The sequence below is a fragment of the Chamaea fasciata genome, unplaced genomic scaffold (assembly GCF_029207755.1).
Source record: "Chamaea fasciata isolate MVZ Bird 193981 ecotype frontalis unplaced genomic scaffold, bChaFas1.0.hap1 SCAF_23, whole genome shotgun sequence".
Classification (NCBI taxonomy): domain Eukaryota; kingdom Metazoa; phylum Chordata; class Aves; order Passeriformes; family Sylviidae; genus Chamaea; species Chamaea fasciata.
The window spans coordinates 7,514,577-7,581,537 of NW_027094108.1; the positions used below are offsets into that span (position 1 = coordinate 7,514,577).

The following is a 66,961-nucleotide window of genomic DNA, read 5'->3' on the forward strand; positions in this document are numbered from 1 at the left end:
GAGGGGCCTGAGGGGGCCACCAGGCGCACAGGGAATATGGGGACTATGGGGGGCACAGGGTGGTTATGGTGACTATGAGGGTAGAGGGGAGTCGTAAGGGCTCTGGGAGGCACGGAAATGACTGTGGGGGCTGTGGGGTATACTGGGGTAGTTGTAAGGGCTGTGGGGCATACTGGGGTAGTTGTAAGGGCTGTGGGGCATACAGAGAGGTATAGGGACTATGGGGGGCACAGGGGTTGGATCATCGGGGCTAAGGGGGGACGGGAGCAGTTAGAAAGACTGTGGGGGGCACTGTGGGACCAGAGGGCCTGAGGAGGACATGGGGCTCTCTGGGGGTACACAGGAGGTACAGAGGCAGTAGGGGACAAGGGGGTTTGGGATCTGTACAAGGTTTGGTGGGTGTCGGTGCCACGTCCCCCCAAGGCCAAGGTTAATGTTTAACCCCCCCACCAAGACCCAGCTGGGCACCGAGTGCCTATTCCCAGGGGTGCCCTTGGGTGCTTCCGATACTGCCGGGGATTTAAGGCTGGCGGGTGCCCGAGACAGCCACACTTGAGCCATGGCTGTGATGCTGAGCCTCGTCGTGCTGCTGGTGGCCGGCGGTGAGGTGTCCCCTGACCCCCTCCGTGTCCCCAGGCTCGGGCGGGTGCCCGGTGGGTGACGGTGCCATGTCCTGCAGGTGTTCATGCCGCGGTGCTGCCGGACTCCCGGGTGGTGAATGGGCAAGATGCGGAGCCCTATAGCTGGCCCTGGCAGGTGAGGGGACAGGGGCACGGGGCACGGGGTCTCCACGGGACTCCAGTACAGGAGGGGGACGCTTTGTGTGGGGCGACGGTGGCACCCAGCGGTGTCTCCCCCTCCCTGCCCAGATCTCGCTGCAGTACGAACGGGACGGCACCTTCCGCCACACCTGCGGGGGCACCTTGATCGCTGCCAACTGGGTGATGACAGCCGCGCACTGCATCTCGTGAGGGCACCGGAGCTGGGGGCGTGCAGGAGGCCTGCAGGGATGGGGCTGGGGTGCAGGGAGGAGTGCAGAGAGCTGCATGGAAGGGATGCGGGGTGCAGAGATGGGTGTTGGGGTACAGAAATGGGTGTTGGATACAGGGGTGGGTGTGGGGATGGTGCAGGAAGGGTGCAGAAGGCCTTCAGAGTGCAGGGATGGGTGCATGGAAGGATGCAGGGGTCAGTACAGGAGGGGTGCAGAGGGGCGCATGGGGGTGCAGGGAAGGGTGCAAGTTGGAGAGGTGGGTGTAGTGGAGTTAGGGGTTCAAGGGAGTACGGAAGGGCTGCAGGAGGAGTGCAAGGTGCAGGGATGGGTTCAGGAGGGGATGTGGGGTGCAGGGATGGGTGCTACAGTGCAGGGATGGATGCAGAAGGGTGCAGGGTGCTGGGGGGTGTAGGGACAGAGCATGGAGAGAGTGCAGGTCGGTGCTGAGGTGCAGGAGGGGTGCAGGGGAATTGCAGGAGTGCAGGGATGGGTGCATGGAGAGGGTTCATGGGGGTACAGGCGGGTCCTGGGTACAGGGGGGGTGCAGTGGGGTGCACGGAAGGAGTCCTGAGTGCAAGATGGAGTTCTGGGAGCAGGGAGGGCATTCAGGATGGGGAGGGGTTGCTACATGCGAAAACTGCAAAGTGAGTGCAGAGATGACGTGCAGTGCAGGATAAGAGCAAGGAGGGGGCTCAGAAGGCAGGGAGTGAGTTTGGGAACAGGGTTAGTGCATGGGGAGATGCAGAGGAGATGGGGTTCAGGGTGCAGAGAGGTGAGTTTGGGTGCAGGTTTGGTGCATGGAGAGGTGCAAGGAGGTGATTTAGGGTGCAGGGCAGAACGTTTGGCTGCGTGAAAGGGTCCCGGGTGCAGGAGGGATGCTGAGGGAGGGCCGCATCCGCTGACCTCCCCGCTTTCCTGGCAGCAAATCCCGCACGTACCAGGTGGTGCTGGGCGAGTACGACATGAGCGCCGGGGAGGGTCTCGAGCAGCGCATCCCCGTGAACTCCGACGACATCTTCGTGCACCCCAAGTGGCTCAGCTTCTGCGCGGCCTGCGGGTGAGTGGGGTCCCTGGGGGGCTGGGGACGCCGTGCCCTCCTGGCCGCCCCTCTGACCCGTGTCCCCGCGTGCAGCAATGACATCGCCCTGATGAAGCTGCAGCGTCCGGCCGTGCTCTCGGCGGAGGTGCAGGTGGGGCGGCTGCCGCCCGCCGGCTCCATCCTGCCCAACGGGTACCCCTGCGTGCTCAGCGGCTGGGGACTGCTCACCAGTGCGTCCGGGGAGAGGGAGGGAGGGCAGAGACAGGCGAACACGGAGGAGTGGGTGGACAGTTGGGTGGAGGCATGGAGGCATATATGGGGAAATGGATGGGAAGATGGAGGGAGTGATGGGGGATGGAGAAATGGGGAGATGGATGGGGGATGGATGGGGAGGTGGACAGATGGCTGGGGAGGTGGCTGGGGAGGTGGGTGTAGGGATGGATGGGGGGATGGAGAAGGGTTGGAGAGATTTATGGGGAAATGGATGGGAAGATGGGGGGAGGGATGGGGGATGGTTGAGAATTAATTGGACATAGGGGATGGATGGAGGGATTGATAGATGGGGGATGGTTGGGGAGAGGGAGGGAGGGAGGGAGGGAGGGAGGGAGGGAGGGAGGGAGGGAGGGAGGGAGGGAGGGAGGGAGGGAGGGAGGGATGGTTGAGGAGATGGTTGAAGGGATGATGGGATGGGGAGGTAAGGGAGGATTGGGTGGAGGGATAGAGGAACAGATGGGGAGATGAATGGGGAGGTGGAGGGAGGCTTGGAGGGATGGAAGGGTTGAAGAATGGATGGAAGGATGGAGAGATGTTTAGGAAGATGGTTGGAGAGATAGATGAAGGATGAAGGCATGGAGGGATGGAGAAGGGGTAGAGAGATACATGTGGAGATGAAGGGAAGAATGGAAGCATGCAGGGATGGGGAGACTAAAGGAGGGCTGGAGGTCTTGAAGGATGCAGAGGTGGATGAATGTGGGATGAATGGAAGGAAGACTGATGGATGTAGGATGGATGGATGGATGGATGGATGGATGGATAGATGGATGGATGGATGGATGGATGATGGATGTGGGATGGAGGGCCACGGCCAGATCCTGGGCTCCTCTGATCCCACAGCTGGGGGGTCGCTGCCAGACCGGCTGCAGGAGGCAGAGCTGCCTGTGGTGGACTATGAGCACTGCACCCAGCCTGACTGGTGGGGGGCCCTGGCCATCCGCCAAACCATGATCTGTGCTGGAGGCGCTGAGAAGGCTGGATGCAATGTGGGTACCACGCTGGGATGGAGGGGGGGCACATCCCGGGCCCCCTGTGGTGCTGACCCTGCCTCATGCCACACCTCAGGGTGACTCTGGAGGCCCACTGAACTGCCAGGCTGAGGATGGGACCTGGGAGGTCCATGGCATTGCCAGCTTCGTGTCGGCCCTGGGCTGCAATGCCGCCAAGAAACCCACCGTGTTCACCCGTGTGTCTGCCTTCGAGGACTGGATTGCAGAGGTGGACACAGGCTGCCAGGGTGCCAGGGAATGAGATACTGGGTTGTCAGGGTGCCAGGGTGCCAGAGAATTGGGATATCATGGTGTCAGGATGCCAGGGAACTTGGGTACCATGGTGCTGGGGAATTGGGATGCCACGTCAGGGTGCTGGGTGCCAGGGCTATGGGGTATCAGGGCACTAGGGGGAAAATGGGCCAGGCTGCTGGACTGCTGGGGTGCCATGGTATTGGTGTAGCAAGTTGTTGGGGTGCAGAGTGTTGGGGTGCTCTGATGCTGGGGTACCAGAGGACGGGGCTGTCAGGGTGCCATGGTGCTGGGGTACCAGGTGTCACAGTGCCACAGTGCCATGGTGAAAGGGCTCTGGGGTGCTGGGATGCTGGAGTGCCAGGGTACCAGGCTGCTGGGGGCCAGGGCAGTGGGGTGCCAAAGTGCCAGGGCACAGATGTGTCACGGCACTGGGGTGCTTCGGTATCATGGAGCTGAGGAAAAAGAGCTCTGAATTGCTGGGATGCCAGGACAATGGGGGCCAGGGGGTAGGGAATCAGGGTACCATGGCACAAGGTTTCTGGGGTGCCAGGTTGCTGGGCTGCCAGGACAACAGTTTGCCAGAGCTCTGGGCTATTGGGGTGCCAGGGTACCAGGGTGCTGGGTTCTAGGTTGCCAGGGAATTGGGGTGTCAGGGTACTGGGATGCCAGGGAACTGGGGTATTAGAAGGCTGGGCTGCCAGGGTGACATGGTGTAAGTGTACCGGGACTCAGGGATGCTGGGGCATTGGAGTGCTGGGGTGCCAGGGCAATGGGGTACCAGGGCTCTGGGTTGCTGGAGTGCCATGGTGATGGGGTGCTGAGGTGCTGGCACTGATGTGTCAGGCTCTTGAGGTGTTGGGATGCCATTGTGCTGAGGTGACAGGGTGCCAGGGTGTTGGGTTATTAGTGTTGGGGTGTTGGGGTGTTAGGGTGTTGGGGTACTGTCCTCCTGTCTTAAAAGCTTCTCCCTTCCAGACCATGAGAGACAACTGAGCGTGGCAGCGTCCTTGTCATCAACCCCTCAACCTGGCATCAGGCAAATAAACCACCAACAGCTGGCACCAGTGTTTCTCTGTGCTAGGGAGGGGTCTGGGGGCAGCAGGGGCTGCACCATTACCAGCAGATAGTACTGGGAGCACCCAGATGTGCCCAATGTCATAGGGATGGACACCCAGAGACAGACACAATGGGGATACACTGAAAGGTACCCAGACAGCACAAGGATGGGCACCCACAAGTGCCCAGATGCCATGGAGATGGCACCCTCAGACACCCAGATCCCATAGGGATGGGTACCCAGGTGCCATGGGGATGGGTAGCCTCAGGCACTCAGGTGACTCAGTGCCCATGGGCATGGGCACCCTGCTGCCAAAGGCACCCCAAGACACATCAGTGCAGTGGCTCTGGGTGCCCTGAGGACACAGGGATGGCTGCAGTGCCATGGTGATGGGCACCCAGTGACAGCCTGTCCCCCCACGGGGCTGGGCCCCCCCCGAGGCTGCAGGACAGCCCCCTTGGGGTGCCCCAGGCCTGGACGCCCATGACCATGGCCCTCCTGGCCTGGCCGTCGCTTCGCAACCGCCGGCACCAGCGCGTGACCAGCGAACAAAGAGCCCTTTCACTGGCGCCCCCGCTGTGACCAGCACCCTGGGACCCCCCAATAGGGCACCCCCCCCTACCCAGAGGCCCCACAACCATGGGTGCTGCAGCACCCCCCCCAATTCCCGCTGGGATCTGCGTGGAAAATTCCAGCACCAGGGCTGTATAAGTTTTATGGGCCCCTTGTCACCGTGTCCTTGGGGACCTTTGCTCTCCTGGTGGTGGCCCTGGCGTCGCCCGTCCCGACAGCCCCTCGCTATCACTGGCCCTTTGCTCCAGGGGAGGGGGAGGCTGAGCTCCCCCAACTCGTGACACCCTTGCACAAGTTGGGGCCACCTGGCAGAGGCCCAGAATGGCAGAAAAGGTGACCCAGCCCAGCACAGGGGGTGAGGGTGGGGGGCACCAGCTGTGACCCTGGTGCAATTGGCGTGAATTGTTGGTGGGATGGCACTGGGTGGTGACACCTTTTGGGTGCAACCACCCTGTGGTGGCAGTGGGGTGCAGGGACAGGAGTGTAGCAGTGCCAGGGGGCTGGTATGGGGCTGTGAGACTTGTGTGGGTACTGTGGGACTGGTGTATGTGTCATGGGACTGACATGGGTGTGGATGCTGTGAGGCTGCCATGGGTGCTACAAGCATGGCACGAGCGCTGTGATACAGGTAGTACACACCTGGCAGAGGTCCTGTGAGCCTGTCATGGGTGCTGTGAGTGTGGAATGGGCGCTATGGCCACGGGATGGGAGCTGTGAGACTGCCCTGGGCAATACAAAGCGTAGTGTGAGTACTGTGAGCCTGCCAGAGGTGCTGTGAGCAGGATATGGGTGCTGTGAGCCTGGCACAGATGGTGCAACCCTGGGATGGGCTCTGAGAGCCTGGCATGTGTTCCATGAGTGCGGGATGGGTGCTGGAGTGTGGGATGGGTGCCATGAGCTAGGTGTGGGTGGTGCGAGCCTGCCAAAGGGGCTACAAGGCTGGCAAAGGTGCTGTGAGCGTGGCATGGGTGGTCCACACCTGGAGAAGGTGAGGAGGGAGCCTGGAATTGGTGCTGTGAGACCGATCCAGGTGTTTCCAGAGTGACAAGGGTGTTATGAGCCTGTACAGGTGTTATCAGTGTGACACCTGTGCTGCGGGTGTGATACAGGTGATATCAGTGCAACATGGGTGCTGCCAGCCTGGTCCTGCTATTGTGGGCATGGTGTGGGTGCTGTGAACCTGGCGCCAGCGCTGCGGCTGGGCATGGGAGCTGTGAGCCTGGCACGGGTGCTGCGAGCCTGGCACAGGCGCTGCAGGGTTGGCACAAGCACTGCAAGCCTGGCACCGGTGCTGTGAGCCTGGCGTGGGCACTGGGGGGCTGGCAGGGGCGCTGGGAGGCTGGCAGGGGCACCGCGAGCCTGGCATGGCCCCTCAGCCCCCCGGGGCAGCTCCTCCCTCACCGGTGGTGCCAAGCTGCTGTGAACCCCCCGTGTCCGTGTCCGTGGCCTCTGGCCGGACCCACCCCCGCCGGGTGACTCAGCCCGAGAGGCTTTTCCTTATATAACGCGGCACCGCGCGGAGCCCCACGGAGCGGCCCCTGCCTCAGTTTCCCCTCACCGGCGCGTCACTGTCACTGCTGCCACAGCCGACGCTGCCATGTGGATGGTGTCACCGCCGGTCGGTAAGTGTCACCTGGCTGCCGCTCGGCCCCTTTGCGAGGTGTCCCCATCCCTAAAAGTCATCATTTGTCGGGGGTTAGTAGAAAAGTTATGGTTATCAGGGCAGAAAAATGTAAAATACACGAATTGGCCCCCCAAAAATAGGTTAACTTCGCACTTCCTGTGACTGAACCACTTTTCTCTGCGCCTTTGGGGGGTGGGAGGGAAGGGTGTGAGATAGCCCTGGAGGCACAATGCCCTGGTAACGCACCTGGGAAGAACCAAAATTACCTTGCTTTTCCCCCAAAGTAGTGATAAAAGCAGCGGGAGCTGTGCAGGGCTAAGGAATTCCCTCCCGTCCCGGCACTTCGATTTTGGGACGAGAAGTGCCAGGAACGGGCGAGTTTGGGAGCCCTGGCAGTGTCCGGGTGCTGTGACGCTCACAGGTGCTTAGATCCGGTGCTGCGACAGCTCCGGAACATTCCCAGGGCCCCGATCCTGCCTGGCGCTCGGAAAGGACGGCAAATCCCCAAATCGCAAAATTTAGCTTCCGAAGATCCCAAAGTCACCCCGAATTCAGGGATAAAGGTGGGGCGCAGTACCCAGCACGGTCTCAGACCCCCCAAAAATCCCTGGTTCCGGTAAAAGCAGGAGCGCCCGTCCGGGGCTCAGGGGGGATTTTCCCGGCTCAGCCCGTCCCGGCGGCTCCGGGCGCGGTGTCCAAAGGTCGCTCTCGCCGCGGCGCTCGGAGCCGCCGACCCCCGGCAGCTCAGCTCTCCTGCGGTTCTTCCTGGTTTTCCCACCTGGGGAGCTGTTCTGGTGGCACTCCGGCGATGAGCCCGCGCGGGCTCGGCCCGGAGCAGCTCGGGGGGGCTCTGAGGGGGCTCGGGGGGTTTGTCTTGCTCTGACGTCCTGTTTTCTTTCAGATGAAGGATCTGCCTGGCTTTGGGACACGGCAAAGGCGGGGGGCAAAGGACAGGACCCTTAAATTCTTTCCCTAAAGCTTAGCCCGATAGGTATATAAGATCCATAGAGCTTAAACCGGGGTTGGCTTTTAGTCTAAGCTTGGGTTTGGCTTAATTTATCTTTATTTTACTATGTTTTATGGTTCTTTTATTCATTTCTTTGCTTTTTTGGCCTCTTTTATTCCATTTTTGGCCACCGGTGGGGAGCTCAGCAGCAGAGCTTGCACAAATCAATCCCCTGCTGCTTCCTAAACAGATTTTGGGGGATTTTGGTTTGAGGAGGGGGAACCCCTGCACCAACCTGCTATGTTTTTGGGGGGCTGCAGCCCCTCCCTGGTTGGAACACAGTGGGGGGTTGTAGGTATTTTCCAGTCCACCAAGAAACTGGTGCTGAGCGAGCAAGCAGAACGAGGACGGGCACTGGAATTCCTCCGGAAAAACGCAGCCAACGGGCTGTCTGTGGCCAACCTTCTGGCTGGGCTTTCCTCCATCCTCTGCAGTGTCAACAGGTGGGGGAAACTAGGAAAAACGGGGTGAAAAATGGGGCTGGGGAGTAGGGGTTACCCTGGTTGTGCTCTCTCTGTGGCCATGCTGTTGGCCAGGCTCCCCTCCAGCCTCTGCAGCATCAATAGGTGGGGAACAAAAGGGGGAAATGGGATAAAAAGAGAGGAAATGTGATGAAAAAGATGCACAGAAGTGCGGGTCGCCCTGTTTTTTTGCAAAAAGGGGAAAATAGGAGGGCAGAGATGGTAGAAAAGAGTGGTTTGCCCTGGTTTGCTGGAAAAAGAGGGAAAGGGGGGTAGGAAAGATGGAAATAGGGTGAAAATCAGGTGGAAAAGTGGGGGACAGCCTGGTTTTGCTGGAAAAATGGGGGAATGGGGAGAAAAAGGGGGATAAGAAGTAGGGGACACGGTGGTTTGGGTCTCTCCATGGTCAAAGGCTCCTCACCTTTGGCCTCGGCAGCATCAATAGATGAGGGGGAAGAAGTAGAGGAAATGGGCTGAAAAGGGGTGAAAAAGTGGGTTGAGAAGTGGAAGTCACCCCAGTTTTTCTGGAAAACGGGGGAAATGTGATGAAAAAGGAGGAAATAGGGTGAAAAAGGTGCAAATGTGGTGAAAAAGAGTTGGGAAGTGGGGGTCACCCTGGATCTGCTCCTTAGCCAACCTCTGAAGTCAGGCTCTCCTCCATCCAAAGTAAGGGGGGGGGAGGGGAAGGGGAACTGGGGGGAAAAAAGAAGAAAAAAAAAAGGATGAAAAAACAGGTTGCAAAGTGGGGGTCATCCCTGCTTTTGTTGGAAAAAAGGGGAAATAGGGCAAAGACAGGATAAAAAGTGGATATCACCCCAGTTCTGCTCTCTCTGTGGCCAACCTTGCGGCTGGGCTTACCTCCACCCTCAACAGATGGGGTAAACAAGGGAGAAATGGGGTGAAACAGAGGGGAACAGGGGCTGAGAAGTGGGTTTTCCACCCCCCCCAGGCAATACCAGTACTCCTGCTGGCTGCTGCTCCTGGGCTTCCTGCTGGATCTGGCTGACGGGGCCGTGGCCCGGCAGCTCGATGCTTGCTCGGCGCTGGGTGAGTGTGTCCCCCCGGCCCAGGGGTGACCCAGGGAGTGTCCGCTGTGCCTGGTGCCCACCTGGCACCTGCCCCTTGCTGCCCCCACAGGTGCTAAGCTGGATGACTTTGCCGATTTCACCACGTTTGGGCTGGGCACGGCGCTGTTGCTGCAGCCTGAGGGTGTGCTGGGGGGGCTGCTGACCCTTGCCTACGTGCTGGCTGTCTTCGCCCGCCTCTGCTTCTTCTCCAGTGGTAAGATGAGCGCCTGGGGGTTGGCGGTTTGGGGTTTTGCCCCCCACACTGAACTCCTGACACCCCACAGGGATCCCCTTCACCTACCGGGGGCTGCCCTGCCCCTACGCCTCAGCGCTGCTGGCCAGCACCTTCCTGCTCACCGGGGGACACGTAGCCCTGCTCTGCGTTGCCGCAGCTGCCATGATCCTGTTCATGGCCGACTGTGGCTTCTACCCCCATGACAGGGTGCTGGAGTCACAGCTCTGGAAGAAATTGGTTTATGCTGGAGGTAAGGATAGGGATAAACCTCTTGGAATGGTGCAGGGGGAGGAAGAGCAGATCCCCAAGGATTCTCCTGCTCTGTAGGAGTGGTGGCTGTCCTGCTGGCACCGACGGCGGTGGCTGCGGTTTATTGCCTGGCCTGGGCCACATCCTACATCGTCTTCCCTTTCGCCCTCTGGAGCTGCAAGGCCTGAGCCCTCCCTAGAGCCTAGTAAAGCCTTCCTCATCCTCATCCTTATCCTCCTCGTCCTTGCTCCGAGTGCTGCTTCCTCCCTTCACTCTTCCCACTGAATGCAGGTGGCAGAAGGAGCCTGCTAAGGTAAAAAAAGAGAAAGGCTCAACTTCAGAGGAAGCCCCAAAAACCCTATCCTTTTGGGTGGGCGAGGGAACCCCCATCCCCCCACACCAACAGCAGAGACCTCCAAATCTTTGGGAAACAGGAAATTCCGCCCTAACAAGAGACCCCCAAGCCCTTCTCTGCACAGGAAACTCAAGTTTGGGAATCACTCATGCTGCCCCGTGCGAATTGATTGCAAAGGGAGGTTCACATTCCAAAAATGAGGAAGACCCTCCCTGGGTGGGAGGAGGAAGATGCTGATCAAACTTCCAGAGGGTTTCTGACATGGGATTCATAGGGAACAGTTTAGAATTTACCACTTAATCTGTGGCTGCAATACCATCCCAAATGTGGTTTATTTTCATGGAAGGGGGGGAAGCAGGACTTGATCCAAAGTCTCTGGAAAGCCAGAGGCTGCCGGACAGCGGTGGCTGGAGCACAGAGGGTGTGGGTGGAGGAAGGAAGCGAAGGTCAAACCTGGTGCTGGAGAAACACTCAGGATCCCTGGGTTGGCTCTGGCGGCAGAAGCAGCTGCGAGAGGTGGCTCCTGCTGCATCCCCCCGGGATAAATCCCAGCTCCGGGAGGGCAGGACTCTTCCCTGCAGCAGGGAATGTTGGGATGGGGCCATGGCTGGAGCTGGCACCTGGAGCCACAGCTGCTCTGGCGTCCCCCCACGCCATTCCCACCCGGAGCGAGCAGGAGCCGGGAAACAGAGAACCAGCACAGATTTTATTGATATAAAAAGGATGATTTGATAATAAATACTGGGGGGTTAGAAAAGGGGGGGGGTGGGCAGGGCAGGGGCCGGGCTGTCATTCCCCGGATCCCTGCATCTGCTTGCAGAAGGAGTCGAACTGCTGCTGCTCCAGCTCCGTCATCACCCGGTTCAGGGCATAAATCTGGGATTGGGAAAGGGCGGATGGCAAAGGGGGTTCGGCCGCAGGCTAGGCTGTGTCCCTCCCCATTCCCGTGTTCCCACCTCCGCCCGCTGCCGCTGTTTGAGCTCCTGCTGTGCCGACCTCTGCTTGACCTTCTCCAGGCGAGCTGCTGGCTCCCGCGGCTTCGGCCGCTCCTTCCGCGCCCCCGCGCCCGGATCCATGGCTGTGACACGGGGGGGTCACCCGGGGACCCCGGATCCACCCACGCGACCCCCCATATCCGTGACACCCCCAGACAAACGAGGCTCCCATGGGCTGCCCCAATGGCATCTTCACAGGGAACTCCCCTCAAATCCATCCTGGGCTGCAGAGGTGATCCCCAAACCTATTCTGAGCCTTACAGGTGACCCCCAAATGCATCCTAAGCCTCACAGGAAACCCTCAACCCCATCGGGAGCCTCCACGGAGACATCCCCCCCAACCCATCCTGAGCCTCTCAGGTGCCGTCACACCACTAGAGACACTCTGACCCCCACAGGGGTCCCCCAAGGTTTCTCCTCGTCACCCCCATTCCCTAGCCCCCTCAGCGGCCCCATCTCCTCACACTTCGCTCCCCAGCACCCCGCCCGCTATCGGCCCCAGAACATCCCCAACCCCACAGACCTCCCTATCCCAAAGCCCCCCAACCCCCTCTCCATCCTCACAGCCCCCCTGCACACCATGGCCCATAGAGACCACTGACGCAAGCCTCCTCAGCCCCTCGGAAATCACCGCCCCCCCAAACCCCACCACCCTCAGTGCCCCACAAGGCGCCCTCCATGCCCCACTGCCTCCCCCAAACCCACAGGCATCCCAGTCCCACGACTCCCAGCTCTCAGTGCCCAACAAGGTCCTCCCCAGGCCCACAGTGACGCTTCAGCCCCCTCCAAAGCCCCGGTGCCCCCTCACTCCCCCAGCCAAGCCCTTCAGGCCCCTCGCTCCCCCAGGCCCCGGTGCACCCCCGCGTTCCCCGGTACCGGAGGGGCTGTGCCCGGGGCAAGATGGCAGCGGACCTCTTCCGCCTTTCGGCGCTCGATTGCCCGCCCTGGGCGCACGCGCGGAGCCCGCGGGCCTGGTGCCACAGCGCCGCCTGGCTGGCGGGTGCGGGGGCTGCTCCCAGTGTCCTTTACTCCCCAGCGCTGGAATGTCCCACTCCCTAGCCATCGCCCCCCGAACAGCCCACCCCTATATACCACCGCCCCACCTAGCGTTCCTCTAAATAGCCCACCCCTATATATCACCATATATCCATATACAGCTCATCCCCTGTACAGCTTGCCCCCTATACATCTCCCCTATTATACCATACTCCTAACAGCCCAGGCCCTAAACATCATCCGCATGTATCACTACTGTACAGCCCACCACTATGTAACGCTGCCCCACACTAGATTTCTCCCTCCATGTACCATATACCCTATACAGCCCACCTCTATATATCACACCCCCATTCAGACCAGCCCCTATATATAACCCCCCCCATACAGCATATCCCTATATAGCCCACTCCAACATACCACACCCCTTGTATAGAGCACCCCATGTGTCATATCCCAGCACACAGCACCTCCTCTGTACCACCTCCTGTACACAGCCCACCCCCCATATATCAGACCCTCTGTACAGCCCACCCTACACAGCCCAGCTCCTATACATCCCCCCTATACATTCCGATACACGCAGTGTCCCCTACATTGACACACGGAGCCCTGCCCAGGGTTGGGACACTGTGGCACAGCCTGCCCCAGCACAGCACATACGGCATGGCCCGGTACAGTACATGCGGCACACCTCACAGTACATGTCCCAGGTATGGTGACCCCTGACATGGTGTGACACCCACAGTACCCCCTAGCACGGTGAGAGACCCCTGCCATGGCACAGCCCACCATGGCACAGTGCCACAGACCAGGGCACAATGGCCCCAACACAGTGTGGCACCCCCAGCATGAAGACAGACTCCTGCTGGGGGCACCATGGTGCCCCCAGCCCAGCTCAGCACCCCCACCCTGGGGCTCTCCACCACCCAGCCCCTTCTCTCCAAATCCTTTATTGCCATATCCCAGCCACCCGCACTGGGATTCCCTGGAAGCCCAGGACTAAGAGAAGCGGGAGGAATGCCAGATCCTGCCCAGCACCCGGACCAGTTCCTGGAGTGGGAAAACACCCGGCAGGGCAGGGCGACACCCCAAAACCCCCCCTTAGATACGGACAGTGTTGATCCGCAGCGGCTGGACATTCTTCCCGTTGGCATGGCTCTGCCCAGGACTAAAATACGAGCACAGCTTCCCGGGAAATCTCTCCCGGAAGGTGTAGAGCCAGGACATGTCATCAGCGTTGTAGAAGATGAGGAGCCCCTTGTCGTAGTCCAGGAAGACGCCCACCTTCTCCAGCTTGCCCTTGACGTTAAGCCGCGTCCAGGGCTCGGTGCAGGCGCTGTACTGGTTCCCATCGTGCATCACGATGCAGTAGAACCCGCGGCTTGGCTGGATCTGGATGCTGCCCTTGCGGGTCACGGCCTCATGGGCCAGGCCAATCATCCACTGGGTTTTTTCAGACACCACCACCTCCCAGTAGTGCACCCCAGCGCCAAAGGCCTCGGCACCCAGCACTGACACCTCCACGTCAAAGCGCCGGGGCGAGTCCTGCAGTGGCTGTGGGTGTAGGTTGCCGTAGGCCACAATGGTGCAGTCGTCCGACAGGATGAGGCGGTGGTGGGCAGTGCCAGGGTCCAGCGTCAGCGCTGCTGGCACTGGGACAGCAGGGACAGGGGGAACGAGGGTTAGTGCAGCCCTGGAGGGACGCAGGTGCTCTGTCCCACTGGGGTGACAACTGGCATGGGGGAAGGTCACCGGGGTGGCCCTGTCCACATCCCTCACTGGGATGTCCTGTCCTCATGCTCAGCCTTTGTCAGTGATGTCCCTGTCCCTCACTGGTATGTCCCTGCTCCTCATCATTGATGTCCCAGACCCTCGGCAGTAATGTCCCCATCCCTTGTCAGTGACATCCCCTTCCCTCACAGGTGATGTCTCCTTCCCTATCCCTCACTGGTGTGTCCCTGTCCCTAGTGACCTCCCCATCCCTTGCCACTCCCCCATCCCTGTGCCCTCACCAGGATGGATGTCCTGGAAGAGGGATTTCCAGATGGTGTACTGCAGCGGGCCCATGTACTTGGAGGTGGGAAAGTCCTCATAGGTCAAGTTGGTGTCATGGATCTTTCCCTTCAGCCTGTGGAGAACACACAGTGCCAAGGTGGGGGTGACACCAGGGACCCCACCATCCCCTCACTGCCACCCACCTCTCGGAGAGGGACGCCACACCAGCCAGAAAGACATGTTTATCCGCCTCAGCCAGGCGCTCCTGCAGGATCTGGGTGCCCTCCTGGACCTTGCGGAGCTGCTGGCTGTAGCGCTGGATCTTGTGCTCAATGTCGCTGAGCGTCCGCGCCGTGTCAGCCTCCAGCTCCTCCAGCATCGCCTTCTGCCGCTCCCGCAGCAGTCGGTGCAGCCGCTCGAACGCCTCCCCAATCGTTGCCCGCAGGCTCTTGGCTGAGGACTTGGGGTGCAATGGGGGGTTAGGAGCACCCAAAGCTCTGCTGGTCACTTCATCAGCTCCTTAATCCCCAAATAAATATCTAAAGGGACATCAGATCAGGGAATTCTGTGGGCTAGAAGGGTGGATTTGATCTTGCACCCTTAAAAAACGGACCAAAAGGATTCTAGAAGAACCACCCAAAGAGCCTTCCAAAGAACCCTAGGAGAACCTCCCTGAAAAAAACTAAAAGAACCCTCAAAAAACGTCCCAAAGAACCTTCCAAAGAACCCTAAAAGAACCCCCCCAAGAACCCTAAAGTCACCCTAAAAGAACCTCCCAAAGAACTTAAAAGAACCTCTCAAAGATCCTACAAAAGGACCCTAACGAATCTCCCCAAGAAACCTAAAAGAACCTTCCAAAGAACCTTAAAACAATCTCCAAAAGAATCCTGAATAAATCTCCCAAAAAACTTTAAAGAGCTCTTAAAGAACCTTTAAAGAGACCCTTTAAAAACCCTAACCCCCAAAACGCTCTAACAAACTCCAAAATCTCTCAAATTACACCTTAAAACCCCCTAAAAAACCCAAGAAACCAACCTAAACTGAAAAAAACCCCCTAGAATAACCCCTAAAACCTAAAAAAACCCACCTCAGTTGCTAGTGGGGATGGGGAGAAAATTGAACCTCACTGGACACTGAACCACTGTCTGAGGAGATAATTAATTAAATAAATTAAAAAGATAAACCAAAGCAGTACTGCAGGAAATTACAGAGGGATGAGCAGCCCCACTAGGGTACCACAGAAGGAAAAACCAGGGAAATCCATGAAATTGTAGAGTTTGGAGAGTTTGGAAGTCCCAAAACCAGGTTGGTGAGGGTGAGGGTTGGGGTGTCATCAGGGTGGCAATGAGGTTGACCCCAGTTCTTCTTTAGGGGGTGTGAAGGGCTGGGGGAAAATGGGGGGGTCCTCAAAGGTGACAGTGGTGTCCCCACATGTACCTTGGTCTCAGCCAGCTGCTTCTTGAGGAGCTGCAGGGCTTCTGTGTGGCCACGCTCGCTCTCCTGCAGCCCCTGGAGTTGCTCCTTCAGCTCCCGCTGGGGACAGGGAGGGAAGATCCATAAATAGGTGATTTGGGGAAAAAAGGGATCCCACAGGGAGCTTTCCCACCCACACCAACCATGGCGTTATGGGGTTGTGGGATGGCCACGCCATGGGTGGTCCCCGTGGAATGAGGGTCCTGCCTGGGGTTGGGGGTAACAGGTCCTGGATTAGAAGGTCCTCCCTGGGAGACAGCTCAGCCATGGGGTGATTTGAGGGTTCCCAAGGACTCCCAGTGGCGATGGAGAAGGGAGATCCCAGGGGGACAGGAGCAGAAGGATGGATGGATGGATGGATGGATGGATGGATGGATGGATGGATGGAGGGATGGAGGGATGGATGGAGGGATGAGGGCATGGGCTTGACCCCAATGCAGACAAAAGGCTGTGGGGACAGACAGACAGATGGAAAGAAGGCATGGAGCTGACCCCAGTGGGGACAGAAGGGATGAGCAACAGACAGGAGGGAGCCATGGGCCTGACTCCAATGGGGAAAAGAAGGAGTGCGGGGAAACATGGGCAGGAGTAAGTCACAGGACTGACCCCCATGGGGACAGGAGGGGTGCAGAGACAGACAGATTGATTGGGAAAGGCATGGGACTGACCCTGACAAGGTAAAGAATAGGTGCAGGAACACAGGGACAGACAGGAAAATGGCACAGGGATGACCCTCACAGGGACAGGAGGGCTGCAGGGACAGACAGACCAGAGGAAGCCATGGGACTGTCTCCTCTGAACCTCCATGGGAACAGGAGGGGTGCAGGGACAGAGAGAATGACAGGACGCTGACCCTAAGAAGGAAAAGGAGTGCAGGGGCAGATGGACTGGATGAAGCCAAAGGACTGACCCCAAAGGGGAGAGATGGGGTGCAGGGACAGACAGACATACAGAAAGAAGGCACAGGGCTGACCCTGAGAGGGAAAAGAAGGGGTGTAGGGACAGAAAAATGGGAGGAAGCCACAGGACTGACCCCTATGGGCTCAGGACAGGTGCAGAGACAAATGGGAAGGGCACTACCATTGAGGTGAGAGGGACCAGCCAGGTACAGTAGCCCTGAGGAGCCCCTTAGGGCAAAGAATTCCACAGGGACCCACCTGCAGCTCCTCGAAGGCGTCATCCACATTGGTGACCTGGTGCTGCTCGTGCATAGCTGGCTCGTCACAGAAGAAGCAGACGACAGCGCGGTCGGTGAGGCAGAAGAGCTTCACCTTCTCGTGGTCCTTGCACGGAAAAGGGCTGCGCTGGGCCCCCAAGATAGCGTCCAGGGGGAAGGCGCTGTAGCGCTCCACAATGTTGGCCAGCTTGAGGCTGGGGGCCAGCGTTGGCTCGGGGAAGGTGCGGCGGCACTCGGGGCAGTCCCGGGTGCCCTGCGGCTCCTGGCGCACCCAGTGCTCGGTGATGCAGCGGCGGCAGAAGTAGTGCTCGCAGCCTAGCCCCACTGGGTCCTGGTAGATGCTCAGGCAGATGGAGCACAGCAGCTCGTCCTTGAGGCTGCATGCCATGGCTGGGGACTGGGGAGAGGGGCACAGGGTCAGGGGGGCTTGGGGAGAGGGTGAATGGGGGATTGTGGGGAGGAGGACCATGGGGAGACAGGGTGAATGGGGGCCTTGGGTGATGGGAAGAGTGTGATAGGGGGCTTTGGGTGGAAGGGAAAGGGTGAATGAGGGGGCTTTAGAGGGGAGAGGGTAAAAGGGGGGCTTGGGGTAGGAGCAGTTGTGGGGGGAGGTTGTGGGGGAAAGGGTGAGTGAAGGCCTTGGATTGATGGGGAGAGACTGAATGATGGGATTTGAGGTAGGAGGGTAAAAGGGGGGCTTAGGATGGGGTGAGGTTGAAGGTGGAGAGGGTGAATGGAGGCCTTGGGATGAGGGTGAGAGGGTGAATAAGGGCTTGGGAGGGGAGGATGGGAAGGTGAGTGGAGGGCTGGGGGTGCAGGGAGGTTGAGGGGAAAGCTGTGGGGGGAGAGGATGAATGAGGATTTAGGATGCGGGAAGTTAAGAATGAAAGGATGAGTGGTGGCTTGGTGTGGGGAATTGAGGGGGTGAATGGGGAATTGTTTGGGGAAGGAGTGAATGGGGGGACTTGGGGTGGGGAGGCATGGGAGAGTAGGGGTGAAGATGATAATAAGGGAGATAGGGGTCAGGTGGGAACAGGGGAGTCCAGGGTTTGTAAGCGGGGCCAAAGTGGGGGTTGGGATGCAGTGGAGGCTGGAGGGGCTGCAGTGGGGGGAAACGGGAGTGTCAGGAGGCAGTGGGGGCTGGAGGATTTACAAAGAGGGGGAACCGGGGAGTCAGGATGCAATTGGGAGTGCTGGGAGGGTCACACTAAAGAAAACGGGAGGATCAAGCCACAACAGGGGGATGGAGGGTTGCAATGGGGGACCAAGCTGCAATAGGGCGGCAGTGCAAGGGGGGAACTGGGGGTCAGGATACAATGGGGGGGCTGGAGGTGTTGCATTAGGAGGATCAGGATGCAGTGGGGGGGGTCAGAGTGCAGTGGGGGGAATGAGAGCATCAGGATGTAGTGGGGCAGATTTGGGATAGAGGTGATCAGAGAAACACTGGGAGGAGACACAATAGGGTTGCAATAGGTGTGAAGCTGGGGGTTAATCAGATACAGAGCATGAGGGGTGGTCTGACAGGGGGAAATGGGGGTACCAGTGATATTGGGGAGGTGAGGCTGAGGCTGCATCAGGGGCCCTGGCTGAGGCGGAATGGTGGGGGGCAGGGATGGGGCTGAATTAGGGGCACAGGAGTGGGTGGGGCTAAGGCTGGATCTGGGGAGTCAGGATTGAGGCTGGATTTGAGTTGGTCGGGTTCAAGCCAGATTTGGGGGCCGTGGGTGAGGTTGGACTTGGAGGGGTCGGGGCTGAGGCTAGATTTGGGGGGATCGGGGCTGGGCCTGCCGGCGGTTGCACCGGAGCCCCGGGTTCAAGCCCGCCCCCGCTCCCGACAAGACCCCGGTTCGAGACCGGTCCCCACCAACCCCCGTCCGATGCCACCCCGCGACTCCTTCAGCCGCCGGCGCTGGCGCCCTCACCCAGCCGCTGCCCGGTGCTGTTCTGGTGCCGTGCCCAGTTCCCAGTGCCGGTGGGGTCCGCGTTGCCGATGGGATCCGCGGTCCCGCCGCCGCCTCAAGAGCGACCCCGCCGCGACGGAGGAGGAGTGGGCGAGCAGGAGGGGGCGCGGCCGCGAGGCACTTCCTGCTCGCCCCCCCCCCGCGCCCACAGTGGGCCCGCCCCCACCCCATTGTCCCCCGCGCGGCGCGGCCTCGCCGGCGCGTACCATCGCCCGCCCGCGGGGCGGGCGCTTAAAGGGGATACGGCCTCGCCAGCCGTGTCTCGTCCGTCTGGCAGGACAGCCGGGCACTTTTTCTATCCCTGTCTGTCCCTCCGTCCATCCATTTTTCCTCCACCCAGCCATCTCCCTGTCCAGCCCTTGATACATCTGTTTGTCCGTCTTTCTGTCCCTCTGTCCTCCCATCTCTCCGTCTGTCCATCCGTCCTTCCACCTACCTCTCAGTCCCGTCCAACCTTCTTCCCTTCCAGACCTTAATCTCTTTATCCATCCATTCGTCTGTCCTGTCCTCTCCATCCGTCTGTCCATGCCCCTATCTCTCTGTCCATTCCTCTGTCCAATCATCCATGCCTCCCATTGTGTATCCCTCTATCCACTCCTCCCTCCTCTGTCCTTCCACCCATCCCTCCACATCTCCTTGTTACCCTGTCCCCCCATCTCCCCATCCAATCCTTAATACCTTCATCTGTCCATTTGTTCACTCCCCTGGACTCTCATCTCTTCATCTTTCCATCCATCCATCCATCCATCCATCCATCCATCCATCCATCCATCCATCCATCATAGCCTTGCTCTCCCACCCACCCATTTCTCTTGTCCAGCCCTTAATCCCTCTGTCTCTACATTTGTTTATCCATCCTGTCTATTCTTCCTTCCCCCTGTACTCCAAACCCTCTATCCCTCTCTTCCTCCCAGTTTTCTGCACCCACCAGTGACCAGAGCCAGGTGACCCCACAGCTGACACTGACAAACCTATTGCTGAGAAAACACCACTTTCGCCCCAAATATCCTAATTTAGCCAAAAATCACAGAGAGGAGTTTTGGGTGCCAGGCATCTGCTGTGTCATTGCAATGCTTGGCTGTGGTGGGACCAATCAGGACCAGCTGGGACCAGTGGCAGCACTGTCTGCTCCATAATGAAGGTTCCACCCCCTGGGATCCCCAGCGATCTTTCATTCTCCACCTGAGGGGCCAGAGAAGACAAAGAAGGAACAACAGGGTGGGGGTAAGGGGGGCTGGAGGATGGAGGGGGCAGTGAGGAAGGGGACACAGTTCCTGAGGGAAAGTTGAGCTGCATATTTGGGAAGAGGCGTGGCTGTCTGGCCAAGAGCCAACAGGAACAAACTCCCTGGCTTTCACTGCTGGATTACCCCACTCCCACTGCTGACATCCTCTTTTCCTCTCCCCTAACTCAGGTACACCCCATCTCCCTGGTTATCCCTATCCCCTTCCAGAGAATAACCACCTGCTGTATTCCTCTTTCTGCTAGGCCCCAAAAGCTTGGAAACAGCTAAAAAACGAAAACAAAAAAGAACCCACATGGACTTGGTTTTTTTCCTGCTTGTTTTCCTGCTTTAGAAATTCAGGTCATGTCTCCCCTCTGGGACCCTCTGGGGACTGAGGAATGGCTGGAATGATATCAAATAACCATGGAAAGAAGGAAAAATCCTTTTGTCATTCCAGATCCAGATTCAGGGCTAGGGGATCCCATCCCATGTAGTTAATGAGTTATTTAATTGTGTCCTAAGCATTTGGCTGAAATTTCCAGGAATTTGGGGCAATGGAGAGCATCATCCCACCAGAGCATGTGGTGCTCAGCCAGCACTGCCAACGCTCATCCTGACAGATCATTGGGCAATGAAGAGAAACCACAGGATGGTTTGGGCAAACAGGGAAATTAATCCCAGTTAATTAGTAAATTGGCTTTGTTACCTCCTGTGTGAGCTGGGGGGGGACTCCACCGTGCCTTGATTCCCAATCTTTTAATGGGATACACGGCCCTTCCCTGCTGCGGTTCCTGCAGGCTGGAGGATTCCACAATGTGGCAAGAGTCTGGGTGATCCGGCAAAGCCAGTGGGCAGAGAAAACCTGTCTCCTCCCCACGTGTGCTGCGTGTGCCGGGAATGCTGGCGGGAAGGGAGGGAGGCCCTGAGGAGCTGCAGTGCTGGAATGTTCTCCCTTGCTGCTAGCAGGATGGGCATGCTGGGACGTGCCTGCTTGGCTCTTGGCATGTGTGTTTCCATCCTGGCATGGAAAGACACCCTTGCTGGAATTCCGGGAGCATCCAGCCTGCTTCCAGAGTGCACCAACCTACTGGGTTTAATCCCAATTTTGTTTATGGACCTCCTTCCTGAGGAGGATCCCGCACTCCTCCATAGAAGAGGCAGAAAGCTGCCCCACACTGACATGCCTCATCTCTGCAGTGCTTTGCAAACAGTAACTAATTAATCCTAATTAACTCATTACCTAATTAGAGCCCAAGGGCTCTCCCCTTTGCAGAGAGATGGAAAATTCTGGCACCTCAGGGGATTTTTTTCAAGCATTTACTAAACATCCCAAAATCTCCATGTTTGCTTCACACCAGCATCAGACATGCCCTTTGTACTCCCCATCGCTGCCAATCCAGGAAGAAAAACCTACTTTTTGGGGTTGCTAGTGTCAAGAAGCCTGGAATAAGCATTTTCCCTCATCTGGATAGCTGGCACTGGAAATACTGGCATCCCCAATGCCTGGTGTGCCCCACCCATCCCAGGAGAGCTCGCTATGGTAGATGCTTTCAATCATTTTTTAATGGAAAACAAGGGATTTTTGGGGAAGGAAACAAGTAGGTGGGTGGGATGAAGGTCTTTCCCGAAGAATTTCCCTTCCGGTGTGCCATGATCTGGGACACAGACTTCGGGAACACTGGAAAAGGTCTAGGGAATCCCATTATCACTACTCCAGGACCACATTTCTCACTGGAAAATCCCAGTTTGCCATCCATAAAAATCTCCTTTTGTCTGCTGAGTCAGCTGGAGGTCCTGGATAGATCTGGCTTCCTGGTGCTGCTGGAATAGGAAGGATACAGTGCACCGCGCAGGTCTAATGGCCCTGTGGCTTTGCTAAAACCCTCTGGTGGTGATTCCAGCATGATTTCCTTCCACTCCCGCCTTCCGTTCCTTTTAATCACAGTTGGATCTATCCTGGGAGCAAAACCAGTCTTGGAATCATATTTTTCGGCAGACAAGCACTAATTTCTTTCATTTTCCAGCCTGGGATGGAGCTGGGCATGGGTTTTGTTGTTTTTCCCTGCATACCAACCACCTCCCCAGGAAAGGGGCCCCTTTTCCACACCCAAGATTAATTCACCCAAAGTGCGGTCAGAAAAAAAAGCCTGGAGTGTCACTTATCCCAGCCAGTCACAACAAGGAAAATCCCAGGAGATGTTCACCAATCCTTGGTGGATCCCACAAACTCAGCAGTGACCCATGCTGTCTCCTCCCAGTACAGATTTGGGATTGGATAATGCCACAGCCTCTGCAACAAAATCAGAAAATGCCTAAATTGGTGCTGAGGTTTAAAAACCACCAGTTTCTTAATCACAGGGAAAAAAAAAATCCCACAGCAGAAGTGAAAGCCCTGATGGAAATTAATCCAGTGAGGGCAAACTCAGACATCAGGAAGCTCTGGGGGGATCCAGGCTCTCCCAGTGTTCTATTTTGGGATGACACCAATGCTAGCTGGCAAGTCCTGGGTGTCAATATCTGAAAATCAGATTAAAAGGGAGTTTTAGAGCCTCTGGCTCCGGTTCTCGGTTGAGTCATGATAATTAATGGATCTGGGGATCTTCCAGGATGGGGAAGTGCTGGGTGATGGGGGATCCTGGCTGGAGGGCTGACTGAGCAGTGGGAATGTGGGGAGTTCCAGGGACAGGCCCAGAGGTCCCACAGGGGACGGTGCCTCTGTCCCAGCTCCATTGCTGTGGCAAGGATCTGTTCCAGGGGCTTCTGACACCTTGGGCAGCTGCAAAGCAATGTCCACTCTGTGGTGGAGACCTCTTGCGTGCCCATCCCATCCCATCCCATCCCATCCCATCCCATCCCATCCCATCCCATCCCATCCCATCCTAAATCTTTTCCCATTTCCCACCTCTCTTGGAAGCAACATTTCCTTTCAGGACATTCCTCTCCTCTCCATCCTCCTCTGTCACAGAACATTTCAGGAAAACATGAAAAAGAGCCATACTGTTGTGGGTTTTTCTTTAAAGTAATTTTTGAAGTGGAAACTCAGAAGATCCAGGGGTCAATCCCCTGAACCTAGGAGAAGGGGAACAGATGGGATTTGCCCCTCTTTTCCTTCCCCTGTGGGTGGTGTCTGTGGATTTGGCGGGCTGCAAGCGACCCACAGAGGAGCTGGGGGGACCCTGAGATTGGGCAAGACCCTGAGAGGGGCTGGAGACCCCCTGGAAAAGGGGGGGATCCTCAGGGAGATGAGGAGGTAAAGAGAGGATTGAGGATGTCTCTGAGGGGCTGTGGAGCCTCACAAAGGGGCTGATGGTGTTAGAGGCAGAAAGAGGGGTTGAGGGGAACTGAGGGGGCTAGAGGAATGGGAGGGGTGGGGTATTAGGGGAAGTGGGAAGGGCTGGGACCTGGGGAGATTTGGGGAGCTAAGAGAGTTCAAGGGATCTGAGGAGAACTGTGGTGGTGGGGGGGGTGCTGAGGAAAACCAAGGGGGCTTGGTTCTGAGGAGCTTTGTCTGTGTTGAGGGGAAATGGAGGGGTGACAGCTTGAGGGGAGCTGAGAGGAACTGGGAGCATGAGGAGCTTTTGGAGGGGAATCGGGTGGAAGAGTTTTAGGGGAGCTGAGGAGACCTGGAGGGGGTTGAGGGAACTGGGTGTCTGATGAGATTTTGGGGGTCTGGGCAGATTTTGAGGAGTCTGAGATATGTGGGGCCTGAGGAGATTTTGGGGGTTCTGAGGAGATTTGGGGAGCTGTGGACATTGAGGAGTCCTGGAGGTGCTGAGGGAACTGGGTGGGGGGGGTGGTGGTGAAGATTTGGGAGGGCTGGAGGAGGCTGAGGAGAATAGAAGGAACTGAAGGGATCTGGAGGATCCGAGGAAATTTGAGGGGATCTGAGTGGAACTGGGGGACTGAGGAGATCTTGGGGGTGCCTGAGATTTGGGGAATCTGAGAAGATCTTGGGGCGTCTGAGTAAAACTGAGGGTCTAGGGGGGATCTGGGTATTTGAGGATCTTTGGGTGGGCTAAAAGGAATTGGGGGGCTGAGGAGATTTGGGGGTGCTGAGATTTTGGGAGATTTTGAGGAGATTTGGGGAGGTGTGGACACTGAGAAGTCCTGGAGGCAGTGAGGGAACTGCACAGTTGAGGTTTGAGAGGCCTGAGACATGGCAGGGTCAGAGGAGAGCTGAGGGGCTCTAGGGCATTGAGGAACTTTGGGTGGTCTGAGCAGAAAAGGGGGCTGAGGGAAAATGGCTGTCTGTGGAGATTTTGGGGATACTGAGGTGAACTAAGTGGGCTGAAGAGATTTGAGGGTTATGGAAGTTTGGGTGGGCTGGTGATACTGAGGGAGTGGGGCAGGCTGAGAACGGAGGGGATCTGGGGGCTGAGGACACTTGTGGCAGCTGAGGGAACCAGAGAGACTGAGGAGATTTGGGGGCCTGAGGGAACCAGGGAGCCCTGACAGGACTGAGGGGGCTTGGGGGGCTGAGGAGGTTTGGGGAGCCCTGCCAGGGCCGAGGGGACTGGCGGGCTGAAGAGGTTTCGGAGGCCGAGGGAACCGGGGAGCCCTGATGGGGCTGCGGAGCTTTGGGGAGCCCTGACGGGGCTGCGGGAATCGGGGAGCTGAGGGGGTTGGGGGCCTCAGGGGGTTTGGGGAGCTGACGAGGTTTGGGGAGCCAAAAGGGCTTGCGGGGCTGCGGACACCGGGGACCCCTCCCGCGGCTCAAGAAACCGGGGGCTGCGGAACTTTGAGGAGCTCTCCTGGGACTGCGGCGGTTGCGGGGGGCTGCGGGCCCTGGGAAGCCCCTTCGGGCCGGGGTGCCCCAGCCCAGCCCGTCCCTGGGCGGGCGGTGGCGGCGGCGGGGCCGGGCGGGCCGGGGGCGGGGGCGGCGGCGGGGGGACGGCGCGGGGCTCCATCTTCCTCCGTGCGGCGGAGCCGGCGGGACGGCGGGGCACCATGGCTGTCGGTATAGGAAGTGTCTTTTTTTTTTACCTTCCCCCCCTCGCTTTATTTATTTTTTTTTTTTTAATATCCCTCATCCCTCCCTTTCCACCCCCCCGTCCCCTCTCCAAAACACCTCAAAACCCCCCGAAACCCCCCTCCCCCCGGGGGCGAGCGGGAAAAGGGGACCTTCACACACTCCCCCCCACCCCTGCGCTGCTTTTTATTCATTTTTCATCTAAATCAATATTCTTTAAAAATTTCCCTCCTTTTTTCCCCCTCAACCCCCCTTCCCCCTCCCCTCAGCCCTGCAGAACATGGCGTCCCCGTCCTAGCGTTTTAAAAATAAGCCGGGGCTGCCATTTTTGTTTGCCTTTTGTCTGCGAATTTTAATAAAAACGTCTGAGAATGTGGGAGAGGCGGCGGATGGAGGGGGGATGGGGGGAGCACCCAGCCAGGCCACCCCCCCTTCCCCAAACTCCCCCTTCCACCCCCATCCCCCGGCCTTTTTGTCTGGCAAACCACCCCTCCACCCCCCCCCACCCCCCCCGCAAATCCCCTCCCAGGTTGAGGATTTCAACTTCACTTAACCAAACTTCGCCTTTTTCCACCTCTTTTTTTCATTATTATCATCATTATTCCACCCCCCCCCCCCCATCCAAGCAGGAAGAAGAAGGAAAAGAGAGAGAAAAAAAGGGGGGGAAAGGGGGGACATCGAGGAAAATACCCATTTACCAGGATTTTCCCTTTTTCTTTCCCTCTGGATGGTCTAATGGAAAAGTTAATTGCAGCCGAATGTACCTATTTTTATGGATGTTGCATGTTTTGGGGGGGTTGCTTTTTTAATGCATTCTTGGCTTTTTCTGACTTTTTTTGCTTACAGGGGGTGGCAGAAGCAGCACAGGGGCTGAATATTATCATTACCATCATCATAATCACCATTATTATAATTTAAACCATTTTAATTTCTTTTCTCCTTCCTCTTTTCCTCCTTTTCTTCGCTGTTTTCTGTATTAGCTGTTTTTGTCTAGAAAAGTGGTCTCGCTGGCTGGAAGGTCTAATGGAGGGGGTAATTTTTTTTTTCGCGGCGTTTTTGGCAGGAATGCGGCAGCTTTAGCGAGGGACCCAAATTTCTGTGGCTGTGTCCCAGAGGTCTGTCTGTCCCTCTCCAACATATATTTAGCCATATACTATTTATACATCCATAATCTCCCGGCCACGTCGGGGGGCCTGGGGGGGAGCTTAGAACCAGCGTAGCCACAGTGATGGATTTGAACTCAGGAATGATGAATTTGATGATTTTCATTTCTTTTTCTCCATTCAGGGTTGGAGGATGCTCCTTGTTGGGTTATTTTCCCCCCCCAAGCCTGCGGTCCTTTGGATAGCAGCCGGGTTTTTTAACCTGGGGAGGATGGAGCAGGTGAAAGAGGCTTTGAGCCTGAGACCTTTGAGATTATAAAGAGATATTTTAGCAGAGAGGTAAAAAAGTTTTTTAAGTCCCTCACGGTGTGTGATTTGCCGAGAGACAGAGGGTCCAGGGTGAGGGGATGGATTTCACCCCCAATTTTCCAGCCAGCTCCCCATCCCTCAGCTTTCCCAACAGCTTGGGGATGAGCGGGGCTATAAAAAAACCCCACTATTTTTTTTTCCTTGTTTTTTTGTTGTTTTCTCTCTATTTTCAGGCAAATCCCCACGTTCCCACGGGTCGGGTAGGTCGGAGCCGCTTCGCTTTTGTTCCTCCGCTGTGGGATCTCGCGCGCCGGGGGCTGGCGGGGGGTTCGGGGTGTGTGAAGTTGTCCTCCTCCTTGTCCCCCCGTAGAAAAACGCCCCACGTGCAGCACCCGGTCTCAGCTAGAGCTGGAGATGGACGCGGATAAGGGGAAGCAGCGCCAGTACTCGCAGAGGTGGGCATGATGGCTGGATGGAGGGGATCACAGGGAGAAAAAAATCCCTGCTTTTGTACATTTACATCTTAAAATAGCATCTCTTTTAATGTGCATGCATGTAATTATATATGTGCTTATAAAAATAACATATATATGCACACCAAAATCCAGGTATTATAGGTGGATATATGTATTTCAGTATAAGTGGGGCCATGGTATATTTTGGGAGTATTTTGGGGGTGTGAGGGACTCCTTGCCTGGCCCCTCTGCAGGGAGGGGACCCCTGCTCCTGGCGTATGTGTGACCCTTTGATATTTCCCTTTTAAGAAATGTTTCTTTAAATGCATAAAACAATAACGTTCACCCTCAACCTCCCCAGCTTCTGCTTTTTCCCTTAAAAATGTGGATTTTTGGTCACTCGGTGCAATGTCATGACAAATGCATGTTGGATCCGGTGCTCTCACTCCCTCCTTAGGGTGATGCCCTGTCTGTGCCTCAGTGTCCCTGTGTGCTGTCAGCCATGGGTGATACCCCCGTGCTGCTGGGGATGGGCAGTTGCCCCCAGGCTGGTTTGTAGTGCTGCCTTTGCCTTGCAGGGTGCCTGGCTGGTCTCTTTTGTAGGGTGGGTGTACTTGGGGTCTGGGGGAACAGGACCCCTCAAGCTGTGGAGTGGTATGTTTTGCGGGGCGTGTGTGCCCTGTGTCTGGTGTGTCACGCCATGGGCTCTGGGTTTCCCTGCGGGCTGTCCTCGTGGCTCCTCTGCTGGGTCACTGGACCCAAACTGTTGATTTGGGGTCACACCGCCTTGGCCCCCATCTTATGGGAGCGTTGCCATCCTGGTACCACCTCCTCCACCCCTGAGTTGGGGACCCCATGGGGGTCTCTAGCGTGGTTTTGCCTCCCCTCCTGCTTGCCACTGGTGCTTGGCTCCTCACCCTTCCCTGCGTGCCCCTTTTCCTGCACAGGGACCCTCGGTCCAGGCTGGGAGCTCATTTTGGGTTGGTTTTGCTGGAAATGCAGAAGGAGAAGCCCTAGCCCAGGGCCCTTCGGGGGGCGGAAGCTGGGGTTTAATTGGTTCCATCTTGGGTGAATTCTTGTGGCGTGTGGGCCACCCCCTTCCCGAGCCACAGGGGGCTTGCCTGGCGTTCCTGCTTCACAGTTATGCCTGCCTTCTGCCCCCTCGGCCTTGGCGTGAATCCCTCCCAAATGAGGACAGTTTGGGCAGGGAGGGATGCGCATTCCCTGAGGATGGTGCTAGATGCCGGTTCCTACCCTCGTAGCTATGGGACACGGGTTTTGTGGATGGGCACTTGCTTTCCCTCCAAAACTCCTCCTGCTCCATGTGAACCCTAGGGAAACCTGTTCTTAAGAGGGGGCAGGGGCCATGGCCTTGTGTTTTGGGGGGAAAACGGAGGCATGGTGCAAGGTAGAGTGGGTTCCCTGGCCCAGGAACATGCTGAGGCCACCGTCACCATCTCTGGTCTGGCCTGTGTTGGGAAGGATGTGCTAGGATTTGGGTGGGGGAGCGCGCAGGGGACATCCATCCCCCCTCTTGGTTCTCCCCAATGCGCCGTCTCTGGCTGCCGCCGGCTTTCCTGTACTCACCACTTGGCACGGGGGGGTTGGAGCTCTGCCCTGGTGCTCTTGCTGGGATACCTGGGGACACCAAACTCTGTGTCTTGCTTGGTCGAGGACGTGTTTAGCTACCAAGTGCTACTCTGGTCACCCCAGATCCCTCCCCTCACCTCCCAGACCCCCCACTTTCAGGCTATACCAGGTCGGTGGTTGCTTGCCGGTCCCTGGGAGCTTCCCCTTTTCTCTCAGCGGTGCCGTGAAAAGAAATCTCTTGTTTCTTTTTATTTCAGCGAAGGCGAGACAGAGAGGGCTGCCAAGGTAGAGGCGTTCCCTAGAGAACTGTAGCTTGACTTAGCGGCAGTTGGGTAGGAAGTTGGAAGGCTCTAGTGAGCTCGTGCCCACCCGTGCCATCATCTACCTCCCATCAATCTGGAGCCTCAGCGACACGTCTCCCCAGGCAGCTGCGCCCACCTGGCTCCAGAGGCCACCCTGTGAGTACCAACCACTGCTGATCCCGACGGCCCCGGCACCGCCGCCCCCTCGCTGCCAGCGCCCCCGCTCTCCCCTCGCCACCCCCAGCCCTGGCTTGCCAGCTTCTCCCGCTCTTCCCTCCCCATGGGTGCGGAGGCAAAGAGGCTTCTGGTCTCTTTTTAGGGTGCTGCTGCTTCCCCCCCTTGGCCTGGCTGAGTGATGATGCTGGGTACTGTGCTGTTCTGGGGAATTTGGGGTTCAGCCCATGGTTTTGGGGCTCTGTGCATCTTCCTGCTTGCTCTTCCCTCAACCCTTTCCTCTGGCTGGGTTGCTTGGGTCTCCACCATGCTTTGGGCACCCACTGTGTCCCTGGGGATAACCTTTGACAACCCCTCAGCAGCCGATCTGGTGCCTGTGGAGGATGTCAGGGGCTCTTCCCACCATGGTTTGGACCACAGGACCCCATGCCATTAGAGGTGTTACCCAAGGGGGGTTCCCCCACCCAGCCAGAAACTGGGGGGGGCGCAGAGAGCCTTACCACCCCCGTGTGCCCTGCAGAGTCGGGGGGAGACGTGCCGCAGCATTCCCTGCCCTTCATAATTTCCATTTTAATGGATTTTCTTTTTTTTCCACCTTTGCTGCATGTCAGCTTCCATTTTTCATATTTAGCCGAGAATAGAGAAAAAGGGAGTTTATATATATATATGGGTTTTTTTCCATCTGCTTTCTTCCCCCTCCCACTCTGTTTCCCAGCCCCAGAGAAGGGGACGCCGCTCCTGATGAAACACCGCACAATTTGTAACATTAAATCGGGACAGGAACAGGGATTTTTATAATTATTTTGGCAACGCTGACCATTTCTTCCCTCTTGTTTATCCAGCTCCAAATGTGGTGGTTTTACAAATAATTTCTCATTTCTTTAGCAAGTCCTCCTCGGGTGGGGGTGGGGAAACACGTGATATTTATGCTTTTCTCCCCAGAATATCCTTTGTGCCTTTCCAGCCCCCTCCAGCGTTGCAGGAAGGATCCTGGGACTGGTGTAGGGGTTGGAGCTGTGTCCTAGTGATGGTTTGGGGGCCATGCCGGTGGATTTGATCTGTCTGGGTGCTGCTGCTGGCTCCGCTGGAGCTTGGCATGCTGTCGGGACAGGGAGAAGGATGGACAGATGGACGGATGGGAAGGACAAAGGTCACGGGGCACCTGCTGAGATGGGAGATCAGCTCCAAAAAACCCTTTTCTAATCATAGCTCTGGTTTCCTGTTTTCCCACGGCTGTTCTGGGGTGTGGGGTTGGTGCCGGTGTGCTTGGTCATGCCAAGGGGGCTCAGAGCCCTCCTGCCTGAGCTCCTGCTCCCTGCTGCCAGCTCCGCTTTTGTCCCTGATTCCTGGTGTCCAGCCCCTCATGTTGACACTGGCGTCCCTCATCCCGTGCCCATCATCCCAAGAGATCTTATCTATGTGTGTGTATACACACACACACACACACACACACACACACACACGTAGCCAGTGGGTAAATGCGTGCTGTGGGCGGCCTGTGGGTACATATATAATTACACAAAATAGCTGGCATCAGCTATGTCTGTGCACGGGAAGGTGCATTTAACATCCCCAGTGAATTCCTGTTCTGTGGCATGGAGTGGGACTTTGCCTCCGCCTGTGCCCTGGGATTCAGCCCTTCTGTTACTTCAAAACCCTAAAATTTGGTGCTTGAGCAGCCGGGAGGTGATCTGGAGTGGTTCGAGACTGGGAAGGGGAATTCCCAAAGCTGATGTCTGGGTGGTGTCCTGGACAGGCTGTGGCATTGAGGTCTGCCATGAGAAATTGCTCTCATTCCTTGATGCCCTGGAACACACCTTGTCCTGTGCCAGGCTGCTCCGTAGCGCAAGGGGTGGATGGTTCCTTCCTCCCTGCCTTGGCTTCCCCCCCAAAATGGGGATGGTCAATCCCACAGCTTCTTCACCCTGGGGTAGCTGTTGGGATGTTACATTCTGGTGAGACCAGGATTCCCTTTCTCTGGGTGCTGCCCACCTGTCCATGGAGAGCTCAGAGCGTGTTTGAAACCTGGGGCAGCAAGTGTGAGGAGGTGGAGGAGCAGGAGGAGGAGGAGGAAGAGGAGGAAGGCTCATCATCCCCAAATCCTGCCACCCCCAAGGCTTCTGGAAATGCACTTTGCTGGAGACATCGCTCTAGTTTCTCCTGGAATCCTGGCCATGGCCTGGTTTATTTTGGAGCCAGAGCTCTCCGGGGCCCCTGTACCATGCATCCTATCAGGGTCCTATAGGTGCTTACCCTCTTGCCCCCATAATGGGATTTGCTTACCCTTGTGCCCCCATAATGGGATTTGCCGGGGTGGTGATGCCTGGTCATGCTGGGCTGCTCTGCCAGAATCACCCTCTTGCTGCCCCCTTCCAGCTGTTTCCCATTCCCAATCCAAAGATGGATTTAGAATTAACTTTCCCAACGCATTCAAGTGTCTCCGTGTATTTCCCAGCCCCGCTGGTTCCGAGTGTTCCTGTTGAACCAGTCCTGGGTGTCACGGGCACGTCACTTGGCTTTGGAGGCATATTTTGGGGGGATTCAGCTAGGATTGCTCTTGGGTTCAGTGTGCTGTGCTCACCCTCTCCCATGGCAGCGTCCCATCCACCTCTAATCCCTTCTTGGATGGGAGAAATACGTCCAGAGCTTGGGAGATTTGGGCGTTTTCTCCAAATTTCATCTTCCTCCTTTTCAAAACTGTGTCCCTAGTGTGCTCACCAGTGTTTTGTGGTCTTGGAGGCAGGCAGGTGCTTGGTGTCCCCCTAATGCTACAGGAGTTTTCATCTGGGAAGATGCTCAGGGGGTTCTCCAGCCCTGCCCCCCCTACCTGCTCCCTGCCTTTGCTCTGAGTTTTGCTTCTTGGGGGGGTGATGGTTTGTTTTGAGGTGTTCAAGGTTGCAGGGTGGGGGGGCCATGGGTTAGCCAGTGATGCCCCATAACCGCCTCCCTCTCTCCCCAGGATGGCGGAGCCTCGCTTCAACAACCCCTACTTCTGGCCACCCCCCCCCACCATGCCCAGCCAGGTAGGGCCCCTGCACTGGGATTTTGGGAGGAGGGAGGATAAACGGATGTGGAGAACACTGAGGAAGAGGCTGGGGGTCCCCAGGGTGCCGATTCCTCTGCCCTCACCCACCTCTCTGCCTTCTCCCCTCTCAGCTGGACAACCTGGTCCTGATCAACAAAATCAAGGAGCAGTTGATGGCAGAGAAGATTCGCCCCCCACACCTGCCTCCCACCTCAGTAGCCTCTCAGCAGCCCCTCCTGGTGCCCCCCTCACCTGCTGAGAGCAGCCAGTCCATCATGTCCCTGCCAAAGCTGCAGCAGGTGCCAGGGCTGCACCCCCAGGCAGTGCCCCAGCCTGACGTGGCCCTGCACGCTCGGCCGGCCACCAGCACCGTCACAGGTACCGCTGCAGGTTCTGCCAGTCTGGGGGGCAGGGTGGGATATGGGTCCCCCTTAAGACTAATACTCCATCACGTTGCTCACTAGGGTTGGGGCTTGCATCCCGTGCACCGGCTGTTAGCACCTCGGAATCCAGCCCAGGAACGGGGACCACCACCCCTTCGACCCCCACCTCCACCAGCCAGAGCCGCCTCATCGCCTCCTCACCCACCCTAATCTCAGGAATCACCAGCCCCCCCCTCCTTGACTCCATCAAGACAATCCAGGGCCATGGCTTGCTGGGAGCGCCCAAGGCTGAGCGGGGCCGGAAGAAGATCAAGGCGGAAAACCCTTCAGGACCACCAGTGCTGGTGGTGCCCTACCCCATCCTGGCCTCAGGGGAGACGGCCAAAGAGGGGAAGACCTACAGGTAGGCACACCCCCGCCTGCTGTGGGGGCCGGGGGTGATGGCGGGGAGCCCCCCCACCCCAGCCCGGTCCCTGCGGGGTTCTCCCCCACACCCTCCAGGTGTAAGGTCTGCCCCTTGACGTTCTTCACCAAGTCGGAGATGCAGATCCACTCCAAGTCGCACACAGAGGCCAAGCCCCACAAGTGCCCCCACTGCTCCAAGTCTTTTGCCAATGCCTCCTACCTGGCCCAGCACCTGCGCATCCACCTGGGCGTCAAACCCTACCACTGCTCCTACTGTGAGAAGTCCTTCCGCCAGCTCTCCCACCTCCAGCAGCACACCCGGTGAGGGCCCCACTGAGGGGCTGGGCACACTTGTTCCTGCTGGCCAGGGAGGGGGGCAGGCGGGCGCCCCAAACCCACCAGTCTCTCCTGACACCCTTTATGGCCCTGCTCTGCTTGTTGGTCCTGCTGCCATCATCTTCATCATCATCCACCGTCACCTTCAGCACATTCATAGTCTCCAGCACACTCATCACTCCCACTGTGCTCATCGATTCCCCCCCACACTGGCTGTTCCATTGCCTTTATCATCCCCACCACACTCATCATTTTCAGCACTTCCTTGGGCTCCACCATGCTCGTCATCTGCACTACCTTTATCATCCCCACCAAGCCAATCTGACTCCACAGCCTTCATTATTCCCACTGTGCTCAACATCTCTACCACCTTAATAGTCTCCAGTACCTCCCTTATCTCCACTACCTACTTTCTGACCACATTCACTACCATGCCACCATTGCCACAATGCTCATCATCTCCATTACCTTTATTGCCCCCACCATGTTCAGCCATTCTCCACTGTGCTTTTTCCCACCACTTTCTTCATCCCCACCGTGCCCCCATGCGCCCACCACCTTCAGTGACCATGGGGTCATCTGTCCGTGCGTGCCAGTCCATCTCCTTCCACACTCATCATCCCAACCACCTTCACGGTTTCTGGTGCTTGCATCCTCTCTCAACCCCCATCTCAACCCCTTGTCTCCTCTGCTTCTCCCCTGTTATCTCCTGGGCCACTAATGTTGCTGTGCTCACTGTAACCCCCCACTCCAGTGTGACCCCATGGATGGGATCAGCACTGTCCTTGGTGGTGGAAGGGGAGGTGACGATGACCCATTGTGTGTGTCCCCAGAATCCACACCGGTGACAGACCCTACAAGTGTCCGCACCCTGGCTGCGAGAAGGCCTTCACCCAGCTCTCCAACCTCCAGGTCAGTGTGGGGGGACCTGGGGTGGGGGGCACAGGGTCGCCATGGTCCCCCCCTGACTCCCTCTGTTCCCTCAGTCCCATCAGCGCCAGCACAACAAGGATAAGCCCTACAAGTGCCCCAACTGCTATCGGGCGTACACGGACTCGGCCTCGCTGCAGATCCACCTGTCTGCACATGCCATCAAGCATGCCAAGGCCTATTGCTGCAGCATGTGCGGCCGTGCCTACACCTCGGTGAGCAGGGGGGATGGCCCAAAACCTGCCCCCAGCCCCCAGCCCCCCACTCACCCCTTTGCTGCCCCCACAGGAGACCTATCTGATGAAGCACATGTCCAAACACACGGTGGTGGAGCACCTGGTCAGCCAGCACTCGCCGCAGCGGACGGAGTCGCCCGGCATTCCTGTACGGATCTCCCTCATCTAAGCCGGGAGGGGACAGGACCCCCCCAGCGTAAGGAGGAGGAAGAGGAGAGGGAGGGAGAGGAGGAGGAGGAGGAGGAGGAGGTGGAGGAGGAGGAGGAGGACATGACCCCCAGCGCCGCGGGCCGTGCCCAGGCCGTGCTCCTGCCCGGCTCCCGCAGGTTTGGTGACATCCAAAGACGGTTTCAGAGCACTTTGAATCTCTGCGGTTTGGTTTCTTTGGGGGGGGGCAGTAGGGGTGGGGGTGTTCCCCCCCACCAGGCCCTGCCCCCCAGTTTTGCATACAAATATATATATATATATATATATTTATTGGCCAAGAACTTGGTGCTGCTAAAGACCAGAAATTCACCCCAAAAACGAACCATGGATGGAGCAAAAAGCAGCTGCGGGAGGGGGGAGGTCCCACTACATCCCCCCCTCCCCCACACAGACTCTGGGCCCAAGCACCTCCATTTAGGGTTAATTTTTAACCATTATGGGGGTTTTTTTGTGTTCTTTTGGGGTCCCTTTTGAGGGCGAAGCTACGGGCAGAGCTGTGTCCCCCAGGGACAGCCCCCCCATTCCACATCCCCAGTTTTGGGGGGTTTGGGGTTCCCCTGCTTAGCCTTGTGCCTGCCTGTACATACCCCCTGTATAAAGCTGGGGGGCACTCCCCCCAAACTCATCTATATTCTGTACTTTTTTGGTTCATTTTGGATATTAACTGTGTTATTTTTTATACACTTTTTAAGCCTTAACTCAGCGTTTCTTTGGGTTGTTTTTTTTTCAGGGTGTTTTATTTACCTTTTATTAATTTTTAACCCCATCTCCTTATTTTTTACCACCCCTATTATTTTTACCCCCCCATCCCCTTAATTTTTACCCCTCCATTATTTCTCCCCTCGATGTTGTACGATATCAATATTGTAACCTTTTTTGTCAGCATGTTAATACCGTGTAAATACGCCTCTTATACACTTAGCCCCCCCTTTTTTTCTCCCCTTCCCCCAGACTTTGGGGCTTTTTTATTTTCCTCACTGCCCAGCCAGGCCAGGCCTCCCTAGAGCTAGTTGGTACCTTATTAAAAAAGGGAAAAAAAAAAAAAAGAAAAAAAAAAAAAGAAAAAAGAGGAGAAAATGGACAAAAAGTTGCCCCTCTCCCTGTTGTTGCCACCCCGTCCTGCATTGTGGTTCTTGGAGAAGCTGGGGGGGGGGCACGGCTTCACAGTGTGGAAAAGGAGTGAAACCCCCCCAGCCCAGCCCCTTTCCAAAAAAAGAGAATAAAAGAGAACAAAAAAAGACCAAAACAGGAATTAATGAAACTGGGGGGTTGTGTTTGGGTGGGGGAGGAGACTCCCTTGTGGGAATGCCTGGTGACATAGGTGGGGGCCTGGTCCCTGTGGGGCTGCAGGAGGGGAGGGTGAAACTCGGGGTCATCCTCAGCAGCTGCATTGTTCCCAGAGTTTCCCCTGGGAGATGGGTGGCACAGTGCCTGGTGATGGCAGACATGCGTCACTGGTTTCTCAGCGTGAAAGTGGTGGCTCTGATCTTGGTGAGGGGTGTGAGTGATCCACTGCTGGGGACACCAGCTCTGGGGACAGTATGTTGTGGCTACCACTGCTGGGGACATCTCACTGTGGCCTGGGACACCTCACCATGGCGGTGAACTCTGGTGAGACCTGTGTGGCCACCAACCCCAGGTGGTGTGTGGCCACCTGGGGACCTTCCAGGAACCTGTCACCACCTCCAGGGACACCTCATTGTGGCCACAGCTCTGGTGTCACCACACTGTAGCCACCAGCTGCGGGGACACGTCACAGCGCATACTGTCTCTGTGGCCACCACCAGCTCCAAGGATATGTCATCACTGTGGCCACCAACTTTGGGGACACCTCACCACTGTGCTTATTAGCTTTTGGGACACACCAGTACTGACACCAGTGCTTGGGGACAGCACACCATGGCCATGTCACGACCACAGCCACCACCTCTGGGACACCTCAATACAGATGCTACATCCAGGGACCCCTCACCAGGCCCATCAGGTCCAGGGAGCTGATCCCCCCGAGACCATCTCCAGGGACATGCTACCACGTCCCCTCCTGTCCCCCTTCCCACCTCATGTACTGTGTCCCCCTAAGCACTGGGACTTGGGGGTCACATGGAGGTGTGGAGGGTCCCACTGTCACACAGACTCCTGGGAGGGGAACATCATCCCCACCTCCCAACTTGGGGGCAGTGGGGATCCTCAGGGTGACGCAGGTAACACCAACCCTGTCCCCACTGCCCACGGAAGTCCCACCACCCACAGCAGAACTTGGGGACATTGCCAAGTTGCTGCCTCAGTTTACATGAGAAGAAAATGGGGGATGGGAAGTGAAGAAAACTGGGAAGGTCCCAAGTTCTTTTTTTTCAGTGTTTATTAAAAACAAAAAAAAAAACAGGAAAAGAGGGGGATGGGGCCATGTGGTTTTTTTCTTTTTTTTTTTTTTTTTTTCCTTTTCTTAAAAAGACCGTGCTGGCTGAGGGGGGTGTGGGGGGGTCCTTACCTGCCTGGGGGGGGGCCCCCACCACTGTCCTCTGCTGAGGTGCCCCCAAGACATCCCAGAGTGTGGAGGGGTGTGTGAATGGGGGGTGACACCTCCTCTGCACCCCCCACCTCTCCCTGACCCCCTTTTGGGGGGAAGTCCAAGCCTCCCTGGGGGCCCCAATCCCAGCTGGGGGAGGGAGCACACGTTAAGGCAACTGTCCTGCTTGGCTCTGCTGACCTGGAGAGGGCATGGGGGGACATGTGGGAACCCCCTCTCCCTGCTGGAGAAGGGGGGGGTGACCCCACAAACTGCAGGGGGTGGGGCTCTAGAGCTACGGGCTATTTACACCCCCTGGGGGGGCAGGGGGGGTTGGGTGTGCTCACAAGTGTCTTCCCTCCCTTGCCTCCTCCCCAGGGCCACGTCAGGGGGTCAGGGGTCCTGCAGGGGTCCTGCGGGGGGAGTGGGGTCCCGTGGCCCCCCCCTCAGGAGTCCTTGAGCATGTTGATGCGGGCATAGATCTTGAGCGCAGGGCCCAGCTTGATGTTCATGGTGCTCATGAGATGATCCTCCTTGAGCAGCAGCAGCGCCTGCCCATCGATCTCCTGGGCCCTGAACTCCTCCGCGATCTCCTGGCAGCCTGTGGGGAGCGGCAGCATCAGCAAACCCTCTCAGAGCCCCCAGAAATAGTTAGGGGCTTCTCTGTGCTTAAATCCCCCAAAAAATTTATTTAGGAAGTTATCATATGTAAATCCTCTCCTCCAATTGTCCGTTAGCTTTATCAGTGAGTAAATTCCCCTGCCCCCCCCCCCCCCCCCCCATTGATGGGTTTGTGAGTAGAATCTCCCACCCCCCCAAATACTTACAGGGTTATCTATGAGTAAATCATCCCCCAAAAATGTATTTATGGGGTTATCCATGTGTAAATCCTACTCAAAAATATATTTAGGGGGTTCTCTGTGAATAAATCTCCCCCCCAAACCACAATTCTGGGGTTATCCTTGAGTAGATCCCTCTTTGAACATGTCGTGAGGGACATAAGTCTTCCCAAAACCACACTTCTGGGTATCCATAGGTAGATCCCTCCCTGTCCATCCAAGGACATTCCTCACCTGGCAGCGAGCGGATGAACTCATAAACGTCCTCCACGTTCCACTTGCTGGGCTCACTGGGCAGGAAGCGGTGGCCAAGGCCAGGCAGGTCGCGGCTGTGCACGTCCGGCAGCTCCATGTCTCGCAGCTCCAGGTCCCGCTCTCCCTGTCGGCGCCGGGATGTGGAGGAGCTGGCGGAGATGGGTGACAGCGGCTCCTCGTAGCTGGAGTTGTCAGAGCAGCGGCTGGAATCCTCCTGGCTGTGGTTGAGCTGCAATGATGCCGTCACCAACCCCGCTGGGACAGACCCCGTGGGCTACGGGGCAGTGCTGGCCTCAGCACCTGCCCCACGTCCCCAAAATTCAGGGACAAACCCCAGCTTCAGTGCCTATCCCATGTCCCCAAAACTCGGGGACAAACCCTAGGCTTGGCACCCACCCCACGTCCCCACAACTGGGGAGGCAATCCTGCACCCAGCACCCACCCTGTGTCCCCAAAATTCAGGGACAAACCCATGGCTTGGTGCCCACCCCACATTCCCAAAATTGGGAACAAATTCCAGCCCCAAGGCCCACCCAACTGGGGACAGGCTCCTGACCCCCCTCACCTGTTTCTTGCTGTCCTTGCTCAGGGGGGGCAGAGTCCCTTTGCAGCTGCGGCGCCGCCCGTGGGGGGGCCCTCCTGGTTTCTGGAGTTTGTTGCGATCCGGGTGGAACAGCCCCACCCTCTTCGTGCAGCCTACATTGTACCTACCATGGAGCCATGGGTCATGAAGGGGTCCCCACTCTGCTGAGGGAATTTTGGGGATACCTCTACCCCGCCAAAGAAGAGGGGGAGGGTGGATTTTTCGGGGTTACCCCTCCCACACTAAATGGATTTTCAGGGTACCTTCCCCCTGACAGGTGGATTTCTGGGGTTACCTCCACTCTTGTTGAGTGGATTTCAGGGTTACTCCCAACACCCCAGGTGGATTTTTGGGGTTACCTCTACTCTGCCAAGCAGATTTTGATGTACTTCTACTCCACTGAAGAGGGTCCAAGATGGGTTTTAATGTTATGTCTGCTCTGTCAGGTGGGTTTTGGGGTTTCCTCTACCCTGCTTGGGTGGATTTTGGGGCTACCTCTATCCTACTGAGGAGGGGCCTGGGTAGATTTTGGGGTTAACTCTACCCCACCATGGAGGGATGCCATGGGTTTTGGGGTTACCTCTATCCCACCAAGGAGGGTATGGGTGGGCTTCAGGGGTTACCTCTTGGCACAGGCCATGGAGCAGAAGCGCTTGGAGCGCTTGAACTTGTAGGCGAAGTCAACGCGGCCACAGAGCTCACACTTCAACTTGGGGGGGTTCCCCTCCTCTTTGGATTCTGGGGGGCGTGGAGGGACACCCAGAGAGAGAAACCAGCCAGCTCAGCTGGGGGACTCCGGGGGAAATCCCGGGGGCTCCCAGGGGGCCGGGCAGGCTGGGGGCCCGGGCGCTACCTTGCAGGTACGGCTCCTCCATGTCCGAGTCAGTGGTGGTGGTGTTGTCCTGTGGTGGGAGCTTGTCCGGGAGCAGCTCCTGCGCATACTGCTTGTGCAGGGCTCCCACTAGCAACGAGGAGCGGCCCACCTGTGCAACACACCTGGCTGCACCTGTGCCCCAGTGCCACACGGACTTCTTCCTGTGTCCATTGGGCTGGCAGGGACCATCCCAACCCCCCACATCCAGGGATGAGGGTAAGGAGAAGGGGATATGTTACCTGGTACAGCTCTGCACCTTCCTGGGTGATGGTGACATGGGTGTGGGTTTGGGGTCTAATTATTCTTTTGAGTGACCCATTCCTGACCCCTTAAATCCAGGAGCAAGGATAAGGAGATGAGGATACATTACCAGGAATGATTCTACCCTTCCTGGATGCTGAAGTGCTCAATAACAAGGGTTTGGGAGTCGATAATTGTCAAAGTGACCCAGTCCCAACCCCCCAAATCCCAATGCCTCCTTCCAAATCCCTCAGCTCCAGGAAGGACAACAGGTATGTTACTGGGAACAGTTCTGTCTCCTCCCAGATGATGGAAAGGCTCAATAACATGGGTGGGGATTTGGGGGCTCATGATTGTCTGGGTGCCCCATTCCCAACTGCCCAAATACAGGAGCCCTCTTCCCAATTTCCCACATCCAGGAACAAGGACAGGTAGAGGGGGATACATTACTGGGAATGGCTCAGCCCCTTCATGCACAATAAGGAACTCAAAAATGTGAGAAATGGGGATTCACAACAGCGTAGATGTCCCATTACCAAGCCCCCAAATCCAGAAGCAAGGATAGGGAGAAGGGGATATACCCCTTCCTGGCCCATGAATTGCTCAAAAATATGCGTGACAATTTGGGGGTTCACAGTTATCTGGGTGCCCCATTCCCAACCCCCTAAATACAGGACCCCACCCCCTGCCAAAATCCAGGAATAAGGATATAGATTGGTGGATATGTTACCAGGAACAGCTCCCTGAATGATTAACCATTCAATAATGTAGGGGAAGATTTGGAGGTTCACAAGGGCCTGGATGCTCCATTCCCAACATCCCTCTGCCCCAGAAATAGGGGTAGGGGGATACCATACTAGGAAGATATTTGCCCTTTTCTCAGTAATGAAGTCCTCAACACATGGATGGAGGATTCGGGGGGGGGGGGGGGCACGATTGTTTGGATATCCCATTCCCAAACCCCCCAAAATCAGGGATAAGGATACAGAGACAGATACATTAGTGGGAATGGTTCTGCCCCTTCCTGGATGACGTCCTTGATGATACAGGTGAGGATTTAGGGGTTCACAATGGTGGGTGATCTATTCCCAACCTCCCAAATGCAGGAACAAGGGTATGGACATTAGGATATGTTACTGGGAAGGGCTCAGCCCCTTCCTGAATGACAGAACGCTCAGTAATGTGTAACGATTCTGCGCAGAGCCCCAGATCATGGGATAAAACTACAGACTGTGGGACACGTTACCAGGAACAACTCAGCCCTTTCCTGGATGATGAAGCAGGGCAGGATTTGGGGGTTCAAGCCCAACTGTGCGCCCCATTTCCAAGGCCCCAAATCCATGAACCTTCTCACCGCCCGCAAGCCCCGGCTCTGGGAGACTGGGATACGTTACCGGGAAGGGCTCGGCGCCCTCCTGGATGACGAAGCCCTCGATGACGTGCGTGAGGATCTGGGGCTTCACGATGGCCTGGGGCGGTTTGTTCTCACCATTGTGGGGGGCGGCGCCGGCGACGGTGGCGGCAGCGCTGCCAGAGCCCGAGGTCATCCCGGGAATGCGGGGCTGCGCATGGAGGCGCTCGGGGGGCTCTGGGGACAGCGGGGGACACGCGGGGTGAGGGGCGGGCGCTGACGCCGCGCTGACGCGGGGCCGAGATTTCCATACAGCTGGAACAGGGAGCAGCTGCTGCCGCTCCCAGTGCCACCAGTGCCGCCTAGAGAGCCGCGAGCGGCCCTGGAGAGACTGCGAAAGGGGTTAAAGGGCCCCTCAAAATAACCGGAGAAGTCCGGACACTCCCCAGAGACCCCAGGAAGGACCAGCAAAGCTTCGGTGCGTCGCTTTAAGGCACCAGTAAGGCCGCATCTGCCCCAGTACAGCCCCAACAGGGCTCGATCCACCCCGGAAAGCCCCGATCTCCCCCAGTAAGGCCCTAACAATGCTCGATAAACCCCGGAAAGCCCCGATGCCCAGCACGACCCCAGAAAGGCCCCAACTACCCCAGTAAATCCCAATGAAAGCGCCGCAGGGCCCGATCCACGCCCGTAAGATCCCAATAAACCCCGGTACACTCCAGTAAAGCCACAGCACAGCCCAGCGAGGCCCGATAGCCCCCAGCCCAGCCCGCCCCGGCTCCCCTCCCCTCGTGGCCGCCTCGGCCCGGCGGCACCCTCAGGCCGCGCAGGCCCCGGCAGCCCCATCACCTTTGTCCGGCAGCGGCGGCTACCGCTGCCCCCACCCCTCCCTCGCCCGAGCCGCGGGGCCGGACCGGGGCCGGGGGCGGATGCGGAAGTGAGGTCAGAGCCTCCGCCACCGCCGCCCCGGGCCGGGCCGGGCCCCCGCGGTCGGCGCTCACTCACCGGGCGCTCAGGGGGTCGGGGGGGCCATGGCGGGGGGGCCGGGCCGAGGCTGAAGCGGGAGCGGCGCCGGGAGCGGGGCCAGGGCCGAGCGGGGACAAAGGCGGCGGCGGGGGCGGGGCTTGACGCGGACACGCCCCCCGCGCACCCATTGGCGGGCGCTGCCGCCGCGCGCGCCGGAGCCTCGGAGCACGGACATGCCCTCCCCGCAAGACCCCGCCTCCCACACCCCCGCCATCGGGGGAGGGGTCTCGCCCCACGAGGGGCGTGGCTGCAGGCCCGTGACCACGCCCCAATCCCGATCGCACCTCCTCACGCAGCTAGGGCGGAGCCTCCAGATGTGGCCACGCCTCCCCAGCCCCCGCTCCAGAGCATCTCCTCCAGAAAGGGGCGTGGCCACGCCCCCGCCCCGCGGGCGCCCTCCGTGTGTGAGGCCGAGGCGCCCGAGCCCCTCCTATCGGCAGCTGCGGGCACCGCACCCAGCCCGCACCCCCGTGTCAACCGGCGGTGACGCCGTGGACGCGGGTGGGCTGAGGGAACCGCGCACCCCCGGCCTCAACGTTCCCCTGCTGCGGGGGTTGAGGGTGCATCACCCCATGAGTGGGTGCCTGTCGGAGTGGGGCGGGGGCTTACCGTGCGTGAGGGGCCGCTCGCCCTCAGGGGTGTCGGGGCCCGGGGGGGCGGCGGGTGGCGAGAGGGCGGGGGGCTGCGGCGGGGCGGCAGGCGGGCTCTCGGCGCTCCTCGGCATGGGCAGCGGGTCCCGGCGGGCGCCCTCGGGGACCCCGAGGGAGGGCTGTGGTGGCAGGGACACGCGTGGGACAGGGTCAGGTGTGCACACGCACCAGCGGGGGTCAGGGCAGGTGCATATGCAGATGGCACAGGGGCATGCACCTACATGGCTGGAGTGTGCAGACTCGCGCATGGGTCACACACCATCATGTGCCTAGAGCAGGCATGCACATGCACACACGTGTCACAGTCGGGCACATGTGTCCAGACACACCCGATCTGGCATGCACATTTGCACAGACATGCATGGAGCCTGTACATACCCCCACAAACACACGTGCATGGGGTCTGGCATGAGTGTCACGCACATGCACAGGCCTGACACACATGGCTCAGGCAAGCACGTCTGCACTCGTGCATGGACCAGGCACACACGTAGCTCTGACACGTACATGCACCTGGAGTGAGTATGCACACAGATGCAGGGAGCACACGCACATGCATACGTGCACACATGTATGGGTCACACAAGGATCAAACACATGTGCACACAACACACGGATCAGCCACATGCTTCCCATGTCACAGGACACATAAGGGCCATGGGTGGGGCAAATCTGTGCACACAGGTGTGCATGGAGCAGGTACACACATGCAGTGTGGTATGAGCATGCACACCTGTACATCTGCAGACTGATGTGACAACTGGGCCCTCATGCACATTTCAGAAACACACATGCACACACATATGTGCAGGGATTGTGCACTTGCACACCCACACGCGTGTGCACACATCTGACTCCCCAACATCCCCCATTCCCACTCCAGTGCCCCCATTCCTCCTTCCCTCCCCTGAGCTCCCCTCACCAAGGGCCTTGGGGGCCCCTCACTGTGAGAGTTTGGGGGGAGTTGGTGGGAGGTCTGCAGGGAGGTTTGGAGGCCCCTTATCATAGGGGTGTGGTGGGTGGTTTGGGGGTGCTTAGGCAGGAGGTTTGAGGTTTGGGGGCAACTCACCATGAAGGTTTGGGGGAAGTTTGGGGGTCTCTCACTGTGAGATTCTGGAAGAATTTGGGGGAAGGTTTGGGGGCCACTCACCATGAGGGTTTGGGGGCAGTTTGGTGGGAGGCTTGGGAAGGCTTTGGGGGATGTTTGGGGGCCCCTCATCTGAGGATTTGGGGGAAGGTCTGGGGGCCCCTCACCGTGGGACCAGTGGGCTGCAGCTGCAGGATGACAGCCGAGGCATGCTGGAACTTGCGGGGGGTAGTGTGGCAGCCAGGGTGCCCATTGGGGGGGCCGCCCTCACCCCCTGCTCCTTGGGGGACCCCTGTTTTGGGCTGGGGGGCTGGGCCCGGGCTGGCAGGGGGCAGGGGCTGGAGCTGGGGGGCGGTGGGGGGGCCCGAGGGGGGCTGCCCACGGGGGCCCAGCTGCTGCTGCTGCTGCTGCTGGATGATGAACTGCTGCTGCTGCTGCGGTGGTGGCTGCGGCTGCATCGGCTTCGGCGGCTGCTGCAGGAACTGGGGGGGCTGCAGCGGGGCATAGGCTGCGAGGACAGCAATGGGGACAGAGATCCCCCCTTATCACCAGCACCTCAGCCCCAAGGGACCCACCCCCAGGAGGCTGCTGCTCACTCTGTATTTGTTCCCTCTGGTGCCCTTGGACAATCAGCTTTGCTCCTGCTGCTGATGTGGGAAGCTGCGCTCAGGCTGTCCCAGGGGGGTGGGCAATTTTGGGAGCCATGTCAGCGCAGCACCCCAGGCTCCAGCACTCCATGGAGTCCCTTGGCTCACACCCTCACTGCCCCAGCCCCCTGCACCCCATAGGACCCTGGGATCCTATGGGTGCTGAGACCCTCTTGGGCAGGGCCCCTACCAGTGAGGGGATGGACCCACAAGGTCCCAAATAGAGGCAGGTGACAAAGTACAGGAAACACCAGTGTGGGCCATCACTAGGTTTCAGAGTGAATAGCCTGTAACTCCCCCAGCACCCAGGGGTGTCCCCCGCCCCAGAGCAGCCCCTTACCTGGGGTGACAAGCGGGTGGGTGGCAGCGGGGGCGGTGGCGCGGGCCAGGGCATGGGTTCGGCCCTCGTGCCCATCGGCCTTTTTGAGGTGCTCGGCGGGGGAGTCGGGCGGCGGCCCCCGGGGGGGGCCAGCCCGGGGAGGGGCACCCCCGGGGGGCTTCATGGCCAGGGCAGGGAGGTGGGGGCCGGCAGGGCGCAGGGCCAGGCTGTGCACCTGCAACGGCAGTGGGTCAGGGGTGCCAGGGCAGATTTTGGGGGGCTGGCAGGGGTGGGGAAACTCACCTGAGGGGTGGTGGGTGGTGGGACAGGTGGTGGGGCCGGTGGAGGGGCCGGCGCGGGGCTCTCAGGCCGGACAGCGCTGACAGGGCCCGTGGGCGTGAAGATGAGCTGGGGATAGGGAGAGTGAGTGCACGGCTCCCCATGTCCGGGATGGTACACCCTGTGTGTCCCTTCTCTGTGTCCCTACAGGGTGGCACATGGGTATCTATCTATGTAGGGTAGGGACAGGTCCACCCAGTGGGGTGGAGGGCACCCTAGAGGGTCCCAACAACCCCCCAAAGGCGAAGAGCACCTGCTTGGGCACCCCCAATGGGGCTCTGGGTGCCCTGTAGGTTCTGGGCATCCCCAGTGGGATGGGGCGCACCCTACATGGGGGCTGCATTCCCTCAGCAGAGTGAAGGCACCTTATGAAGTCTACACACCCCACAGCACGGTGATGGGCACCCTGTGGGGGGCCTCGGACCCCGAGGAAGGTGAGGGGCACCCCATAGGCTCTGGGCACCCTGTGGATTCCCCATGGGTCCTGGGCATGCCACGCAGAGCAATGAGCACCCCTACAGGATCATAACACGGCCATGGGCACCCTGTGGGTGCCAGTCACCCCACAACAGCGTGATGGGCATCGTAATGGTCCTGGGCACCCCACCAGGATGCTGAGGCATGCCATGTCCCAGCCCCACCCTTACCATCTGTGCCCGCAGGTACATCTGGGCCTGGCTGGCAGTAAGGGCGGGTGAGGCAGTGTTGCCCAGCAGCACAGCCTGCTGAGTGATGCCCGACGCCCCGGACCCCACGCTCTGTGCCCGGTTTAGCAGCTGTGCTGCTGCCGGCGACGTCGCCAGGTTGATCTGGAATGGGGCATCAGGAGAAGATGGGGTGCTGGCACAGGTGAGCATGGGTGGGGTGGGTGCTGAGAGGCTGAGGGACTTACCGTGGGCTGCTGTGCTGGGGCCGGCTGGGTGCCATTGCCCCCTGAGGAGCTGCTTTGCCGGTTCGCTGCCAGGCTCGCCTTGGGGAAAAGCTGAAGGTGAGGGGTGTGCCAGCCCTGAGTGACCCCCAGTGCCCGTGGGGTGCCCATACCTGCTGGACAGCAGCCAGGCTCTGGAGCTGGGCGCTGGTGAGGTGCTGCTGCTGGAGTGCGGCCGTCTGCAGCATGAGGTGCTGCTGCTGTGCCGCGTACATCTGCTGCAGATACTGCGCCGCCGTGTTGGGCTGCCGGTGCAGCGCCTGCTGGATCACCTTTGGGGGGGAAATGTGGCCCTGGGCTGCACCACGACCCCCCCAGTGCCCCACAATCCTCCAGTGCCCCCCAGCCCCATACCTGCACGGTCTGGCGGTCGGGGATGCCGCTGTAGACAGAGATCTGGGGCCCGGGTGGGCGTGTGGCTGTGGTGCTGGCAGGCGTTGGGGTTGTGCCACTGGCGCTGCTGGTGGGAGCCGGAGCTGGGAGCTGCTCATTCTCCATGGCGGGGCCGGGGCGGGATGGAGGAAGTGGGTCAGACTAGAGCTGGGGTGGGGGGAGTACCAGAGTGAGGGGGTATCCCTGGTACCTCATGTCCAGATGAGGACCAGGGGGCTGGAATCACAGAGGAGGAGAAAGGTGGGGTAGAGGAAGAATGATGGGAGACCCTGTGGTTCATCCTCCTCTACCAAAGTGGGTGTCAGTGCCCCAGCGGAAATGGGGAAAGGGAACATGGACAGGAGGATGGACAGAACAGAGGGAAGGAAAGGACAGGAGGAAGGATGGACAGAGGGAAGGCTGAAAGGCAGAGAGATGGAGGTGAGGAGGTAAGGATAGATAGAAGAATGGACTGGAGGAAGAGAGGGATGAAGGGATGGACAGACAAAAGGAAATGAGGGAAGACGGAAGAAGGAAAGAGGTGGAAAGAAGGAAATGAAGGAAGGAGAGGAAGGAAGTAGGAAAGGGACAAAGAACAGATGGACAGAAGAGAAGGAAGTAGGAAAGAGATGGAAGGAAAGAGGGAATTATGGAACTAGGAAAGGGCAGACGTAAGGACAGGTGGAAGCAGGATAGGGATGAAGGATGGAAGGACAAAGAGAATGACAAACAGGAGAAGGAAAGGGATGGACAGAAGGACAGATGGAAAGGGAGGGACAAATGGAAGGATGGATGGGCAGAAAGGAAAATGGATGGGAGGAGGGAGGGAAAGAGGAACGGACATTAGGACAATAGAAATAAGAAAGAAGAGACAAGACGGATATGAAAGACAGAAGGAAGGAGTGATCAAGGAAGGAAGGAAGGATGGACAAGAGGATAGACAGAAGAAATGACACACAGAAGGAATGATGGCTCTAAGAATGGAAGGAAAGATAGATGGATGGATAGAAAGATTGACAGAAGGAGGAAAGGATCCAAGGATAGAAGGAAATGCTGAAAAAAAGCAGGAAAGTGAGGGACCAAGGGATGGAGGGAAGAACAGACCAGAAAGGAGGGAGGAAGTATGGACAGATGAAAAGGATCTGGGACAACAGTGTGGGACACTGTAGACTATGGACAGCGGCCACTGAAGGTGGCCTTGATGGCCATGCCACAGCACAGCTCCTCCAGGCCACCCCAGCTCGGCACATGAGGGACGTGGCAGCAGTGATGTCCTGGCCTCGTGCAGCCCATGGGGCTTTGTCCCCTGAGATGCCACTGCTGCAAAGCACAGGGTGGGACATTTCTGTGTTCATGGAGGTGGCAGTACATGTGGCCAGTGACACATCCCACCCTCTGGTTTGCATCCATGGCACGTGTCCACCATCAGCTGGAGATGTTTCAGGCAGCACCTTTCCCACCAAACAGCCATGGAAATGTTTTTTACCCTCTGGTGAGTTTGACATGGGGTCACTGCAGTGACTGAAACAGAGAGATCACACCAGGCCCATCTGGAGCCAATCCCCCAGGGGTGGGCACAGCCCAGGAACCCCCAGCAGCTCCTGTCCATTGTGGGTCCAAGCCCCCTGTCCTCACCCACACCAAACCCTATCAGAGAATTTGGGGTGTCAGATGGGGACACCTCACTTTTGGCCCAGAGGTGAAGAAACCTGCTCCAAGCCCCACCAAACCATGACACCCACCCAAAATAATAAAAAGGGAAGATTTTGCATACTGCCGGGACCCATTGGGGTAGGGGAACATGGGGGGTCCCACAGCCATCACAGGAAGAGCCAGGGAGCTGGAATTCCCTGAGCTGAGCCCAAAATGAGGGTGGCAGAATAAGGGGGTAGGGAAATCTTGGAGGAATGGGGATACAGACAGGTTGTGGGGGCAATATAGGGGATAGAGAGGAAAGATGGGAGAGTAAGCAGCAGTATGGCGCAATATGGGGGGAATAATATGGGGGTTCAGAATAAGGGGGGATGCAAGATGCTGGTGAAGGGCGGGATATGGCGGGAAGGTGGGATAGAAGAGAGGGGATCAGATAAAAGAGCAGGGATTGGAAAATGATGATGGGGTGGAAATAATAATATGAGGGTGCAAAATCAGAGGAGGGGTGGAAAATAATGGGAAAAAGGGGAAAATACTAATGAAGGGGTTGGATAGAAGTGACGGAGGTCAGATGTAACATTGGGGGCTCAGATACAATATAGGGGGTCAGAGGCAACAGCAAGCACTGGAATTGATTTGGGGTGAGTAATAATAATAATAATAATAATAATAATAATAATAATAATAATAATAATAATAAAGGGGTGCAGGATAAGGAGCAGCAGAATATAATATAGGCAATGATAAGCGGGTGCAAAAGAAGGGGGGATGCAAGATGCTGGTGAGGGGTGGAAAACACTAGTGGGCGTGGGATGGAAAAGGGAGGGTCAGACCTTAAAAAAGGGGAGTTGGATAAAATAGTAGGGACTGGAACATGATGATGGGGGTGGGAATAAAAGTAACAGTGCAAAATCAGAGAAGGGGTGGAAGATGGGGAGTAGGCTATGATGGCAAGGGGTGGGATGGAAGACATGAGGGTCAGATATAGAATAGGGGGTCAGAGATAACATGGGACACTGGAATATGATGGTGGGCGGTGGGCAATATTAATAACAATAATATTAATAATAATAATAATAGTAGTAGTAGTAATGGAATCCAGAACCAGAGGAGGAGGCGCAGGAGAAAGGGAAGGGGGGGAGACACGGGTGGGGGTGGGAAGTGGGGGCCCCACGGGGGGCAGGGAGCGGCAGAGGCCACGGCCCCGGGTGGGGAAACTGAGGCATGGCGGGTGCGCATGCGCGCCCCCCCCTCCCCTCAGGTCCCCCCCCCCGGCCCAGACAAAGCCGCCCAGGCCCGGTAGCGGCGGCACGCGCGGTACCTGCGGGCCGGGCCGGGCGAGTCGGCGGCGGCGGGCGGGCTGTGCCATGGCCCGGGGGGCGCCGGGGGGTCCCGGAGCGGGGAGTGCGGGGGTCCCGGCGGGGCCGGGCCGGGCCCGCTCCCTCCTCCCTCCCTCAGGCGGCGGCGCGGCGGCGGCGCGAGGCCATCGCTCATTTGCATTCCTGCGCGCGTCACGTGGGGCCGCCCGGCCAATTGCCGCCCCGCCCGCCCCGCCCGCCCCGCCCACCGCTCAGCGCGCCTGCCGCTCGCGCTCGCCATGGCAACCCCGAAGGGGGCGGTGAGCGGGGTCGCCATAGCAACAGAGAGAGGAGGGGGCGCGGATGCGCCCGAGGGGAGGTGGCCGGAACCGGCGTCGGGGGGAGGCGGGGGGCGACGGAGATCCGGTCCCCGGTGATTCCAGGGGGCAGCCCGGAGATGCCCGGAGTCAGGCCCGGCGGGATGCTGCAGCATGGGGATGGTGGCACCGGTCCCTGCCGTTACCGGGGGTCAACCAGGGTCACCCCGAGGATGCTGAGGACTACTTCGGGCAAGAAGACGCAGCGTGAAGTTGGTGGCGCCGGTCGCCGCTGCTGCATGGGGTCGCTCAGGATCACCCCGGGGCTACCGAGGGCGGGATGCTGCAGCCTGGGGATGGTGGCACCGGTCCCTGCCGCCGCCGAGGGTCACTCGGGATCACTCTGGGGATACTAAGCGTCGATACCGGGGGAGGCAGCGATACAGGCGTGGTGATACCTGTCCCTGGTGCCATGCCGGGCCACCCCGGGGGATGCTGAGGGTCGGTACTGACGGGATGCCACAGCGTGGGGATGGTGGCACTGGTCTCCGGTGTTTTCAGGAGTCACCCCGGAAATGCTGGGGGCCAGCATGGTATGGGCGGGATGCCGCAGCCGGGGGATGGTGACGTGGGTCTCTGCTGCTGTTGGGGTCTCTCGGAGTCACGTCGGGACTCCCCAGAACCGGCACCGGCACGATGCTGCAATGGAGGGATGATGACACCGGCGCCCGCCGCCTCCGGGGGGTCATCCTGGGATGCTGAGGACATATTCCGGCCCGGTGACTTGACAAGGGGTGGTGACACCCGTTCCCGATGTTTCCGAAGGTCAGTCCGGCTGTACCCAGGGCCGGTGCCGGCAGGAGGTACCGGTGGGTAGCACCGCCTCCGGAGCTATCGAGGCTCACCTGGAGATATTCCCGGAGATGCTCAGGGTCGTTACCGACGGGATGCTGCAGCGGGGAGGGGGTGGCACCAATCCCCGCTGTTTCCTGTGGTCACCCGGGGTTACCGCGAGGGTGTTCAGCGCCGGTACCGGCCGGATGCTGCGGTACAGGGGTGATGACACCGGTCCCCGGTGTTTCCTGTGTCACTCCAGGCATGCTCAGGGTCGGGACCGCTGGGATGGGGTGGCGGGGGTAAAGTGGCACCGGTCCCGGTGCTCTCGGGGGTCACGATGGGGCTTGTGGCTCACCCGTGGGTCACTCGTGGCCACCAAAGCCCTTCCGATTCGGGTGTCCGTCCCCTCTGAGGACACTTGGGGTGTCCCCAGCCCACACGGCTGTGCAAGGACAGGATCTGCTCCCTGCCCTGGGGATGCTGGGAGGGCTATGTGGAATCCTGGGGTGGCGGGGGGGGGGGGGGGGAATGGAGGGACACTGAACAGTAAGGGGGGGCTCTGAGGCCTATTATGGGGCTGTGAGGGCACTGTGGCGGTTGTGAGGGATGTGAGAGGGCACTGGGGCAGACTGGGGGGGCTGTACGAGCTAAGGAGAGGAATTGGGAGACCATAGGGGGCACTGGGGAGAGGCTATAATGGCTGTGTGTGGGACCCCGGGGAAGCTTACTGGGGGCACTGGGAGAGATCAGGGAGGCAGTGGAGAGCTGTAGGTGTACTGGTGGGCCATGGGAGCCCTAGGGGGCTATGAGAGTACTGTGGACCTAGGTGGCACTGGTCGGGCCGTTGGTATACTGGGGGGGATATGGAAGTACTGGGGGAGCTCTGGGAGCATCAGGTGGAGTTATGGGGCCACTGGGGGCCTATTGGGGCACTGGATGCTATGGGGACACAGGGGTGGCTATGGGGTGGCACCGGAGGCTCTGGGAGAGCTGTGGGGGCTCTGGAAGGCTCTGGGGATACTGAGGACCTATGAGGATACGGAAAGGGAGGGGAGGGGGCGGGCTGTGAGGTACTGGGGACTATGGGGTGGCTTTGGGGGCTGTGGGAGCACGTCCCGACCTCCTCGGGGACTGCGCGGCCGCTGCCGGAAGGGGACGCCACCGCCCCGGGCGGGGGCTCGGGCAGGAGCGCGCGCGTATCCCGCCTATCCCGCCGGCCCCGCTTCCCCTCGGTACCCCTGCTCTTCTTGCTCCCGCCGGATTTCCCTCCGGACTTCCCTCTTTTCCCCATTTACCCTTTCCCCCCCTCTATTTCACCCTGCTTTTTCTGTCTTCTCCCTTTCTCCTGTTTCTCCCTGTTGCCCCCGCTTCATCTCTTTCCCCCCCTTTCCCTCCTTTTTCCTGTTTTCTCCCAGTTTTCCTTCCTATCATTCCCCTTCTAGCCTGTTTTCCCTGCTTTTTTTGCCCGTTCCACCTCTTTTCCCTCTTTTCTTATTTTTCCTCTTTTCCCGCATTATCCCTCTTCCTCCGCTTTATGCCCTTTCCCATTTTTTCATTTTTCCTCCACTTTTCCCCCTTTTCCCGTCTTCCTCCCCGTTTTCCTCCCTTTATTCCTCTTTCCCCACGTTTTGTTTCTGTTTTTCTGTCTTCCCCCTTCTCCCCTGCTTTTCCCATTTCGCCATTTCCCCCCTTTTTCCCTTCTTTTCCCCATTTTCCCCCTTTTTCTTCTCTCCCTCAACTATTTTCTCCCCTTTCCCCCTCCTTTTATCCCCTGCTTTCCCCCCTTTTCCCTCATTCCCCCACTATTTCCCATCTTTTTCCCATTTCCACCTCTTCCTCTCTGTTTTCTCTTTGCGCACCCTCCCCCCCCCCCCCTTTTTTTTTTTCCCCCTCTTCCCCTTTTCTGCCTCAGGACCTCGTAGGATCCCAGATTTCCTGATCCCACCACCCCTCCCCACAACCACCTTAGACCAGCGCATGGCCCAAATCCTGCCCTTTCCAACCCAAAAAAAAGCCACGTCCGGTGACAACGTCAACACTGGAACAGAGGTTGGGAACCACTGCGGAGGCCACGGAATACTGGCATCCCTCATCCCAGAGCTGAGGCTTCATTTGGGATGGGATGGATCCCCATTTCACATTCCATCCCTCAGCCCTGGATCCTTTTCATTTCTGGATGGGTCCCCCATTCCATGTCCTGCCCATCATCCCTGGATCCCTAATATTTTGGGATGGGATGGAGCCCCTGTCCCGTATCCCACCCCCATCGCGGATAGGCTTTCAACGTGGAACTCCCCAAAATCCCAGAGCGAACAAGCCCCGGGAGCGCCGCTGCTTCGCGTGCATCCCGCCGGCACCGAGCCGCGATGATGCCGGCGGGATGCAATTCCGGATCGCTCCGGGGTACCGGGCAGGAAAAGCTTTTCATCCCAAATCCATATTGTTCGCACCCAGCGGGGCGACCATTCAGCCTCCCACCAGGCGCAGGGTTGGGTTTCCAGCCGGAAATTTCCGTCCGAAGATACAAAAAGTCATATTTGGCCCCAAAAAATAAAGGTGGGGGAGGAGAGAAAAAAATTCCTCCTCCTCCTTCCCGCCCGTTGGGGCTCTCCAAATATTTATGTGGATCCAAAGGGGTCCCGAGGGAACAAAGCACGGACGCGGCGCGGCTCCCCCGAACAATGGGGCCGGATATTTTCTGATGTGAGCCGAGCCGCGGCCGGGGCCGGATCATATCCGGCCTGCCCGGCACCGTACCGCACCAATCCCAGGGTGGGTTTTTTTTTTTTTTTTTTTTCTCCTTCTTTTTCCTTGGGAAAAAGTGTTTTGCAGAAAAAAAAGAGGCTCTCTCCCTGGAACAAGGTCTCTTTTTTAAAAAAAAAAGTCTTTGGGGGAAAAAAAGAGGTTTGGGAAAAATAGAAAGTGCTTTTTTTTTTTTTTTTTTTTTTTTTTTTTTTTTTTTTTTAAAGTGGGCTTTGTTAAGGAAAAGCTTTGGTGGGGGGAAGGAAAAGAGTTTTTTTTTTTTTTTCCCCTTGGAAAAAACAGGCTTTTTGGAAAAAACCAAGTGCTTTTAAAAAAACCCAAAATACCCGATTTTTTACAGGAAAAAGAATAGGCAGAAAATGGACTTTGGAGCTCTACAAAAAAATTTCTCTACATACTACAAGAAAAAATGTATCTGGAAAAAAAGGGGGGGGTTGGGAAATGCGGTTTTTTTGGAAAAGACGCTTTTCTTGAGAGAAAAAAACCCCCTTTTTCTGGAGTAAAAAATGTGGTTCTTTGGGTGAAAACAATTTTTTGGAAAAAGTAGTTTGATTTTTTTTTTAAAAAGAAACAACTTCTTGGGAAAAAAAGTCTTTTTTGGAGACAAAAATGTGGGTTTTGGTGAGAAAAATGAAGCCATAAAAGGCGTTAGTGGGAAAAATTGCAGGGGAAAGTGTGTTCTTCTTTTTAAAGAAAAAATTTTTTGAGAAAAAGCCCTTTGGGTTATGAAGTATTTTTTTTCGGGAAAAAAATCTTTTGTGGGGGGAAAAAAATTTCCTTTTCTTTACAGCAGTAGGGCTTTTTGGAATAAAACTGGTGCTTTGAGGAAGAAGAGGTGCTTTTTGGGGGGAAAATGTGCTTTTTTTTGGAAGAAAGGCCTTTTTTTGAGGAAAAAAGGCTGCTTTTGGGGGAAAGAAAAGGCTTTTTTCAAGGAATAAAGTGCCATTTCTGAGAAAAAGAGGCTTTTTTGGGGTACAAAGGTCTTTTTCGGGGATGAAATTCCAGCTTTTTTTCTGAGATCTGGGCTGATCCCCAGGTGCCACTCCGCAGAGCCTCTGTGTCCTTTCCCTATCAGAATCCAGGGCTTCAGTGTCCCTCCAGGACACCAAGGGACCCCATCCATCCCCTCCATCCCTTCCACTCACATCCTGGGGTGCAGAGGTCACTGTCATGTCCCCAAACACACCCCTGTGCCCCCAGAGCCCCCTCCCCATCCCCACTGCTCCCATTCCAAGCCAGGAACGGTAAGAAAAGACATGACCAAGGTTACATAAATATTCCAAGCTGCCTTTGGGGTTTATTCCATTTATTTGCCATGGATTTGGGTACTTTTCCAAAGGAAATCTCATGCTGATGTGGTCTGTTCGTCTCATCGCATCCCGCCGCCCCCTCCCCCCCCATTTTTCTGGATGCTCCAAATGGGCCGTTTTTGCACTATTTTTTCTGGTCTTAGAGTGTGATTTTTTTTGGTTTGTTTTTTGGGGGGAGGAGGTGGTGGTGGTGTGTTTTGTCTGTTTGCTAGGGTTGTTTGTTTTTTGTTTGTTTTTTTGTTTGGTTGGTTTTTGTTTGTTTGTTTGTTTGTTTCCGAATATGCCTCACTTTCCCTCCAAATCTTCTGGTTTTTGCTCCTAGAGCAGGAATTACAGTTTCCATCCACTTGGTGTCAGCTCTGGCCCCACCATCCGTCCGTCCAACCCAAACCACCCCAGCCTCACCAGCACTGGCTGTTTTGGTGGATCCATTCACTAACCTGCAGTTAAAATCCTTGATTTACCAGCATTAAAAATTACCAGCTCATGATTATCCTACGGGATCCATACAGGAATTCAGCCCGTTTCCCAGCTGGAATCCTGCTGGGTGCCAAATCAGCCCTGGGAGTCCACTACCTTGCAGAGATTTCAACCTGCGCCATCGTTGGGTTAATTACTACGCCCTCCACCCCCCCCCTCCCCACCCCCCCACCCGGTTAGTTTGAAAATGGATTAAACTCTGGGATGGGGGGATATCCCGAAATGGAGCCCGCTGCTTTTGGTTGTGCTGGGAATTTTTTAACTGATGTGTTTAAAACAGGATGAGCCGAAAGCTACTGGGGCATTGAGCTCCGGGGAATTTAGTGCCTAGAATATTTAGTGCCTGGGGAATTTAGTTCCTGGAATATTTAGTGTCTGAGGAATTTAGCGTTGGGGTATTTAGCATTCAGGGAATTTAGTGCCCGGGGAATTTGGCACCGAGGCTTTTGGCTCCAGGGTATTTAGTGTTGGTGCATTAAACACCAGGGCATTTAGCTCCGGGGAATTTAGTGCCTGGAGAATTTGGTGCCTGGGGAATTCCGTGCCTGGGGAATTTGGCATCGAGACATTGAGCTCTGGGGCATTGAACTCCGGAGTATTTGCTATTGGGACATTAAGCACCCAGGGCATTTTGTGCCTTGGGAATTTGGCATCGGGCATTTAGCTTCGGGATATTTAGGATTGGCGCATTAAACATCAGGGCATGGAGCTCTGGGGTATTTAGTGCTTGGGGAACTTAGCACCGGGGCATTAAGCTCCGGGACATTTAGCTCCGGGGTATTTAGCATTGGGGTATTTAGTGTTTGGGGAATTTACCTACGTGACATTTAGGAAAAGGGCACTAAGGATCGGGACATTTATCAACAGGGCACTGAGCACTGGGACATTAAACACCGCGGCACCGACCTCTGGGGTTTAGTGTCAATGCATTCACTGTCTGGGGGATTTAGTGCCTGGAGCATTTAGGGCGGGGGCATTTAGCAAAAGAGTGTTCAGAATTGGTGCGTTTCCCAGAGGGATATTCAGCTCTGGGATGTCTTGCACTGAGACGTTCTCACAGAAGGGCATTCAGCATCTGTGCCCAAAGCACCGGGGAACACTGGGCAACAGATATTGGGGTATTTAGCTCTGGGGTATATAGGGTTGAGGCAGCAAATATCAGGATGTATAGCTCTGGGTATTTAGGGTTGGACCATTAAATATTGGTGTGTTTAACTCTGGGGTGTTTAGGCCTGGGAAGTTCAGCGTCAGTCCATAAAACATTGGGGCATTTAGGGAAGGGACTTTTAGTGTTGGTGCATTTGGCACCGAGGCATTAAACATAGGGATAATCAGCTCTGGGACATTTAGAGTTGGGATATTGAGCACTGGGGCATTTTGATCAACACATAAATCATCAATTTAGCTCTGGAGTGCTTGGTGCTGGGGCTTTTAGCACTGGAATATTAAGCAGTGGAGCATTCAGCCCTGGGGCTTTTAGGGTTGGGGCATTAGCAATAGGGCATTGAGCTCTGGGGTATTAAAATAGGGGGATTTAACCCCAGGCGTTTGGTGTTGCAGCATAAAAGCATGGTCATCCACACTGGTGTGTTTAATCCTGGGGTATTTATCCTCAATGTTTAAAATACTGGTGAATGTTGCACTGCGGCACGTGGCTCTGGGACATTAAACGTGAGGGTGTTTAGCTCTGGGACATTAAACATCAGTGCATGAAATATTGGAGCATTTAGCACCAAGCCATTAAGAATTAGTGTAATTAGCACCAGTTCATTTAACACTGGGGCATTTAGATTGATGCATAAAGGGGAATTTAGCTCTGGGGTATTTAACCTCAGGGTATTGAGCACTGGGGTGCTAAACACTGGGGCAAGTAACTTTGGGACATTTATTGTTGGAGCATTGAGCACCGGGGCACTTAGATCAGTGCTTAAAACTTTAATAAATTTGGCTCTGGGGCACTTGGTACTGGGACATTAAACATGGACGTGTTTAGATATGGCTTATTTAGGATTGGAGCATTTGATGCTGGAGCATTACACACTGGGGAACTTAGTTCTGGGATATAAAACCTTTAGTGTTCAACTCTGGGATGTTAAATATCAGGGTGTTTAGCTTAGAGTATTTAGGGCTGGGGCATTAAACATGAGGGAGTTTAGCTCTGGGGTATTTACTGTTGGGGCATTAAATATCAGGGTGTTTAGCTCTGGGATATTTAAGGTTGGGGCATTTGGCACTGGAGCATTGAACACTGGGAAATTTAGCTCTTGGGGTATTAAATATCTGATGCTTAGCTTTGGGTCATTAAATAGGGGAGTGTTTAGCTCTGGGGTATTTAGTGTTGGGTCACGAAACCATTGGGGTGTTTAGCTCTGGGGTATTTACTTTCAGGGCATTAAGCTTTGGGGTATTTAGCTTTGGTCATTAAACATTGGGGCGTTTAGCTTTGGGGTACATAGTGTTAGGGTATTAAAAACTGAGGCATTGCACTGGGTATTTAGGGCTGGGCCATTAAATGTCAGGATGTTTAGCTTGGGGTTTTTTTGGTTTTGAGGCATCTGACATTGGGGTGTTTAGGGCTGGGGCATTAAACATGAGGGTGTTTAGCTCTGGAGTATTTGGGTCTGGGCCATTAAATACCGGTGTATTTAATATCCTTGAAGGTCCTGTTGCTCCCTGGATGCTGCACTGCAAAACATCCCTTGAGACCCCACTGAAGCCTCAGAGAGACCTCGGAGTTCACAGACACACAGGATTTGCATTTGAGGGATTTTGCCTTGAAGGATTTTCACTTGGACCCAGACTCCCACAGAAATCCCAACTCCAGGTTGAGCTGGGCTCTCTCACCCTGTGAACCTGCTACCAGTGCACCCAGTCCAGTCCTTTGAATTTCCTAAGTGCAAATAAACCTTCCCCAGTGGAGTCTGAGCCTTGGAACACACAGGGAACCAGGGAGAGGGTGGGAATGCAGGGGACGGGGTGGCAATGCCCGTGGGAGGGTGGGAATGCTGAGGAGAGGGTGATGATGCTGGGGAGAGGGTGGCAACACTGCAGAGAGGGTGGGAATACTGAGGAGAAAGTGGGAGCACTGGAGAGAGGATGGGAATGCTGGACAGAGGATGGGAATGCTAGGGAGAGAGTGGAAGTGTTGAGGAGAGGGTGACAATGCCAAGGAGAGGGTGTCAGCACTGAGGAGAAGGTGGGAATTCTGGGGAGAGAATGAAAATGTTAGGGAGAGGATGGAAATGATGAGGAGGGAGAAGGAGTGGAAACACCAGGGAGAGGGCAGCAGTTGGGGAAAGGCTGACAATTCTGTGCAGAGGGTGCAATGCCAAGGAGAGGGTGGCATCTCTGGCCACTGCACTGCTGTCCCCAGGGCCATGGATCTCTCCCACCACCGGCTTTTCCTTGGCTGTGGATGCTAGAGATGGTGTTGCCCAGCACCATCCTTCTTCCTCTTTCTCCTCCTCCTCCTCCCCTGCTCCAGCCAGGAAGCGTCTGTCTCCAGTTGCGGGAAATGCAGCTGGTCCAGCAGAGAGCAGTGGTAACACACCGGCATCCCGGCACCTCCCTCTTGCCCATCCCGGCCTTTCCAGTAAATCTTAATTTCCCTGGAAAGAGAAAAGTGGAATTTGCCAAAAAACTTTGGAGCTTAATTAAAAAAAACCACCCCAGTTATCCTGGTGGTGGAGGTGGAATGGGAGCGGACAGGGCTGGCAGAGAGATTTACGGACTGAATCGAGACTGGTAATTGCAAAGAAAAAAACCAAAAAAAAACAACTCGTAAGAGCAAGAAAAAAAAAAAAAGCCCCTTGTAAAAATAAATTATCAGCTTCTCTATTAAATTATTCTGCCTCGCTGGAGCGGGACACCCGTGGCTTTTGATCCTCTCGCAGCCGTCCCGTTCCCAGCCCGCGGGACGGGGCCGAGGGGTCCCGGATGGTAATGGGCCCTGACAGCTTGGAAAAGCGAGACGGACTCTTCGTTAATGAGCCCTAACGAAGCCAAGGGGCCCGACGAGCCCGGCGGCGACTTCTGCTGAGCCGGCGGGGCTGCGAGCACCGGGGTGATGCCCCGGCGCGGCCGCGGGGGGCTAGGGGGGGCAGAAGGGGTGGGATTTGTTGCCTTCCTCCATCTCTCGTTTTTCCAGAGGGGGGAAAAAAATCATTAAAGAAAATTTAACGAGGTATTCAGATCGGGGGGTGGGGGCTTGGGGGGCTTCTCGCAAATGGGATATAAGAAAAAAGAGATGAGGGCTTGGCTTACTATGCACTTGCAATGCACTTGCAACAGGTTTGCAACGGATTTACACAAAGACATTGCAATGGGACTGAAACAGGTTTGCAATGGGTTTGCATTTAGTTTACAATGGGTTTGCAGGTGGTTTGAAATGGGCTTCAGAGGTCCCCAGTGAAACAGCAAAGAACTTGCAAAGGGTTTGCAATGGGTCCGTGATGGGCTTAAAAGGTGCTTACAATGGGGTTTGTAATGCGCTGCACAGGATTTGCAAGGGATTTGCAATGGGTTTGCAAGGGGCTTGCAATGAGTTTGCAGCGGGTTTACAAGAGGTTTGAAATGGACTTTCAAGGTTACCCACCTTGCCATGGACCTCCAGGTTTTGCAAGAGGTTTGCAGTAGGTTCACAATAGACTTGAAAGGGATTTGAAAGGGGTTTACAGTGGGCTTGCAATGAGCTTGCAATGGGCTTGCAAGGGGTTTGCAATGAGCTTGCAACAGGCTTACAAAGGGTTTGCAGTACGCTTGTGACTGGCATGCAATGGACTTACAATTGACTTCTAAGGAGTTTGTAGTTAGCTTGCAATGGTTTGCAATCAGTTTGCAATGTATTTGCAAAGGGCTTGCAATGCCGTCTCTCCACATGGGCACATGCCAGGAACCCGAACCCTAGTCCTGACATTCGTCCCTCATCCTGGGGAGCCTCCTGGCTGTGCTGCTCCTGCTCTCCCAAGGCTGCCTCTGGATTCAGTCCACCCTGGGAAAGGATTTCTCCCCCAGTGCCACCCTGGGCTTCACTCTCCATGATTTAAGGAGGAGCAGCTACCCAAGTGGGAGATCAAAGATCCCACTGAAGCCCCAGGAGGGTGGAAAATCCCCACAGCCCCGGTGGGGAGGATCCAAAGGGCTCTGGCTGCGTGAGACTGTGGTGGTGACGCATGGGATGGAGTTGTGACAGAAGCCCTGGAGCCTCTGTGTGAGTGGAACCAGAGAGGAGGGGAGTCCAGGCTGGGAAATCAGCTGGGGGAGGTTGAGAGCAGCAGGGTTCCTTTGATCCCAGCCTTGCTTCCCGGCTTCCTCCTTCCCTTGCTGCTGGGATTGCAGGGAGCTTACAACAAGCTTGCAACAGGCTTGAAGTAGGCTGGGAATGAGCTTGCAAGGGCCTACAATGTGTGTACAATGGGCTTGTAATGTATTTACGAGGGGCTTGCAACAGGCTTGCAAGGGGTTTGTAGTAGGTTTACAAAAACCTTGCAATAGTCTTACAACGAGATTACAACAGGCAGTGGGCTTGCAATGAACTTGCAAGGGATTTACTATGGGCTTGTGATAGATCTACAGTGGGTTTGCAAAGGGTTAGCTGGTGGTTTGCAAAAGGTTTGGGACAGTCTTGAAATGGCCTTACAATGGGTTTACAATGGGCTTGCCATTGGAGTGGGACAGAAATTAAAGTATTAATTAAATATGCACACAAATTGACGGAATTATTTGCATCTTTACCATTTTGGGTGAATTTGATGCTTCTTTCAGCCTCCGTCATGGATTTGTAACAGAGAGAGGAAATCAGTCTCTACCCCTGCCCAGATTATCTCATTCCCAATGTTTATTCCATGAAAATGTCAACACAAACTCATCCTGGACCTTGTTGGATGAGCAATCCCACACTAATTAAACAATTTTACATGGATTTGACTTGGAGAGCTGCAAATATTCCTTTTTTTTTTTCTTTTCTCTTACTGGGGCTACTCTACTGGTGGAATTTCACTTTCCTGTGGATTTTTTAGCTATTTACAGCATGATCTGAGGGTGGTTTTGGTTGCCATTTTGCACTGGGGAGGATGTTCAGTATGACCCCTGAAAAAATTACATAGGCCCAAATTGCAATGGATCAGTGATGGAAATGCTTTTTGCTGCACATCTGCCTCTTTGCAAACCCAAATCTTGGTGCAAGATGCCAAGATAAAAACCAAGAGGAGAGATCACTGTGGGATGGGGTTAGAAAAGACATTGCACAACTGGTCTGAGAATTTTCCAGCCCATCCCAACCTCATGGTTTCATCCCTATGATCCTAAATAAGGGAAGAAGAGTTGGGTCAGAGGATTTTCACCCACACTGATGATTCACCCAACCCCACAACCAGTCCAGTCACCCGTGGGTGTGTGAGAACCTCTGGCGTGGGTTTGTATCCTTGGAGTAACCTCCTGGAGAACCTGTTTCTGGTATTTTGAGCTCTCCTAGGAGGAGGAAAAACGTTATTACTGGTAAATCCTGGGGAACTCATCTGGGTTGCCTCCTTCCAGCCAGAAATGTCTTCCAAATCAATCCAAGGAGGAGAAAATGCAGGGAAACCTCATGCTCTTACAGCAAAATACTCCTCATACTTGTGTTGTGGTGAGGATATAAAGCTGTAAACCCCCAAAATCCTTGGTGGATCAGCATTTTTTTGGGAAGCAAATGGATCTGTGGGTTTTTCCTGTGGATACAGGGTGCTTTATCCCTCCACACTAGCAGTGAGCAGTGATCTGATGCCTTCTCCAAGCTCCTCACCATGGCTTGGCACATGTGATGATGCTTTGGTGCTGCTGGAAACACATCCGAGGCCCTTACCAAGCTCCTGGGAATCTCCCAAGGAGGCATTTTTCCACAATAAACCACCAAAATTTGCAAAAATTCCATTTTCTTGAGTAGGGATGAAGTGCTGATGATGATTAACAATGAATTGGGACCATTTAAAGCATCCAGGAATTTGTTTGACCATCCTGCTTTTGGAATATGCTGGAGAGCCCCATCCTCACATTCATCCATCCATGATTTTGACATCCATGATTTTGACATGAACACCTCCAAAATCTTTGCACACCGAGATTAACTCTGATGAATGTGCTACAAACATGATAGAGTTGCCCAATACTGGGAATTTCTCTTCAGTTAACCCCTTGGATGGTCCAACCACACACTGGAAGTGATGCGCTTGGATCTTGGGAATGTTGGCAAGGAAAAACAAACAGGGTGAGCTCAGGGTCATTTAGCATGGGAGTGAGCCAGGCTCCACATCACCTGGACTGGCAGGGAGGGGATCTGGATTCTTGCAGTAACGGGGGTTTGGGATGTGAGCTGGTCTCTGTGGGCTATTCAGGCCGGTGTTGGCAACCTGAGGACAAAATTGGCTAGAAATTGGTCTCTTTTGACCAAATCTTGAGTCTTGGAATGGGTGACCAAATCCCAGAGCTGCCTCCAGTCTCATTCCACATCACTTTTGGGGCACATCTGGTGATTTTGGGGCAAAAATGCATGATGTCACCTCCTGTTACTTTATCCATATGCACCTGACCCCAAATAAACACAAAGTTTAGGCTGTCCCCTCTGAGAGATTCATGAATGATGCTCTGATATTCTTCCCATGTCTCCTCTGACATGGGATGAAACTGGGACAAGGCAGCTTCAGCCAGATGGTTTTGAGGACTTTGAGGTCACTGACACGAAGTCTTCCACCAGTTCAAACCCTCCTTGTTGCTTTGTCAGTGGATATGGGGATCAATAGCTGCCTTGGTTCTGGCATCAACTCTTCTCCCTCACTTTGCCCAGAGCTGACCTGGTCCTGCCTGAGTTTCTCCTCCAGCTTTGCATTCTGGCTTATATTAAACCCACATGGGCACAAAGCCTCATTCTCCTCATGTTGGGTGCAAGCAAGAGCCAGGAATGGGCAAAGCTCCGAAGGAATGGACATCTCCAACTTGGCCTTATCTTCAGCATTTGCTCCAGCTCTTCCTTTTTATGGCTCTGGTTCTCCAGTCCAGCCTCATTGCTTCTCTTGCAGGACTTTCACCCCCTGCCCTCCCCAAGACCTTCACCTCCAGTTCACCAAGACCTGCCAAGACCAAGAGCTGCCCAGGCTGGACATGTGATTCCAGATGGGATCCTATTCTCACCATGGATCCAATGGGGTCACATCCTCCCTCTTTTCTTTCCTGGCCTGTGATTATTTATCTACCCCTTGGCTTCTTCCTTTTCCCACCCTTTGAAAGAGTGTTTTTGCTTCCTTTTGAGTCATCCTGGAGTTCCTGCTCTCTCCAGCTGAAGAGGTGAGTAATGGGTTGATGGGTTGAGTGTTGGATGGACAATGCTGGTCTGGGGGGAGAGATGAGAGAGGAGGAATTGGGATAATAACCAGACTGTCTCCTCTGACCGGAAGCTACAGCCTCATGACCAGGGAAGGCGCCAGATCTCCTCAAGGAATGACATGTTAACAGTGTGGCCAGTCCAGACATTCAGGCCTTGGGTTAGTGTCACCTTCTTGGGACATTGTGGCCTGTAGTGATCCCTTCAGGTCAAGTGAAATAGGAGAAGGACCGATGCAGGGTCATCAATATTCCCAAGCCAACACATATTGGGAGATGGGTGGGAGCTGGGCTGGGATGTAGTGAGGAAGAAGAGGGTGTTCCCAATTGGACAGAGCAAATCCTGCCTGAAAGTGTCCCATTCCTGGAAGTGCCCAAGGTCAAGATGGAGTAACTTGGGATAGTGAAAAGTAACTCTGCCCATGGCAGGGAGTGGAACAAGATGGACTTTAAACTCCCTCCCAACACAAACCAGACTGGCATTCTATTCTAGGAAAATCCAAATTTACCTCAATTCCATGCTCCAAAACACCATTTCTATAACGTGGGGCAGCACAAGCCCTGGAGATCCCCAAATTCCTCCCTTTTCAGTCTCCTTCCCTTCTTTATGTTTTATAACTGGGGTAACCTCCAACTAAAACCTGAGGAATTATTTCAGCTCAACAGGTCGGAAAGAGGCCAAGACGCTGGAGGAGCTGTCACATTGGATTTTCCAGCCCTTTGCACCAGCAGGAGAAATTTAATGTAAATAAACCCCCACTTTCATCCTATGACACATCCAAACTCTGTATGGGTCGGAGAGACACCCAGCACCCGCCTCCCAATCTGGCTGGGCATGAAAATACACAGAAAATGTGTTCACTGAGGGTTTTTTTCCTCCTAAACCCTTCCCAGCAGAGTTTTCTGGGAGGCAATTCAGCATGGATTTACATCCCAGCATCAGGAATATGTGGAGGGGGAAGATGCCCAATGGACCGGGTTCACCTTAATATTTCAAATGAAGAAAAAAGGGGGATTTTGGGGTATTTACGATTTTTGTAGACCTGGGGAGTGGAGGTTTAAATCCCCCAGGCTGAGCTATCCCAGGAATTGCAAATTATGCATATAATGTCTATAAAAACAGAAATTTATTTTTGCTTTCATACATTAATTTCTGTATGAATAAAATTATGGAAAGATGTAAAATATATAAAATATATAATGTACAAATTATATTTTATATCTTGATATTTATATTTTTATATGGATATACAGAGAGAGAGGGAGTGTTACATATATATATATTTCTATAAAATATAAACCTATAAATTTACAACCGCTTTTCACAGCAAAGGAGCTGACTCGGAAAAGGAGAATCCAGCCTCAAGCTCAGCTGCCTCCAGCGTAATCCCCTGCCAGCTCCTAACAAATAATAGCCCCATTATTAATTAAAGACTGAAATTAAACTATAGATGCCTGAAAATATTTCCTGCTGGGGCACATGACCCCAAATCCCATGGCCAGGTTTATGGGAACTTCGATTCCCAACACTGCCCTCAATCAGCCTCTTGCAGCTTTTAGGCTTGGTTTTAAGAGGTTTGAGGGGAAATAAGTGCTTGTTTCTGCCTGCAAGTCAGAAAGTGTGTCCAGGAATGAGAATGAATGCTATAAATCCAACCAAATGTTAATTTTGCAAGGTAAATTGGAGCTTCTAGAGAGAAACAATGAGAAGTCGCAGCCTTCTGTGTTTAAGCAAAGCACAAAACTTATCCCTATTTTATCTGGTAAGATGCCCTCCAAACCCCCTTTCTTTCATGACCAGGGACTCCTCTTCATGTTTGGATTCAGGAGACTCCATGTTTGGGAAAAGGCACCCCAAGTTTGCACAGTGGGGTGGTAAATTTGCAAAAGCAGGTCCCAGGTTTGTAAAATGTCACCCCAGATTTAAGAAAAGGCACCTCAAGTTCCAAAACTGGGGTCCTAGGTTTACAGAAAGGGATCTCAGGCATAAGAATATTCCCCCCAGGTTTAAGAAGAGGAGCCCTGATTTCTGAAAAAGACATCCCCAAATTTAAGAACCATCCCCAGATACCCAAAAATGGGTCCAAGGTTTGCAAAAGGGGTCCCAGGTTTAGGAAAAGCCCCCAAGTTTCCGAATAGAAGCCCTGATTGACAAAAAACCTCCTCAGGTTTAAGAAAAGGTGCTCCAAGTTCACAAAATGGGGTATTATTGTTGAAAAAAGTGGTTCTGATTTGGGCGATGAGGTTCCAGGATTGCAAAAAGACACCCCAGGTTCCCTAAAAGGGGTCCAGGTCCCCAAAGAGGGGTCCCAGGTTTAGGGAAAGTAACCCTAAATTTAACAAAATTAGTCCCGATTCACAATCCTCCTCCCCAAATGTGAGAAAAGGCCCATGTTCCAAAAACGGGATTCCAGGGTTGAAAGAAGACACCTCAGGTTCCCTAAAAGGGATACCAGATTCCCTAAAAATGGTCCCGGATTTTTAAAAAAAGGAGCCCTAATTCACTGAAAGGGCCCCAAAACTTAAGAAAATTTCCAAAGGTTCCATACAAAGGACCCCAGATTCCCTAAAAGGCATCCCAGGTTTCCAAAAAGGGGTCCCAGGTTCCCAGGTTTGCAGAAAGCCCCCCCAAATTCAAGGAAAGACACCCCACATTCCCAAGATGGGATTCAATGTTTGCACCAGTGGGGTCCTGGTCTCCAAAAGTGTTCCCAGATTTCCACAAAAGCCCCCCAGATTGAAGAAAATGCCCTCCAAATTTCCATGTCGGGCTCCAAGGGTCCCAGATCCTGGATGAAATTCCCACGCTCTTGCACGTGGGAATTGCCCTTGAACCCCCAAGGGGACATTACCCTTCCCAAAGCTGAATTTTGGGAAATGATGGAGCTGGCAGCAACCCCCTGGGGCTCAGCTACATTATCCACGGATAATCCTCTAATTTCTTGAGCCCCACGCTCCAATCACAGTGAAAACCTGTGGAAAAAGCAGCAAAAATCCCTATTTGGAGCAGAAAAGGCTTTTTCAGGTCTAGTTATGTCCCAAAATCTGTGAGATTCCCCAAACTGGAATTTAGGGGTTCCCTCCCCAGAGTTAAACATGTGAAATTGCAGTGGGGGGGATTGTATGGCAGAGTTCCCCAATTAACCCATTTTTGGGCATGGGGTCCTGCTGGAAAATATTTTTGAAGCATTGGGATTTCCCTGAAATTTTTGCAGCTCAGAATCCCCCATTGGGTGTCACCTGTAGGACTGGAGTCCACATTTTGCACTATAGAGTGGGGGATCCCTGCCGAAAAGGTCGGTTTTGGGGTCCCCCAAAAGACCATTTTTTGCACTCCTGAGGTTCCCCAAAAGACCCTATTTTTTTTCTAGCACGAGGTCCCCAACAAGATTTAATTTTACAACATTAGTATTTCTCCTAAAAACCGTTTTTGCAGCAGAGGGTCCCCCAAGAATGCCAGTTTTCACTCCTGGGTTCTCCAAAACACCCTTTTTTGCAGCATTGGAGTCCCC

General features: G+C 55.9%; 6 protein-coding genes across 14 annotated transcripts; 3 read left to right on the forward strand and 3 right to left on the reverse strand.

Moving 5' to 3' along the window:
• Positions 1–426: 426 nt before the first annotated feature.
• On the forward strand, positions 427–4,608 carry CELA3B (chymotrypsin like elastase 3B). Its single transcript, XM_066202832.1, has 8 exons — positions 427–602; positions 680–756; positions 870–967; positions 1,914–2,048; positions 2,124–2,260; positions 3,144–3,289; positions 3,369–3,521; positions 4,523–4,608. Exons 1-8 carry the CDS (start codon positions 560–562, stop codon positions 4,538–4,540), a joined length of 807 nt encoding a protein of 268 aa, XP_066058929.1. The 5' UTR covers positions 427–559; the 3' UTR covers positions 4,541–4,608.
• A 1,996-nt stretch (positions 4,609–6,604) lies between these two features.
• On the forward strand, positions 6,605–10,045 carry TMEM269 (transmembrane protein 269). Of its 3 annotated transcripts, XM_066202835.1 has the most exons (7): positions 6,605–6,799; positions 7,703–7,744; positions 8,103–8,250; positions 9,218–9,315; positions 9,406–9,549; positions 9,620–9,820; positions 9,898–10,045. In XM_066202835.1, the coding sequence occupies exons 1-7, from the start codon at positions 6,775–6,777 to the stop codon at positions 10,005–10,007; spliced, it is 768 nt and encodes a 255-aa protein (XP_066058932.1). In that variant the 5' UTR covers positions 6,605–6,774; the 3' UTR covers positions 10,008–10,045. The 3 variants fall into 3 exon arrangements, with proteins under 3 accessions (XP_066058932.1, XP_066058931.1, XP_066058930.1); XM_066202834.1 differs by lacking the exon at positions 7,703–7,744; XM_066202833.1 differs by lacking the exons at positions 6,605–6,799; positions 7,703–7,744 and having other exon boundaries at positions 7,832–8,250.
• Positions 10,046–10,866: 821 nt separating this feature from the next.
• Positions 10,867–12,321, reverse strand: SVBP (small vasohibin binding protein). 2 transcript variants are annotated; one of them, XM_066202838.1, is made up of 3 exons: positions 12,082–12,321; positions 11,131–11,252; positions 10,867–11,050 (listed from the first exon to the last, which is right to left on the reverse strand). In XM_066202838.1, the coding sequence occupies exons 1-3, from the start codon at positions 12,230–12,232 to the stop codon at positions 10,964–10,966; spliced, it is 360 nt and encodes a 119-aa protein (XP_066058935.1). In that variant the 5' UTR covers positions 12,233–12,321; the 3' UTR covers positions 10,867–10,963. The 2 variants fall into 2 exon arrangements, with proteins under 2 accessions (XP_066058935.1, XP_066058934.1); XM_066202837.1 differs by having other exon boundaries at positions 12,046–12,247.
• A 245-nt stretch (positions 12,322–12,566) lies between these two features.
• LOC136300422 (E3 ubiquitin-protein ligase TRIM62) lies at positions 12,567–18,802 on the reverse strand. Its single transcript, XM_066202825.1, has 6 exons — positions 18,736–18,802; positions 16,794–17,210; positions 15,601–15,696; positions 14,367–14,623; positions 14,181–14,296; positions 12,567–13,820 (listed from the first exon to the last, which is right to left on the reverse strand). Exons 2-6 carry the CDS (start codon positions 17,199–17,201, stop codon positions 13,270–13,272), a joined length of 1,428 nt encoding a protein of 475 aa, XP_066058922.1. The 5' UTR covers positions 17,202–17,210; positions 18,736–18,802; the 3' UTR covers positions 12,567–13,269.
• A 6,160-nt stretch (positions 18,803–24,962) lies between these two features.
• On the forward strand, positions 24,963–36,756 carry LOC136300421 (zinc finger protein 362-like). The gene is given in 10 exon segments (XM_066202824.1): positions 24,963–26,560; positions 26,563–26,640; positions 26,751–26,835; positions 31,861–31,924; positions 32,058–32,304; positions 32,391–32,712; positions 32,811–33,035; positions 33,884–33,962; positions 34,037–34,195; positions 34,269–36,756. Coding segments are annotated over 10 exon segments (1,458 nt in total). The 5' UTR covers positions 24,963–26,478; the 3' UTR covers positions 34,386–36,756.
• A 619-nt stretch (positions 36,757–37,375) lies between these two features.
• PHC2 (polyhomeotic homolog 2) lies at positions 37,376–49,589 on the reverse strand. 6 transcript variants are annotated; one of them, XM_066202803.1, is made up of 15 exons: positions 49,414–49,589; positions 46,422–46,607; positions 46,181–46,327; positions 46,032–46,109; positions 45,787–45,948; positions 45,104–45,208; positions 44,822–45,035; positions 44,002–44,342; positions 42,707–42,866; positions 41,115–41,308; positions 39,458–39,655; positions 39,230–39,363; positions 38,589–38,730; positions 38,003–38,252; positions 37,376–37,530 (listed from the first exon to the last, which is right to left on the reverse strand). In XM_066202803.1, exons 2-15 carry the CDS (start codon positions 46,563–46,565, stop codon positions 37,376–37,378), a joined length of 2,424 nt encoding a protein of 807 aa, XP_066058900.1. In that variant the 5' UTR covers positions 46,566–46,607; positions 49,414–49,589. The 6 variants fall into 6 exon arrangements, with proteins under 6 accessions (XP_066058900.1, XP_066058901.1, XP_066058899.1 ...); XM_066202804.1 differs by having other exon boundaries at positions 39,230–39,344; positions 39,460–39,655; positions 46,181–46,339; XM_066202802.1 differs by having other exon boundaries at positions 46,181–46,339.
• Between the last annotated feature and the right edge of the window lie 17,372 nt (positions 49,590–66,961).

Excerpts from the sequence above, each read along its gene's own strand:
- LOC136300422 (XM_066202825.1), bottom strand. The coding sequence starts at position 17,201 with ATGGCATGCAGCCTCAAGGACGAGCTGCTGTGCTCCATCTGCCTGAGC. Across the intron at positions 15,697-16,793 it reads ACGCCTTCGAGGAGCTGCAG|CGGGAGCTGAAGGAGCAACT; the intron begins GTGGGTCCCTGT and ends CCCTGTCCCCAG. Across the intron at positions 14,624-15,600 it reads AGCAGCTGGCTGAGACCAAG|TCCTCAGCCAAGAGCCTGCG; the intron begins GTACATGTGGGG and ends TTGCACCCCAAG.
- SVBP (XM_066202837.1), bottom strand. The coding sequence starts at position 12,232 with ATGGCTAGGGAGTGGGACATTCCAGCGCTGGGGAGTAAAGGACACTGG. Across the intron at positions 11,253-12,045 it reads CCCCGGGCACAGCCCCTCCG|CCATGGATCCGGGCGCGGGG; the intron begins GTACCGGGGAAC and ends CCCGTGTCACAG. Across the intron at positions 11,051-11,130 it reads AACAGCGGCAGCGGGCGGAG|ATTTATGCCCTGAACCGGGT; the intron begins GTGGGAACACGG and ends TCCCAATCCCAG.
- CELA3B (XM_066202832.1), top strand. The coding sequence starts at position 560 with ATGGCTGTGATGCTGAGCCTCGTCGTGCTGCTGGTGGCCGGCG. Across the intron at positions 603-679 it reads CGTGCTGCTGGTGGCCGGCG|GTGTTCATGCCGCGGTGCTG; the intron begins GTGAGGTGTCCC and ends CATGTCCTGCAG. Across the intron at positions 2,049-2,123 it reads AGCTTCTGCGCGGCCTGCGG|CAATGACATCGCCCTGATGA; the intron begins GTGAGTGGGGTC and ends CCCCGCGTGCAG.
- TMEM269 (XM_066202835.1), top strand. The coding sequence starts at position 6,775 with ATGTGGATGGTGTCACCGCCGGTCG. Across the intron at positions 6,800-7,702 it reads GATGGTGTCACCGCCGGTCG|ATGAAGGATCTGCCTGGCTT; the intron begins GTAAGTGTCACC and ends GTTTTCTTTCAG. Across the intron at positions 9,821-9,897 it reads GAAATTGGTTTATGCTGGAG|GAGTGGTGGCTGTCCTGCTG; the intron begins GTAAGGATAGGG and ends CCTGCTCTGTAG.
- PHC2 (XM_066202802.1), bottom strand. The coding sequence starts at position 46,565 with ATGGAGAATGAGCAGCTCCCAGCTCCGGCTCCCACCAGCAGCGCCAGT. Across the intron at positions 41,309-42,706 it reads CGAGCGGCCCCTCACGCACG|AGCCCCCCGAGCGCCTCCAT; the intron begins GTAAGCCCCCGC and ends CGCTGTCCCCAG. Across the intron at positions 39,656-41,114 it reads AGGGCGCCGAGCCCTTCCCG|CCCAATGGACACAGGAAGAA; the intron begins GTAACGTATCCC and ends GGTCCCTGCCAG.